Source organism: Pinus tabuliformis, chromosome 1_1, assembly GCF_031772625.1.
Source record: "Pinus tabuliformis cultivar Carrire ecotype Pingquan chromosome 1_1, CPIR1, whole genome shotgun sequence".
Lineage (NCBI taxonomy): Eukaryota > Viridiplantae > Streptophyta > Pinopsida > Pinales > Pinaceae > Pinus > Pinus tabuliformis.
Window position 1 is genome coordinate 342,722,386 of NC_142297.1, and position 72,089 is coordinate 342,794,474.

Genomic DNA, 72,089 nt, shown 5'->3' on the forward strand with positions numbered 1-72,089 from the left:
TGGGATAACGTGACGAAGAACATTGAATCAGATGAGTGGTTTGTAATAGATTTTGAGGATGCCATTGGTGCACCTCAGATTTACCCTCATAATCTTAGTGGCTTAAACCATGCTCCTGAGATGTCTAGGGGTGTTCATGGGGTTAAAGTTGATGTGTGGACTACTGGACACCTTATCAGGACAAGTGGGTTGAATGTGTCTGAGATGTTGAGGAATTTACAGAATAGATGCTTGGAACAAGACCCAAATCAGAGGCATTCTGCTGCAGATTGCTATCATCACCTTCTTGTGTTGCAATCTTCCCTGCCTAATTATTGAGATTAGACATTGCCAACCATGGTCAATTCTCAGTCCTATGTATCCCATTATTACTATTCATAGGATCCAGAATGACATGATTATTGAATGTTGTATTATCAAAAAAATTGATATATCTAACGAAGAACTTGTTTCAGATTGTACACAAGGAAGACACCCCTTCCTAGAATGCCATTAGTTCACAATGGAAATCTCATGTAAACAGGCTGAAATGTTCATAACATTAAGCTGCGTATCATAGCCTTGACACTCGATTCTAATGGAAATAATCATATTTCCACGTTGTTCCCTAATAGGGGGATTTTAAAAAATGGGTGTTCTGATTTGTAGCTCTGATATAATTTGATTTTTAATTTGATGAACTGCATGCTTATTCTGTTAAAATAGAAACAATGTGTTTCACAGTTTGGTGTATGTCACGCTAGAGAAATTGAAACAACAGCTCTCTCCCTTTTTTTCATTCAAATAAATTATATATAAAGAAAGCTTTATTTTTTATGGTTTATGGTGAAGGGTAGATGATATTTAATGCTCAGCGCAGCAAACAGTATTGAATGTTAAAGACCCTATAGTGAAAGGCAAAGCACAAAGAAGGGCAGATCATATTTAATGCTCAACGTATCAAAGAGTAATGAATGTTAAAGATCCTATAGTGAAAGGCAAAGCATAAAAAATACTTGAGGACTCAATTGTCCATAATACCCAAGTGCAATTTACCCATGTAGAAGGCCCCACACAGTTGGACATCATATAAAAACTAAAAAAAATAATAACCTGAATGACTTGAATACAAACATCCCATGTAAGACTAGTGATAGAACAACCTAGAGTGCACCAAGACATTTTCAATTCATTTGGAGATTGATTTCTGCAGTCTCATGAAAGAAAAAAAAAATTGCAGTTGGCCCCTATTTCTAACATTCAACATAACTGGAGATGAATAGCCAAAAGAGAGCAGTTCAATGCACCCTTTAAAAATTTCACTGTGTTTTCCATTTTTCTCCATTATATCATATAGACATGTTATGCTCAATTGAAAAAATGATTCATCACCACCGCCACAGCAAAATCTCACTGTTTTAATCCACTCGAAACTTATTTCATCAACTACATAGGTTTACACACATATGCATCTTATGATAGAAGAGAAGAAGGCTCTGCTAGGTACTGGAAACTTTAGATTCAATCTTAGAGAGAAAAAGTAGAAGGAAAAAATAAATCCAGAGATGCAACATCGCTATATAAGTGGGGAAAGGGAAAACAAAAGTGATACAATGAATCTGGTTCTTCCTCAATGTGAATGAAACTATGAAATTACAAATATGTAATGTAGGAATAATTTGATTCTCATCCAGAATCTAACTTAAACTCTATCCACTAATTCCTCCAAGAAAGCTTTCTAGCAACTAATAAAAAGACGAATGTAAGAATAAGCCAACTGTCAACAACCATATAGGTAAGGAAGGTCTACCCTTCCCTAAGGGCAGGTGCCAAATAGAATTGCGAGCTTTTACCATTAAGTCTAGCAACCTTATTAGATCCTTTGGAGGCAGTGACTAGGCCGAGAGTACCCCAGGTGACCAGGCCACTATGACCTTATCATAAACGTGCAGACTGTAATTGAGACCAAAAGGGATTTAGGAGTGCGGCATACTACATTGAGAGAGCCTCAAGTCACCAGATCATTATGAACCTAATCGGAAAAAGGCAGACTGTAACTGATCAAGAATTGTCAAACAAAATATTACAGTTGTTGAACCCCGAGCTTTACCAACTCATGTCCAAACAATAAATGGATATGGAAAAATAACGAAAATAACTACTTTGAGGATGTTCTAGTTTAAATTTTTCCTTGAAATAATTTGACTGACACTGTTCCTCAAACCTGCTCTTAAGGGTTGTAACAAATCATTCTCAAGCAGCCCACGAAAAAGAAAAAGTTCAATCAATCCACAGATGCACAAATAAATAAATAAAAAATACATAAAGAAAGGAATGGGCAAAATGTTTTAAAAAAAGATAAGAAAAAAACCAATTTAAAAATAAATAAATAAAACAAAATAACCACAAAAAGTAGTTTTTAGAATGAATGAGAACTTACCCTCTCAAGCTCATCCTAGATTTCCTGCAACTTTTCAATGGAGAGAAGAAGCTCACCGTCTATGTGCTCTTCCTCTTCCCCTTTTGATCTCTTGGACTTGTCCATCCTACCCAGTCCTTCTAACCCAAAAGTCCAAAAAATCCAACAAATTCGAAGGTGAAGGCAGAGTGGCGAAGAGGGAATGGTCCTAGCATTCATTATTACCTCCAGAAACATTGCACGCTCCATCTTGCCATCCTCAATGAAGAAAACTTCCAAAGCTTAAAATTTAGATCCTATCATTCATTATTACGTCCAGAAATTTTGCACACTCCATCCTACCATCCTCAAAGAAGAAAACTTCAAATGAAATATTATCAATAAAAAATTGAACATATTGTTGATTATTTTTTACTTCCACCTACAAAAGAGCATTTGCCAGTCCAGGAGATATGTTTTGAAATAGTACCATTGGTAGCAGTGTGTGTGCTGAGCTACCAGGCTGCAATGGTGGCACTTAATTTACCAGGAATGAAACTTAGGAAGAGGACTCAAAGTAGATGTGCATCTACATCCTATTAAACTAGCAATATTTATAGTAAATAGAACTAATATCTCAACTATTTTCATATTTTATGAACTGTACCTATAGAGGTCTAGCAGCTGCAAGACCAAAAGAGTTATTCTAAAGCTTCAAGCTGTAAAAAATTGACCATCGCGCCATATAAGTTTCCCATTTATCTGAAGGCCTTGACATATTGATGTTGCAAGTAAAACATGCAATGGAGGCCTACACAAATCATTAACCAAATATCACAAGTTGCTTTAATCAGGTTGACACTTATCATAGTAAATACAATTCACATCTAACAACAGTAAAGCCAACCTTTTCCATTTGTTATTTACAAAATGAAATGGAATTGACTATCCAATACCTACCCAGAGCCTACTACTCACTAATCTCTAGGGACAAGTGCATTGCCTAAACCTATCAAATAACCAAGAAGATCTAGGACAGGAGGTGGAGTTGCCGCTATGGGTATCGCTTTTGATTGAACATTGGGACATTTGGCAGGTGAAACATTGATTTCTGTCTCAGTGGCTGATAATTCTTCATATGGAAGGTAACAGTTTACTTGCAAGTTTGGAGGTAACAAGGTACAATGGGAGGTAACAAGGTACAAGGTACATATGGAAAGAAATATGGGAGGTAACCTGTACAAGCATAAAAAGTTCTTAGAAGAATATATGTGTGCTCTGACTTCTCAACAACATCAAGGAAAGACTTAATTTCAAAAAAAAATTCTTTAATGATCTCTGTACCTATTACTTACCACTTCAGATAGAAGTGTTGAGCGTGAAAACTACCAAAAAAACATATTATTATTAGACATACTGGAAGAAAACTCCTTGAACTAAGCATAAAATATAATACTTATATTAGAAAAATCTATACAAATGCAAACATCTCAAACAGTGACAGATGAACTTAAGCCTTTTCATTGAAATAACTTACCACTTATGTGGTATCCATTTTAGAATCCAAACTAAATCCCAAAACTTAGAAGACTAGCCATTCTTGAACTTCTTTCCTTCTCATTCTCCAGCTCAAAATGGTGAGCCCCATGCTTGTGATCATAGGGCTTAATAGAAATGGCATCCAACAATCCAGATGATGCCATCGGCTGCAAATCCTTCTATGGTAAGTATTTATTGTAGCTTTTCTGGAGGATATAGAGCTTGTACCATGCATAAGCATGATACAAATGACTTTCTAATATCTAAAATATCTTTGTTAACTATGAATAGTAGATTGTCGTCTTTTGAGGTTTAGGAATATTCTTGACCATACACAAGGCCATGAATATCTTCTATAGAGTGAAAAGCTTCCTATATATCATATGGCATATGTCATAAGAAATAGTATAAGGCAAAAATATATTAAAAATAAAAATAATTTAGCTCACAGATTCTATAGTAGGTTCATGAAATTTCATTCAACCCAAAGCTTCCTCTGCAATATGGTATTCTCCAAAAATTAGTTCCTACAAGATCAAACTATATCAACCTTCTCATCTAGACAAATATAATCCTATATCTAATTCAATAGATAACATTTTAGATTTCTGGCCCCCATTCGATAGTGATACCTTCTTAAAGGTGTGCCAAAAATCTACTCAACATGACATTATAACTCTTTACATCATGGGAAATATGGGTAAACTCCCAACCAAAGATAAATGGTTTCTAGAATATGATTTTTCTACACATTTCCCTCATCCCATTTCACAATGGTAGCCAACAATCCAGATGATGCCATCAGCTACAAATCCATCTATGCTAAGTATTTATTGTAGCTTTTTTGGAGTATATAGAGCTTATACCATGCATAATCATGATACAAATGACTTTCTAATATCCAAAATATCTTTGTTAACTTTGAATCACAGATTGTCGTCATTTGATGTTTAGGAATCTTCTTGACCATACACAAGGCCATGAATATCTTCTATACAGTGAAAAGCTTCCTACATATCATATGCCATCCATCTTAAGAAATAGTATAAGGAAAAAATATATTAAAAATAAAAAATTTAGCTCACATATACTACAGTAGGTTCATTAAATTTCATTCAACCCAAAGCTTCCTCTACAATAGGGTATTCTCCAATAATTAATTCCTACAAGCTCAAACTATATCAACCTTCCCATCTAGACAAATATAATCCTATATCTAATTCAATGTATAACATTTTAGATTTCTAGCCCCCATTCGATAATGATACCTTCTTAAAGGTGTGCGAAATCTACTCAACATAACATCATAACTATTTACACCATGGGCAATATGGATAAACTCCCAACCAAAGGTAAATGTGTTGTGCCATTTTCCCATAAGCATTTATTAGCATACCCTTTTTAGTTGAGAGAAGATCCTTTGGATAGTGGGATACAATATTTAGTTCTTGTGAGGGCATCCAAAAATCACCCTGGGAAAATTGACTGCTAGCATCTTTACAACAATTTTTGCTCACTGACTTGATACTTGTCTCAAGGGAGTTCTCCTTGAGGGTCTTTTGCCCAACACTTTGCCTTAAGGTAAAAGTGTGAATACATTGTTGTATGTAATCTTGATCTTCCATATTATCAATATAAGAAGATACAGATCCATCAGTTGAATAAGCAATAAGTGCGAAATTATACAGCTCAAACTATTCACACTTTGTGTTTTCGTCGAAGTTGGCTAATGTTCTTCATCAGAATTTGTCCATATTTGTCCATACTGTTGTATTTTCTTTTTCTACAGTACAACTTTCATCCACACTGCCCCTTGAATGTGATTTCTCCACATTCATTTCTTCAATCTTATCCTATTTATACATCATACTGGACAATCATCATTCTAGTACAGAGCAACCTCTATATATTATTGGTGAATAATTGCAGTTAATGGGTTCTCATGTAACGATTCCCAATACCAATGGAACAACATATAATTTGAATCACTCAAGTAATGAATCACAATTTAACAACATTATAATATAATTACATTCTACCATAAATAGACATCATGAATGCTTTGCCTTGTAGATTTCAGCACCCATGTATTCGATGGATTTATGGGAATGAAGGGAAATTGGAAAGTCAATGATCTCCTACAGTTATGTATGGCCTTGTTTAGTACCTATGGCCTCTTAGACAACTAAGATCGAGCTCAAACTCACCCCAGAAAATGAAAATAATGCTCAGGGGAGAGGGAAATGACTCTAGTAAGTAGAAATCCACCCAAGAACGCTTAAGAACACTCCAGGTAAGGAGAGAGAAATTCTTAACAGTTGTACATAAACCAAATTAGCAACTCCTTGAGGAAATGCAACATCTCTAGAACCGTGGCAGTTGATCTCTAACTCAACAAGAAAGTGGATTATTAGTAAATCAGAGCTGATGCATTTGCTGTAGTAGCCGAAGATCAGTAATAGAAGGCAAAGAGTCTATAATTGGAAGTCAATGTATTATAATAAGAGAATAAACCTGCAATAAGGACATAAATTCAGAAGCTACTTCTGACTTTGACTAGGCAGAGACTTAACTACTGACCTTGACTTAAAGAGGAGGGATGACTTGGAGGGACTCTTTGGTCTTGTGTTGGATATCTCATTTTGAATAAATTCAATAAGAGGAGGATTGTTGGGTTTTTGCCTATTGAGAGATTTTGCCCTGCCTTGAAAGCCTAAATCTTTGTGTCTCGTACTTCTTTGTGTTCTTGGAAGAACAATTTGTGTAATTACTTGATGAAAGAGAAATATTAACTAACAAAGAAAAGAATACTTATATAGGAGTTTACTTCCAACTATGAAGGAATACAATGACGACATAAAATTTGTAAATCTTAAACTTGGCTAGGCCACTGCACCTCCAAAAGCCTGACTCATTAAGCCATAAACTAGAAACCTTCTGTGGAACTCCAAAAACAAATGAATTAGAATGAATTATCAACCAGAATCAAGGGCCTTTACACTTTACATTTGACAATCTATTGCAGTATGAATATTGAGGTCACAACTATTCATTTATATTGCATTTTTGTAAGAAAGGATGATCATATTTTATATATTTTGTCTAGTAAGGCCTGTACTTCATCATTGCCAGCTCTAACCAAGGTTTCATGTTCCCATTTTAATGAACAATAGTTGCATTGTCAATCTTTGAACAGCGCATGCTAGGATTATATCCTAAACCCAGCACATTCCAAGACTCGTCCAAAGGATGGGTCAATCCATAAAACGTTCAATCCAGGGGGTAGTGTTCCAAGCTTCCACAACACTCTATCCTAATTCTGACATACAATAAAAGAAAAACTTAGAAATCGAACAAAAAAAAACCATTAATTTTTCTAGCTAATTACTTCAGATTTACTTCAAATAATTTAAAGTAAGCATCACAGGAATTAACATAAATAAACCACACTACACACTTACCGTGTTTTGCCACTTGTGATAAATTCTAGTTATATCTTATTTCTCCCATTCTTTGAGATCAAATACATTCATCCCATATGCCCAACCACAAGCATTAGGATCAAAGTGCCTGGCTATCTGCGGATTGGAAAAATTAAGGTATTTGTCAAACCAGCGAAAGCTTTCTCCACAAGTTTCCACTGAACCATTAACCTTCCCATGAAGATCTACTGATCACAAGGGCATCAAACATTTCTGCACCACAATATCATCATCCAAGAAAAGTATCTTGTCCATTTTGGGATAAACTTGTGGAAGATAGAAATGAAGATGATTTAGCATCGATAAATATTTTAGATTTATATATTTCATATTGGAGGAATGTGCTGAGAGTGTAGTCGAGTGATCTGCCTTGAAATAATACTCTTTCATAGCTGCGGATTCAAGTTGGCGAAGCATAGGGAAATAGGAGGAATTGAGCCATTTAAAATCATCAACCTTTTCTACATGTATCATAGCTTTCCCAAGGGGATTATGTAAAAATCACATTTTCATGGCCCCAAAATTTAACTTGTCTCTGATAAGATGAAATACATGTTTCTCAGGTTCCTGCAAACACATGTAAATCACCTACAATGAGATCCAAATATTAAATGTAAAATGGAGAAAAACTGTTGGACTTCCAAACTTTCGATTAATTTAAATTAATAACACTTCGCCTTAGCATTCATGATAGTTGAATTCAAAACCACAGATGCATCCAATACATTGTCAGAAAATAATGCATAGTGATAAAGAGTCGGATCCTCCAACTTGTCCTTTTTAGGAAATTATTGCTTTTCAAGAGGAAGAAAGTAATAATCTATGGTAAATCGCATGGACAGACAATGCAGGCCCTTGGGAATAGACTTTGTTGCCACCAGACTTAAAAATTTAATTTTCCTTTCCAAGGTCCTTACTTGCTCGTCTGGCGACTGAAGCATGGCTTGCAACTTCTTTTTTACTGTCACACAGCCATAAAATTTTTCTCTAGCCTTGGATAGGACATGAACCATAGCCTTGATCTTCTCAGGTGCACTGAAACATTCATATCAATTATTAGTCATGAAAAGGAGAATGAAAAGTAGAAAGATTGACACATAGACCGCAACTTTAAAAGAAAAAAAGGATATGAACACCAAATGCAAATGGAAGCACTTACTACTCTTGATTTAGAAGTAGCCAATGTGAAAATTGAGGGGGTAGTGTTCCAAGCTTCCACAACACTCATTCCTGATCCTGACATACAATAAAAGAAAAACTTAGAAATCGAACAAAGAAAAACCCGTTAAGTTTTCTAGCTAATTACTTCATGTTTACTTCAGATACTTTAAAGTAAGCATCACAGGAATTAACATAAATAAACCACACTACACACTTACCATGTTCTGCCCCTTGTGATATATTCTAGTTATATCTTATTTCTTCCATTCTTTGAGATCAAATACATTCATCCCATATGCCCAACCACAAGCATTAGGATCAAAGTGCCTGGTTATGTGCGGATTGGAAAAATTAAGGTCTTTGTCAAACTGGCGAAAGCTTTTTCCACAAGTTCCCACTAAACCATTAACCTTTCCATGAAGATCTACTGACCACAAGGGTGTCAAATCTTTCTGCACCACAATATCATAATCCCAAAAAAGGATCTTGTCCAGTTTGGGATAAACTTGTGGAAGATAGAAACAAAGATTATTTAGCGTGGATAAATATTTTGGATTTATATATTTCAAATTAGAGGAATGTGCTGAGTGTAGTCGAGTGATCTGCCTTGAAATAATACTCTTTCATAGCGGCGGATACAAGTTGGCAAAGCACAGGGCAATAGGAGGAATTGAGCCATTTAAAATCGTCAACATTTTCTACATGTATCGCAGCTTTCCTTGGGGGATTAAGCAAAAACCACATTTTCATGGCCCCAAAATTTAATTTGTCTGTGACGAGATGAAATACATGTTTCTGAGGTTCCTCCAAACACAAGTAAATCACCTACAATGAGATCCAAATATTAAATGTAAAATGCAGCAACACTGTTGGACTTCCAAACTTTAGAGTATTTTAAATTAATAACACTTCACCTTAGCATTCATGACAGTTGAATTCACAACCACAGATGCAGCCAATACATTGTTAGAAAATAATGCATAGTGATAAAGAGTTGGATCCTCCAACTTGTCCTTTTTAGGAAATTTCGCTTTTCAAGGGAAAGCAAGTAATAATCCATGGTCAATCACATGGACAGAAAGTGCAGGCCCTTGGGAACAGTCTTTGCTACCAGCTAACTTAAAAATGTACTTTGCTTTTTCAAGGTCCTTACTTGCTCGTCTATAGACTAAAGCATGGCTCGCAACTTCTTTGTTACTGTCACACAATCATAAAAATTTTCTCTAGCCATGGATAGGACATGACCCATAGCCTTGATCTTTTGAGGTGCACTCAAACATTCATATCAATTATTGGCCATGAAAAAGAGAATGAAAATCAGAAAGATTGACACACGGACTACAACTTTAAAAGAAACGAAGGATATGAACACCAAATGCTATTAGAAGCACTTACTACTCTTGATTTAGAAGCAGCCAATGCGAAAACTATTACCTTTAAGGTAGATCAAAATCTGCATTAGCTTCAGCCAATGTACACTGACATTCTTTAATACGAAGCATCAATTCACGGTATAAATCAAGATTATTCCTAGCCTGGGAAATTATGTTGAGATTTTCGGTTTTAGTAAAATAGGAAAAAGTTTCAGTAGGTGAAAACAATAAGATTGAGTTGCTATATTAGATCTATTTTGTTGGGAGAGAGTTAATGCATCCTATATTTGTTGTAAGTGGATTTATGAGGCAGTTAGATTCTCTTAGCTATAAAACAAGTGTCCATACGGATTGGGAGGTGTACATGAGTGTTTGAGAGGAAATTGATTCTCTTGTAATCAACTGTTTTGATAATAAAGATTGCTAATGCCTATGTTTGGTGGACGTAGCCTAGAATGGTTGGGTGAACCACGTTAATCTTCTGTGTCTTTTGTGTATGGTTTATTTGCTGTGTATGTTATTTATCTTGCTGCGCACTGATTGCTCCAACAAGTGGTATCAGAGCATGTTTGAGGCGTGGAGCAGCGGAGGAGGTCCTGCGTGTAACGTGGCTGTCTCCATGCGTTTGTGTGGCTGGCTGAACGGTGCTCCCAACCAAACAAACACATAATAAACTGCGCTCAACGATTGTTGCGTGCTGCTGAAGGTGGTTTTGTAGAAGTCGCAGCGTGGTGGGCTTGGAACTGTACATTGCTGCGTGGACGGACCTGCGTGATGGCTGTTGGCGCATGGCTGGGTTATAACAAACATGTAACATGGCTGAGCATTGAAAACAACGTGAAGAATAAACCATAATGGAGCAGCGTGGAATTTAACCAAAACGGCGTGGTTGGAGTTGTATCCCATGCTTGGAGCTGCCGTGGACTTGCGTGCACATGCGTATTGGTTGCCGGTGCATGTGCATATTGATTGAAGGATGCGCTTGTAATCCCAGATGCGTATTGATTGAAGGGTGCATATTGTATTGCTTGTTGGTGCATGTTGATTGCCAGAACACGCAGGAAAATTGATGAGTGTGTATTTTTTGTTCTAAGTTTTTTGATTGGCGTGGGTTATTCTAAAACAGTAGTGCCAACAAACAGAAAAAGCACGGATAAGGCTGTGTTAAGTGCGCCAGTGTGCCAATTTCCTAATTAGCGCGGATCTGAAGGGGATAAACACACCATTTTTCATACTCGAAGTGTTTCTGCTGCCAGCGCGGATTTGCTGGAGTGATGAGATCGCCAACGCGCCAAAATTGGTAAACATTGTGTTGGTAAAAAATTGCAATTGATTTTTTGGGTTTTTTGTTGTAATTCACACAACAATTTTTTTTTTTTTAAAAGCAAAGGCAGTGTAATATAAGGCATAGGTGGTTTGTATATATTAACTCCTTTTATTTAAAAGTTGGATTGGGAGATTGTTTGTTTTAAACGAGATGGCAAAAACTCAGAGTGCCCGGTTTGAAATCGAGAAGTTTAACGGCAAAAACAATTTCGAGATCTGGAAGGTAAAAATGCATGATCTGCTGGTACAGCAAGGCATGGCAAAGGCGTTGTTGGGCAGATCCAAACTGCCTTACCCCGTGACAGATGATGAATGGAATGAATTGGATGGAAGAGCCTTGAGTGGTATTCGACTGTGTTTGGCTGATGATGTTTTATTTAACATCGTGTCAGAGAAGACTGCTGCTGGTTTATGGACGAAGTTGGAGAAGCTATATATGACAAAATCCTTGACAAATCGGATTCTCCTGAAGCGGCAGCTATACAGTTTGCGAATGAAGGAAGGTACTTCCATTACTGATCATTTGAATGTTTTTAATACTCTAATGGTGCAATTAGAAAGCATAGAAGTAAAATTTGAATCCGAGGATAAAGCCATAACTTTATTGTGCTCGTTGCCCGAGTCATGGGATCATTTTGTTACTTCTATAAGTCTTAGTTCATCTGAAACCATTGAATTTGATGATGTCGTCGGAGCTTTGTTGTCTGAGGAGACCAAGAAGCGGTCGAATGCTGACACTTCTACATCAGAGGCAATGATGGCTAGAGATCGTTCTAGAGAAAGACGCTCTGGTAAGCACAGCGATTCGCGTTCAAAGTCAAAAGGAAAGAAGAGTAAAGTAAAGTGCTGGTTCTGCGGCAAATTGGGGCATTTGAAGAAGGATTGCTGGAAGCGACAACAAACTTCTAAAGAAGCTTCATCGACAAAGAAGAAGGAAGCGAACATGACCGATACAGGTTCGGCATCTGGTTCAGGTATGAGCGACGAAGTCTTATCAGTTAATTTGTCAAATCATGATCAACATTGGTTGTTAGATTCCGGTGCATCAAACCACATGTGTATTCATAGAGACTGGTTTAAGACATATAGATCAGTGAATGATGGAGTCGTGTACATGGGTAATGATGTCACATCTAATATTGTGGGAATAGGGAGTATACAGCTGCAAATGTTTGATGAGACAACCAAAATGTTAACTGATGTAAGACATGTACCATATTTAAGGAAAAATCTAATTTCACTGGGAGCACTTGACAAAAATGGATATAAAACTGTAATTCAAGGTGGAGTAATGAAAATTTACAAAGGTATTTTACTAGTAATGAAAGCTAAGAAAGTAGGAAATATGTTTCAGTTAGAAGGAAGAAAAGGGTCAGTTCATGTGTCTACGGTGTCTGAACATGACAGTAGTTCCATTCGCATATGGCATCAAAGGTTGGGCCATATGAGCGAAAGAGGGTTAAAGGTTTTGGCTGATCACAAGTTACTTCCTAATCTAAGGTATGGAAAGTTAGATTTCTGTAAACATTGTCTGTTTGGCAAACAAAGTAAGCAAAAGTTTAAAACAGGCAAACATACTAGTAAAGGAATAGTTGATTATATCCATTCAAATGTTTGGGGTCCAGCACCTACAACCTCGTATGGTGGCTCGTCATATTTTGTATCGTTTATTGATGACTTTTCTAAGAAAGTGTGGGTCTACATGTTGAAAAGGAAGTCTGATGTTTTTACAGTTTTCAAGCAGTTTAGAGCATTGGTAGAAAACATCACTGGTAGAACTATAAAATGTTTACAAACTGACAATGGTGGTGAGTTTACTTCCAAGGAGTTTGAAAACTATTGCAAGGATGCAGGGATCGAGAGACATAAGACTACTGTTTATACTCCTCAGCAAAATGGAGTTGCTGAACGCATGAATAGGACTCTTTTGGAGAGAGCAAGGAGTATGCTGAGTAACGCTAGTTTGCAGAAGGAGTTATGGACAGAAGCAGTGGCTACAGCTTGTTATGTGATAAATCGGTCGCCATCGACAGCGATAGGTTGCAAGATTCCTCAAGAGGTATGGAAAGGTCACCCTTGTGATTATTCTAAACTCAGAGTGTTTGGTTGTGATGCATATGCTCTAGTACCTAAACATCAATGAACTAAATTAGATCCGAAATAAAAGAGGTATATTTTTGTTGGGTATGGTGATGGAACAAAGGGATTTAGATTGTGGGATCCTACTACCCACAAAATCATCATCAATAGAGATGTAAAGTTTGATGAATCCTCTCTTGTACAGTTAGATGTGGATAATAAATTGAAACAGGATGATGTATCTGATTTTCAGCACATTCAGTTTGATAGCACTTCTAATGATAGTCATGATGACCATAGTTCATATTCTAGTCATGAACAGGTTTCAGAATCAAATTATGAACAGGGTTCAGATGTAGGTCATGAATAGGTCTCAGAAGGTGATCATGAAGAAGTTCCTACAGATGGTAGTCAGCCAATTGTGGAAGCACCAGAAACATCCTTAAGGTGGTCTACAAGAATTAAACGCCCTCCTAGAAGGTATGATGATTATGTTACTTCAGTTGCTTTGACCACTAATGATAATGAACCTTTGTGTTATCAGGAAGCTGTAGAAGGTTCAAAGAGTGACAAATGGAAAACAACCATGAAGGAAGAAATGATGGCCTTAGGTAAGAATGGCACATGGGATCTGGTTGAACTTCCCAAAGGCAAGAAAATTGTGGGATGTAAATGGGTTTTCAAGGTGAAACGGGGTGTGAATGATACAGAGGACAGATACAAAGTGAGGTTGGTTGTAAAAGGGTTTTCTCAGAAAGCAGGCATAGACTTTCATGAGATATTTTCACCAGTTGTTAAAATTGTTTCAATTAGAATTGTGTTAGCGTTAGTTGCTTTGCTTGATTTAGAATTACAACAACTAGATGTTAAGACTACGTTTTTACATGGTGATTTAGATGAGGAAATTTATATGGAACAACAGAAAGGGTTTGTTCAGCATCGCAATAAGAAATTTTTCTGCAGGCTCAAGAAGTCATTGTATGGTCTGAAGCAGTCGCCTCGACAATGGTACAAGAAATTTGATTCTTTCATGTTGATTCAAAAATATATAAGAAGTGAATATGATCATTGTGTTTACTTTAAGCAGTTAAGTAATGGCATGTTCGTTATCTTAGTGTTGTATGTTGACGATATTCTTTTAGCAAGCAAAAGCATTGAAGAAATCAACAGGTTAAAGACTTAGATGGCAAGGACATTTGATATGAAAGATCTAGGAGCAGCGAGATAGATTTTGGGCATGGAGATTTTCAGAGACAGGAGCAATGGTAAGCTGTGGCTATCACAACAAAAGTATATTGAGAAAATACTTGTGAGGTTTGGTATGAACAATGTGAAGCCTGTGTCAGTCCCTTTAGCTTCCCATTTTAAGCTTTCTTCAATTTTATGTCCTAATACAGATGAAGAAAAGGATTATATGTCTCGAATTCCATATGCCAATGTAGTAGGATGTTTGATGTATGCGATGGTTTGTACTCGACTAGATATTTCACATGCAGTTGGGGTTGTCAGCAGGTATATGGAAAATCCGGGTAAAGAACACTGGTCAGCAGTGAAATGGGTGCTTCGGTATTTGAGAGGCACAAGTAGTTATTGTATTACTTACAATAAGAGTAGTGAATCTGTTTGTGGGTATGTTGATTCTGATTTCGCAGGTGATTTGGATAAGAGAAGGTCAACTTCAGGGTATGTCTTTACTCTTGCAGGTGGAGCTATTAGTTGGATGTCAAAGCTACAAAACATTGTTGCTTTATCCACTACTAAAGCAGAATACATTGCTGCTTCACATGCTTGCAAAGAGGCGGTTTGGCTGAAAGGTTTGCTTGGTGAGTTTGGTAGGTTACAGGACAACATCAAGTTACTTTGTGATAGTCAAAGTGCAATACATTTGGCTAAGAATCCGGCCTATCACAGTAAATCAAAGCATATACCAATAAAGTACCATTTTGTAAGACAGGTAATCACTGAAAGGGGAGTCTCTCTTGAAAAGGTGCATACAAAGGAAAACTGTGCATACATGTTCACAAAACCAGTTTTGTTAGAGAAGCTGCGTTGGTGTTTGGCTTCTCTTGGCTTGTAGAAAAAATAAGTAATAAAGAAACAGGTCATCAGGCTAATTGTTGTCAAGGTGGAGATTGTTGAGATTTTCGGTTTTAGTAAAATAGGAAAAAATCTAAGTAGGTGACAACAATAAGATTGAGTTGCTATATTAGCTCTATTTTGTTGGGAGAGAGTTAATGCATCCTATATTTGCTGTAAGTGGATTTATGAGGCAGTTAGATTCTCTTAGCTATAAAACAGGTGTCCATACGGATTGGGAGGTGTACGTGAGTGTTTGAGAGGAAATTGATTCTCTTGTAATCTCCTGTTTTGATAATAAAGATTGTCGATGCCTATGTTTGGTGGACGTAGCCCAGAATGGTTGGGTGAACCACGTTAATCTTCTGTGTCTTTTGTGTATGGTTTATTTGTTGTGTATGTTATTTATCTTGCTGCGCACTGATTGCTCCAACAAATTCTTGAACACACCCTAGCCATGATCAGTTGGTCTCGCATCAATCTAACAGTGGAGTCAGAATTCTCGTTCTCATTTTCCCGCCTCCAAATGCTGTATTTTCCCAGGATAGTATAATCTACCTCCTTGGAACGTTTAATTGTTTCGTTTTCAAGCTCAACTCCTTTTTCTTCATCCTGTTTAATCAGCTCTGTTGACCTTTTCTCCCTCCTCTTTTGTCTCAATTGCTGTAAGCGTTAAACTACTATAAATTAAAGCATACTGTTCTAAAATCTAAGAAATATAAAAATTTTATATTGGAGAAGTAACATTCAAAAAGGATTTTGGAAAATAATATAACAATTCCCTTTTCCATGAGAACAAAAAGTAGCGATCTAGTGCAGCAAATAATTTTACCCTCCGCGAAACTTTTGTTGGACTTTCTTCAAGCTGCAAATGGTCTGCATTACAACAACCATTGTCTTGGAAGTTTGACTAGACATTACCTTACAGTAGGCTAGCAACATCATAGACTAGTTAACCAGGGAAAATCAAAACTTACCATCAAGAGCATTCTCTTTGACATCTCAATGTTCACTTCGTGTGTCATCCTCTTGAAACCTCGTAAGAAGTTCTTCGTCATTGGAAGTTTTTTTTTGCACCTCGTCATTCATTTTACCCCCCTCAGAATTTTCCTTGCCTTCCTCATTGAAGATCACACCATCTTGTTTCAAACGTAACTTTTATGAGCTGTCTCCAGAAGTCATTTGCCTCTGCTTGATGTACACCGTTAGAAATAGAGAAGCACCCCTGCCAATGTCATTTTTAAATTCCTGCTTAATACAACCCTACTCAACTACATAGATCATCATCACATATGTTTCCTTACATGTTCAATAGAGAAGATAACCAAAATCTTCACCAATCATACCTCAGAGTTAGTAATATCCCTTTGGTTTACTTCGGAGGGCTTTTCTAATACCCATGAGGAAGATAAGTCATTCCGTCCAACAATATTTAAGTTTAGAGTTCCCGAGTGCTTTGTGTTAGCTATTATGACATTAATCACATGCCCAGTAAATAAAATTTATTTTCAATTCTCTGGTCAATAGGGGAGAAATCAAATTTAAGATATCCAAATGTAGTAGGTTTCTTATACTTGCCTCCTTTGGGAAGGGAGAGTCAATGGTCTCTGTTAAACTCTGCTTTCTCCAGTCATCTGTGTGTTCCTGTGAACCCCGTAGATAAATAGATAAGAGTCATTTTAAACATATGATAGAGCTCCAGTATCCTCAATAATTCCTCTCCATTTCAATCCACTCATGTCAATTAAATTTCAGTTTCGGGACACTATTATTTTCTGGGATTAGACTAACACACGTGCAAGTGCATTGCCCAGATCCTGAAAAAGAACAAAATGACCATAGAAAAATAGAATTGGTTTTCAAGATGTGGAAAGAGAATACCATTCTAACAGATCCATCTCCTGAGAAGTTGTGCCCTGTTGTTTTAAATGACAAAAAACGCATATATGGTCAGGTAGAAAGACTTGATGGAGAAGAATATCTATAAAAATACTGAAACGCTAAAAAGGGGGTTGCTTTCCTATCATGCATATGCTAAGATCGAGATTTCATTACACATCAATAATAAAATGGTGTTTATAATATCTATCGTTTGTTTTGGTCAATGTGCTCTGAACACTGTGGGAACAATGTGAAAATGATATGTATAGCAGAAAGTAGCTGGTGAACAAGATTGTTGTTGTGAATTGGGTCTAGGTTGGGTGGATCAGAACTAGTTTTAGCTTCGCTGATGAGAAGTGGATTTAGCTTTATGGATGGAAAGTGGGTCTGGCTCTGATAATGAGTGGATGAGAAGAATGATCGTTACCCTTCCCACCCAGATTCAATTCCCATGAGTAAGATGTTGAACTGAACTCTTAACAAATATATTTTTATAATACCCATCCAACTTATGCAGAATCCAACGCACACTTAGTACCATCCTACTCAGAATGAGGAGTGCCTAGTGAATTCACCAAGCAGTGGCCCAGCAAATTTACCAATCATATGCATTTCCCTTTGTTAAAAAATGGAAAAAGCATTGTTATTTCTTGCTATCGGGATGAATGGTTTCATTATCTTTGGCAAGGGAAACTACCCTAGGTGCAGTTGGTAAAACCTTTTCTCTTGCATGAGAGAGGTACAAACTTTGAATCTTTCTCCTGGTAGGTATTGTACTGTGTTATTGCAGAGATGGAGTTCACAACTTCACACAGATCAGATGAAAGGAAACCTATAAAGAAAAATCACAAAATGTCTAGAAGAATGTTAGAGGTGCTAAAATTTTGACAATAAGCGAGGAAAGTATGTTTGATAACATCTGCGCCTTCAGATCCTGTGAAAAAAGCTAAAAGAAAAATCAAATTCCAAATTATGTCCACGGATTTTTGGTTCAATTGTTAACAGGGGTGGTGAAGGCAAATCAAATTTTGAAGCAGGTCCATGGGGTCTTGGTTCAATGGTTAACCGAGAGTGATGATAATTCTCCGCCAAGGCTCAAATGACATAAATACATTGCTCAATGGGTTCTCAATGAAAGGGATCTTTATAAAATAGTATAAGATAACTACACTTCATTGTAATGGAGATCTTACTTGAATGTTGTAAGAAGTCTACATTTCATTGTAATACTACTAGATTAAGAAAGGGCATGCTTGCCAATAAAGATAAATTAAACACTAACCCACCCCCAAAAAATAGACAGAAGCAATGTGATGAGGGAGGAGGGCAGGAAGAAGCTTACCAGTGAGGGAGGAGGGCAGGGAGGGTAGGAAGAAGCTTACCAGCGAGGGAGGAGGGAAGGAAGAAGCTTACCAATTGCAGATGTAGATGCGGAGTGACGAAACCTAGTTACGAGAAAAACCAATGGCATGACCACCAAGATAGCAAGGAATCCCACCACAGCTATTCAGTGATGAAAACCCCAACCTCCCCATCCTCCATTTCTACCATGCTGGTAGCCCTACCACCCTCCATTCGACACACCTCCTCTTTTCACGGGCATCTTTAGCTCTCAACCCTAACACCACTTTTCTCCTTCTCCTCCTCCTAAATAGATATCGAGCAATGCAACCCTTAATCAATCATAATCCTCTACATCAAACCCATATCATGGTTAGCATAAATATATGAAGTTAGAAACAACCAAAAAACCCTTAGATATCATATATACTTCAGAGCATTTGATAGAAAAATTTACCAAAGGCATTACGAAATGGATAGATCAACTGATTTCATGCAGTTTTGAGAAACAAAGGAACACTGACATGGTAAAAACATAGATGAAAATGGGCATAGGGGCCAGAAGTAGACAGATTTGAGGGTCTCTATCTCTGTTAGCCTTTTTGGTTAAAAAACAAAAACATATAATTAAGGGAAACACGTCATTCAGATTCATATACCAACATAGATGTTATTATTAATGGGGATCCTAATGCGTCCGACTGACTATTCATACACTACAACATAGGAAGAGGAAGAACAGGCAGGCAGCATTGGCTATATATGACGCCCCTCAACTTATTAATTTAACTGAGCAGGTACCGACTTGGCATGCCTTGCATTGAGGCATGTAAAGGTAAAGGGAATGCTAGGGGGGTAATTTGATGCAAAGCAAGGGTGAATTATGCCTCCCTAAATTCACATCATGAGACTGTGTTTCAGATTTTCAATTCTGAAGTTGCGAGAATACTATAGTGTAAGCACAAGAGAGAAGCTAAACATATTGTGATCTAACATTTAAAATGGTGACTTGTTGATTGATTTCTCATTCAGAATGAAGAGAAAAAATTTGATGATTAGGGGAGAGAAATGATGAGTGTTCTATTGAGTATACGAAATACATCATTTTGAGGCCATGGATAGATCTTAATGGTTTGGGATGCCAGTGTTAGTAAAACCTTACCTAAATGCCTTATGACTGCCACACGGATGAGTGTTACACTTACATTTTTGGTGCACTAACCATAGGGAGTTGGTATAATATTCATGGTTATGGGTGCTTACAAAAATAGGTTTTCATATACCTATGAAGTGAAAGGGAAGAAAGTACCCTTTCTTGAAGATAGGAGTAAGGTTGTAAGCTTTAAACCAGCTGATAGAGAAAATTTTTGTTGAAGAATACATTTTACACATCCTGTGTCCATTAGTACGAACCGATTTATAAACATAGTGTTGGATTAATGTCATAGAACTTCTAGAAGTTGTTTTGATTCTCAAAAAACATGTTGTATGTTGTTGTCTGCTTTGAATTTTGCACAAGAAATAGTTGGTCCTTTAACAAGACTCGAGTGTGCCAACATCGAATGAAGAAGAGGTTATTAGCATTGCAAACCCTCTTCTTAGATCAGTATGTCAATTTTAAATTTAGCAAAAATTGGCAATAAAACATATGATGTTCTAGAAGCTAAAAGATAGACAACACAGGAATCTATAGCTTCTTACCTCTATTGTTGTCATGTTTAGCTTGCCCCTCCAGAATGGTATCAAAGTTAAGGTGAGGGAAAGGTATTAGAGCTAAGGTGAGGGCAAGCCCAAGCAAGGAAGAAAGAAATCATAAGAAGTTTTCTGACAACACTGACCTCCTTCCTCTTCAAAGAACGGTCATCGTGAAGCACTGAAACTCCTACTGCAAAATTCTAGGTTGAAGATCCCAGAAAGAAAATGAGATCAAGGGCCCATCAATCAAGCATCTCTAGGATAGATCTCTCTGTCAAATTCTTAGTCAAATGATCTATATCTAAGGCCTTTTGTGATGACTATAGCCAGGAAGCTTTGGTTTCTTTAGGGTCAAATCTTCTATTATGAAATCACCCTTGAATTTAATTTGGTTTGGAGATAGTGTCTCACTCAGAATTCCTTCTCTGTTTCAGGTTTATATAAAACGATATCTGAAGCTATAAAGTTCCTAGCATCTAAGCTCATATATATTATATTATTCTTGAGCTCATTGACATGCCTTCGGCCTTATATTAGTGCTTTGTTTGTCTCGCAGAGAAGTATAAAAGGCTACAAAAGGTGAAGTATCCTCAGCCCTTGGACATCAATCAAGAGGGCTTGAAAAATAGTGTTCATGATTTTCCATTGGGTAGATGCTTATTGAAGGTAAAGGATCAACCTTTGTGCATCTTTGAGATTCTGGTATCAAAGGAAAGGGGGTTCATGACAAATAAAGATCATTTCAAGGATCTTGAAATCTGAAACACAATGTTCTAAAATCTCATTTAAATAGATATGATTGTTATTGATGTCTAAGCCAAATGCATCTCAACATTTCTTCTCATATCAACTCATTGAGGCAATCAAGACACTCACGTGGGTTTAGCCTAGAGCCATCACTTTTTATTTGATTTTTACATCTTGCGTTTAAAAAACCTTTATATACTCTAATTAGTAATTTCTAGTACCCATGCTTGGTGCATGCTGCACATTATTTTTCATAGCTGCCAAATTTGCATTCCATCAATTAAAGCTAGGATAGAATTAGTCTTAGTCGAAGAAGTCTATTTACTCTGGTTTCAATAACCATCAAATATTCCAAAGACAGAAATTCGATAATAGAAGTGGAGTCAGATAGAGACTTACCGCTGCGAGAAATGGATATAGTCGAAAGTTCTTTCCCAAGGCTTGGTGGGTCGATGGGCTCCATGATTTTTTTCCCTCTTCCCCAAATTTATCAACGGCCTTTGCTGCAGCAGCCTCAGAGCGGTTTTTGTTACCTGTGGTAGGGAAAATCTATGATTCCAAAGGGGATGTCCAACAACTGAATCTTTTTCATCAGTTACTCGAGTCTAGAATTTCTGGAATAGGTCTATCAACCTCTTTCACTGCCTTGGAGGAGAAGGCGACAACCTATAGAGAGAGAGGGGAATTTTTTGGGTGTCGGTGGAAACGAAAAGCCCTGTTTGAACCTTATGTGGGTTTTGGGTTCCACAGAAAAAACAAGGAGCCACACAAGTTCCAATTAGGTGTCCCATTCCCTGCACAAAACCCCAACAATCCCCCGCCTCTATCAAACAGGAAAGGAAAAATAGGATACTCGTAGCAAAACGTTGGCCTCCATTGCTAAAACCTCCTCTAGAATTCAAAAATTCATGGTTTGAACAAAATTGCTAAAACCTTCTCCAGAATTCAAAAATCTAGGGTATGAACAAAATTGTGTCACCCATTGTTCTTCTTCCATTCTTGAAAGCTCCTCGAGGGTGCACCTTGAGGGTTTGAATAAAAATGGCATCGCCCTCCTCGAAATTTTATTTGGTGACTGGTATGCGGGAGACAAAATTTCTTAAATAAAGTTATTCAATTGCCATGGTATGATTTAACAAGCTCTTATGAAAAAATATATATATATCTTCTAATGCCTCTCAATGTCATCCATGGGGAATTTTGATTATGATAAATTTAATAAATAAAATGAAATTTTAAGCTGAATTCATGTAGTAGTGATTCAATGGAATGGAATCGTTTTTAAATGCTTTGGAAACTCTTTTTCACAATGTTTTCAAATATACTTTTTTTCTAGACAGTTTCAACTTTTTCAAAGGGGGAAGAGGCGATAGTCTCTTGTAGTAGTGATTCAATCAAATGGAATCATTCTTAAATTTTTGGAAACCTTTTCCCATGATGTTTTTAGACATTTACCCTTTTTCTAAAAAGTTTCACCACTTTCAAAGGGGCAAGTGGCGACAGTCTCTTGTTGCTCTTTCACAAAAGGTGTCATGTCACTCCTTGTCAAAGGGACTAGAGTGACACACGTCAAAATGTCACATTCTGCCATGGTTTGAGTCTAGATTTTAAGCCAATGAGGTGGAAGGGTCTCTAAGCTTGTTTAGGTGTATAGTTAAAAATGAAAATTTCACTGTCATTCTCATCTTCAAATAAAAGCTCATGGAAGAGCTCAGTCTTCTCTTTTTATCAATCTGATAAATAGTTTACATATGGAAGAGGGTATATCTTGGCTACAAACATGGGCTATAAAGTTTGGGGCGACACGGGACAACAATAAAAAGGTCTGTTGACAAATGTAGATCCTCCCAATCTCCCCCCCAGGAATAGGCCTCGGTGCAAAATGGCTACATGAATCTTCAAAGGAAATTTATGATGAATATTGTGCTCACAAGCTGAAGTTTCATGAACAAGAGATGCGAAAGGATATTGTTGGGACGTTTAAGAAGAATTTAAAGCAAGATACGTAAGCTCAGAAATCCCAAGGAGAAACCCAAGATAAACATATGAGCTCTAACCCTCATCCTGAGTCATCCAATACTACTTCTTCACAAAAAGTCTATTATTGATGTTGGTGGATAAAGAAAAAAAGGAGAGGGATGCTAATGATAAGGAAGGGAAAGTGAAGATGAGATAAATGAGATCGACATTTCCCCTAAACAACGTCATTCCCCTATACCCCAAAGTCTATTTCCTCTTCTTAATGAAAGGCATATTACATTAAATATATAAATAATTAGAAGCCATGCATTTTGATGCCCTTGTACATTCTTTTTTATTAATGAAAAATCTTCAACTTACAAAAAAAAATAACACACTATACTCACACATAATGCAATAAGCAAGCCCCCATCGATGTTATGCACTACTTTAAATGGGGTTAATAGCCTTGGATGGCTCTAACAATCATAGTTGAATGTATATGATGTTAACTAATTTAACCAACAAAACATGCCTTCAACAATGGTAACTAGACTTACACTACATTTACTACATTAAACAATCAAGTGAGGCTTTAATAATTGTAACCAAACATACAAGTGATTGAACAAGTTAACCAACCTAACACAACTTTAATAGTGATAACCAAAATGTACATGTTACTAATCAATTGACCATTGTGTCATGCCTCTAACATGTGCAATTGAACATAAATGTTGTTGATGGGGTTGACCTATCTAACATATCTCCCACAATTGTAGTCAAACATGCATTTTGATTTGGTTAATCTCCTAGATAATGTTAATCAAAAATACATATTAATATCCAACCTAACATGTCACTAATAGTGACAATGGAATTTTCATGGCAATGGCTAAGCTAATTGACCTTATATGTTGTTCATTGAGATGATTAACACATAGCTCACTAAGCTAACCAAGTTGACAAACAATTGGTTTTGTCATTGAACTAACATGCCTTTAATAGACACAACTAAATGTACATGATGTTACACCAGTAAACCATCATGACATGCCTTTAACAGTGGTAACAAAGTGTGCAAGTTATGGATTGGGAAAACCAAACTAATATACCTATGATAATCATAATTGACCATACATGTTTGTTGTGATCAACCCTTCAAATTTTCCCTTGCTTCTATACAAAATTAAGCATTCCATGCAACTCTCAAAGCAACTTTGATACATATACAAATTAAGTTTGTATTTACATGTTCGATTTGTGTTAAAGTGTTTCCTCTTTAAAGGTCACAGGATTCGATCCAATGGAAATTAAGGTATGTACACATCCATTGATTAAATAGTTAAAGCATTGAATGGAGGGCATCGCTTGTCTCACAAACAAGGGGGTATCATATGTCAACTTGGCAACTACCTGAATTATAACTTAATATTAAATAATATTCTTATTTTTTCAATTAATATGAATGATTCTAAGATTTAATATATTGTTAAGGAGATTACCCCTTGAATAATTAGTGAAGTATTTAATATTGGATGAGAGAGTTGTAAGGTTGGAATTTTTGCTACCACGGGTTAAGTGTGGTGTTTGTATTATGTCAATGCAAAGTTAGATTTCACACCTCTCCAGGAATCAATCAAAATCATTTACACATACCAAACAAAGGCATTCAATAGATGGTTAAAGAAGTGGTTGGTAGGAGTTCACTGTCATATCTGTCCAAGGGTTTCCAAACTAGAGAAACAAGGGCATGTTTTTGATTTATGGGCTAACATTTGAAAGATTGCTATGAGGAGAGGAGTTGGTGGGAGTCCTTATTATGAAAAGGCCCTGCACCTCTTCATTTATTTCTTAAGGTAGGCTTGAAATAAGTGATTATAGATATATGATACATATAATATGAAAACCACTCACAGCACAACAATATTGAACATTTGCATGAGACATAACTTAATTTATTTTCAATATATTTTTGTTTTAAAAAAGGCAAGATATGCTACCATGATGTAATACAATGATTCACCATTATTGGGCACCAAAAAATGACTTGGACCATAGATGTTATGTACGATGACAATTATCCACTATAAGCTATGATTGTTAGCCACTCTGACACCCCTCATTTATGGTCACTCATTGAACATGCTCATGAAATTTTAGATCATTGGACATGGTTAACATGCTTTGGTTAACAGAATCTGGTATGGTGTGAGGGCCTTGCCTACAATGCAAGATTTCTAACACCCTTTACAACAACATTGCTTCACAAAAGGCATTTGACATTGATTCATAATTTTTCCTTTGTATACGAGAAAGAAAATAAATGTTACTTCTCCCTTATCCAAGATAATGCTTTTGATTACAAATTGAACAATGTATCATGACATTGCCTTTCTCTCTTTGTGTGAACTTGCTCAATTATCATCTAGATACCTTATGAGACAAAACTCAATGTATGTATTGTATTTGATATTGGGTCAATTATACAATTTTTATGTCCTAATATTGTGTTACTGGCCTTCCAATGCGTGGTCAGTCTTGAATTAAAATTTTGACATGGAAAATCCCAATTTTACAATTTTGGCAATCAGAGGCACAATGTTGGGACAATGTGTATCCATCTTGGTGGACAATGGGGCAAACAAAATTTTTATTGATGCACAATTGGTAGAGTGTAGAGGCATTCATAGATTGATATATATCCTGAACAACGTGGGTGAGAGAAGATTCCCATGCTTCACCTCAGTTGTCTTCTTGATTTTTGGTTCGATATGTTGACGATATGGTTGATGGGACAAATGTTGAGGATATGGTTGATGGTTTGATATTGAAGTCAAAATCCTTCCTTGACCCTTTATAATTAATTGAAATAGCACTAAACCCTAATTTAGGGATTGGGTGAATCATATGCTGGGACTATGCTAGTGGGAACCCTAAATAAATGACTTGAAAACCCCTTGATTTTCTACCTTGATGTCATTCATCTCCCAAATTTCTTGTTGGATACACAAGTCCTAGAAAACATGACAAGGAAGATGAGAGGGAGTTGACAAGGACATTAGGTTGTCCTAGAACATCATAAATTGCATCCACATGGATGAACGTGGAACGGGAATTAAGGTCATAAAGTATACTAGAGTGTTAGACAAATAGGGTGTATCAAAATATTTTTGGAGTGTCCCAAAGGGCAATATACAATTCTTATCTCCTCTAAAATACAATATACATTTATTGTGGTGATAGTAACCACAAGATTCTTAGAACTAGTGGTATAGTGTTTGGTCATGAATGAATATGCAGAAAAGAAATCTAAAGCTTTCGACTCACTGGCATAAAATAGTTCATGGGGTCGAATCAAAATTTCAAGGGACATGTCAAGGATCTCTGGTAAAATGGGGTTACTAGACAAAGGATACCTTTCAAATAATTTAAGGAGAGTAGGGAATATTTAGAGGATGCCAACTCAAGAAACCATAAGCAAGAAAAGGGGGAAAGTATCTAACAAATATGGTTAGAGTAGGCATCAAAATCCCCATCCTTGAATGAAATGGTGGTTTACACAAGGCTCATGAGAGAATATGGGATGGAGGGTAGATTGGCATGGTCAGAAAATGAGAGAAGGGTTTTATCTACTGAAGGAATATGGGATGAAGGTTATGTCTAAGTTCAGGGAAGCCTTTAACTTTTTTGACAAGGACCTAGGTGGATGTATCACAACAAAGGAGCTTGGGATAGTAATGCATTCTTTGGGTCGAACCCGCTGTTAGCCTCCTGTTGCAACATGTTTCATATTTCATGATTGGCAGTTTTACATGCAAAATATGTCATCTTTCTTGCAGCAAGGTTCCATATTTCCCGAGAAGAAAACCAAAGAAGAAGTAATAAAGTGTACCAATTCAAATGTCACTGATGTGATTCCATTTTTGAGGAGTTGTCCCAGTTTTGAAGAGTTCTTCATTTTGGGAGGTCCAGACAGTCTAATCCTGGCCTCCCTAGATTTCAATTTTCTGTTTTAGAATATAGAGAATGATAGTTGTCCAAACAATTTAATCTTCGCTGATTTGTAGATAGGTAGAGAATCAAAGGGACCCAACTGTTTAATCTAGGTCCTGACAGAAATAAGTGCAGATCTAGATAGGAAAATTCAAAAGAAAAATTGTGAATCTGGGTCTGCAAGTCTAAGTGCACCCAAAGCAAAAAGAAGAAAAAATGTTAGGGAAATAGGCTGGGTAGGTAGCTTTGATGTGGCAGAATCATGATTAGTGATCAATTTTGTACCTCACAATGTCTTTTCTTTCAAGATCACAGTTATCAGGCAGTTTTGTATTCATGAGGAAGTACCCAAGCTGGAGATTCGCTAACCTCCCCTTCCTTCTCATCACCCCAAAGTCACTTACTAACATCCCTCAAGAGGTCAAGATCTGCTTGAGCCTCTCAGTTTCATCATTTCCATGACATGTGCCTTGGTGAACATCCCCTTCACTCAAGGATTGCTCACTCAGTGTTTGTGAGTATTCTTTTCCCCAAATAACCTAAGGTCTCATACCTTAGCGCCCTCTTTTCATCCCCATATTAACTTCTAACTTTATTATATAGCTCCCTAACAATTTTCCCATTCCCCTACTAAAAATCATGTATTTAAACTCCCCTATGTAAATACCCCTCCCTGGCAATATAGCCATATTCTTTATAAGTCCGGGAAATCTCAATCTATCTGGGACTATTTTTAGCCCATCCGAGTCATTAAGGAGCTAGTTTGACATCTAGTCAGCTAGTAACCTCTTCCTTAGCCCAAAAACCCATGTTTTTCACCTTCCTCCCAACATTTTCCTTGTAAATTTTCACCCTAACGCTGCAAAAAACCCACATCCCACCCCCAAACCCAAAGTTTTGTACATAAATATTAATCCGCGCCTGTAAAAACCCCATATAAACCCGTTTTTCCTAAGTTTTAACCCATCCACTGCGCGTATTAAAAAAAGGAATATACCTAGAATATTCCCACCCGTTAACCCGCTATCCCTTCGCATCCGCCGCCAGTCGTCCGATCCACAGCCCCGCAGATCGACGGTGGGTGGGCCGCCCCATCCCCGAACTGCCCGGCCTTTAGCGTTCGGGAGATGGGCGGTATTACCGCCGTACTCCCACCACGCGTCAGGCGTTCGGCTGTGGCGGAGCCCCTCCCTCCGAAATCGCCATCCCCGAAAAGCGGTGCGCCACATACCTCTTACCGCCCTGCCTAGTGACGTCATACCCCACGTCACCCCCTGCGCAGTCATACCCCACATCACCCCCTGCCCAGTCACCCGATGAATCACCTGCCTGCGTGGCCTCCTACCACGTCACTGCCACGTGTCCCCTCCACCGTACCTTCCATGTCATCGTCCGTACATGATGACGTTATGCTGATGCCATCTCGCCATGTCGCCCTGCTGAAGTCATGCTGACATCACCCCCCATACGATGCTGATGTCATGTTGACGTCATCTGCACTTTTTTGGGCGCAAAGGCGCAAAAGTCGCTCATCGCAGGATTTTTTGGGCCAAAATTGAGAATCTTCAGGGAATCTTCTCACCATGCGGCCCCAGGAAGCCTGAAAAGGCGCAAAAATGATCGTTTTCTTCACAGAGCACACCAAAAGGAGCAGAAGATCATTTCAGAAGATACAGAGGCCAAACAACGGCCATTCATTAGTGATTAGACCTGCAGGACGCCAGATCGGCAGTCTAGATTTTGTCAAAGAGTATCAGAAAAGGAAAAAATTCCAAAGAGTATCAGCCAAAGATATTTTAGTGGCTCAAAGTAGCTAAGAATTAATGAGCCCACCAGAAAGTCAAATCAGCTGAAGCCCATTCCTGCACTCAAATCACAGCTTAAACTTTAAATGCAGGCAGACATCGAGGAGCAGGAACCCATGCATATTTACTTCAGAGGACACTACAGTAAACCATCAAGGACCACATCATTTATCTATTTCTGATACAGTGACCCTCAGCGCCACTCAAGAGATTTTTTGCATTTTAATTCCAGATAGAGTTAGGTAAATAAGTTATTCTTGTGACCTGATTAGGTCAAGATGTAATAAAAGCAGTAGATAGAAAGTTTTTCCCTATATATACCACCCTCTGTATAGTCTTAAGGGTTGGTCAATTGAGAAGTTCACTAGAGACTCGCATTGTATATCTGAGTTTTTCCATAATCAAAGATTGCTGAAAAGCTTGGAGAGCAAACTGTATGTTGATAATCAATGTTTTGAAGATATGAAGATGGAATTCCTATGCTGCAGCTTGAAACAATAAGTGCATCTTACCTCTGTTTGTTGTTTATCGCCATCTAAATAGCAGAAAGATAGAATAGCCTAGAATTAGTTTAAATACTCTCTATGCTCAATTTCTGTTGTTTCTCTGTGTTTTCATTTTGATAAATTGGTTATGGATATGAATTCCTCCTGGCTCATGTTTACCCCAATTTACGTATGTTTACCAATTATCTAGGGATTCTTAACTACCCCTAGGTAGCGCTATGTTACCTCCTCTTTTAAGTCGACTGAGAGATTCTTAACTGGCTCTCATCACTTAGCATCTCTTTCCATCCATAAAACCTGAGAAATTGTTTCAAATGCAGCTATCTTGCTCCATTTTCCCTCACTATTATTAAGGAAACTTAACAGCATTCATCTCCTCGACTCCACGCCCAATGGTTCGAAACCCTTAGATTGTGCACTGCGTCTCTACCTGAAAAATCAATTTTCCCACCAAAACAAAACAAAGAACCCCCTGAACCCAAGACCTAGCCTAAAATCCTTTCAAACAAAGTTAAATCTAAAAGAGAGAGCCCTCTCTGATTGCAGGTTGGCTAGAACCCGCAGTTCAAAGTTGGTTTGTGGTTACCTCGGCCGTATCCCTTTCTTAACCTTCGGGGACAACCTGAGTGATAACATAATGGTGACTCCGCTAGGGAAATCCTCAGTTAATTTTTTAGAGTTTCACGAACAAAATCCCTTGTAGAAATTGATTTTCTAATTGATGTATATTTCCTAAAACTACAGATGAAGCCTAAATGTCAGCCAGGAAGCCTTTGAAACTGTTTTTATCTTACATTAACAGGTTTAGATAAAATCTGCTTCAGTCAATATTCATGCTAGTTTTAATATATACACAGCCATTCCAAAATCTGATCTGGCCCTTGTGAATACAAAAATATTCCAAAAAATATACCCAAAAAACAAGTTCGGAAGCTGGCTCCCAAGAAAAATCCGCGATATACAAGGTCAAACCCAGACCCAGATCCTCCAGTTGTTTTTGAAAACCCTAACATAATCCCTAAAATCCTTAGGAAGCAACAAAGACAGGAAAATTTTGCTAATTTGAGCCCTGAAACAACTTACCCTAGCTCTGTTCCAACTCTTGTCAAGGTTTTATTCCGGTCTACCCCCGCTTCCCCTAGTTTATCATCTACATCTCAAAGCTCTCCCGTCACACCTTCGTTCACAACACATATCCCCATTACCACTACTGTTGTTTCTATTGTTCGAGTTACTCCTGTTGTCCCTGTAATCCCTGTTGTTCCTATTATCCCCACCAATATGGCTAATAGATATGCACCCCTGCAATTACCTGCTAACGGTGCGGCTTTACCTCAAGATTACCAATCGAAAATTTCATATTTTGATTCCACTGGTCCCTCCACAGCTATTCAGCATGCCAAAAAGATGCAAGACTATTTTGAAAACTATGAAATAGATGATGACAGTGTGAGAATGAGAATTTTTGTCTAGAGCCTGACAGGTGATGTAAGAACTTGGTTCAGATCACTTGCTGCAAATTCCATAACTACTCCTAACGAGATTTACCTGTCCTTTACTAACAGATGGGAGAAAAAGAAAGATCCCTTGCACATATTAGCTGAATATGATACAATCAAATGAGGTCCGAAAGAGACCGTTTTAGAATACTGTGCAAGATTCAATAATGTATATAACGCGATACCACAGAATTTAAGGCCTCCACCTGATCTGGCCTTGTACAAATTTCCTGACAGTTTTGACCCAGATGTGGCATATCAGTTAAAAGAAAGAGCTCCTGCAACCCTTGAAGACGCGCAAAAGGTTGTTGTTACCGTAGAAGCTAACTTAATTACCAAAAGAAACAGAGCGAGAATGGAAAAGAGAACCACCTTTAAGGACGAACCCTCAGCCTTTGACCAGAAGCTTGATGCTATCATTAATGGCCTGCAAAGACTAGGGGAAAGAGTAGAACATGTTGAGAGAAAGGCGTCGTGGGAAGGACAGCAGTCCAACACCATAAGAAACCCAAATTTCAGGAAAACATAGAACATAAATGCTGGTAGGTCTAACCAAGACTAGGATATCAGACCCCCTTTTCAAGATAACTATGTAGAAGGATCCACATCCAGTCAGCCTATAGAATATGATCACATAAATGTAATGGACCTAAAGGGTGAGCATCAAACTTTCATGACACAAGAAGACCAAAACGAACATGATTGCAGTCAATTTCAAACTAAAACTGGTGAGTCTTTTGATTTCAAACAGGGTTATGATAATGCTGTGTATGAAGTACACAAACAATATAAACTGAGAACTAGGACAATTGATATTTTTGAGCCTAGCAAGACAAAGGAAAGCAAGCAACCCAACAAGATTAAAAACAGAGCTGTCATAACCCAACCAGTTGATACGACTACCTCAAACTCAATTCAAGTGAATGTAGAGGACATAATAGACACGCAGCCTGCTGTTGAGCAGCCTTTGCCACCTCCTTTCTCAAAACAAAACTCAAATAGCATATCAAAAAGTACTCCTGAAGTTGCCAAACCACGAGCAAATACTTCCCATAGCATTGATAAACAAGAGCAAGTCGCTGAGAATTCAAATGAAAAGGGAAAAGCTGCCAATGCCAATACTAAGACTCCACAGGATAAACCATTTAATTTGGAGACAAAAATAGGAAAACTCAAGATAGCTACTCCTCTCTCAGAACTCGCTAAACACGATGTGTATAGGCAGCAAATACAAATATCATTGCAAATGCCAGAAAACAAAGATGATGTAAATGTTTTGGATGATTCCCCTGAGCTGCTGTTTGGACCAGAATTTAATGGAAAATCTACCTATGGACCTGTCCCACCCTTTTATATCAGTCTGCATATACATGACAAAGTTTTACACAACGCTATGTTTGACTCAGGGGCTTCACACAATCTTATGCCCAAAGCAGTGATGGAAAAACCGAACCTTGATGTTACAAGACCATACAAAGATCTGTACTCATTTGACTCAAGTCAAGTGAAATGTTTAGGCCTCATCAAAGACCTCTGCGTCTCCTTAGTCCAATATCCTAACAAGACCATCCTCATGGATGTAGTGGTCGCTGACATTCCACCCAAGTATGGTATGCTCCTGTCAAGATCATGGGGAGCGAAGCTTCAAGGATCCCTTCAACTAGACCTTTCCTATGCTACCATTTCAGTCTTTGGGCAACCAAAGAGACTGTACAGAGAAACGCTCATGAAATATGTAGTGAGTAGTGAAAGCAAGCCTGAAAATTTTCCCATTTATTTGATCCATTCCGATATGGATTCTTTCATTTTATTTAATGATGAAATAAATTTACCCACTGAGGGTAAACTACTGGCTCTAGAACAACAAGTGCACATCAGTGAAGAAACGATTACCCATGATAAAGAAATTTTCAAAACAGTAAATGCAACCAGCATGTTACAAGAACATGCCCAAACAAAAATTTTAAATCTGCCCAACCCCGATTCGGATAACACTCCTAGCTTTGTCAACAAGCAAGAAATCACATGGTTCTTAGAGTTTGATGGCTCTGTTAACAAGTTAGGAGCAGGGGCAGGTGTCTGGATTCATAACACACACAATAATCATGCAGAGGGACATGCTTACAGACTGAACTTTAAATGCACAAATAACATGGCAGAGTATGAGGCTCTGCTGTTAGGCCTTAAACTGCTAAAAACTCTAGGTGTTGTAAAAGTGTCTATCTTAGGGGACTCTGATCTAGTCATACAACAGATGAAAGGTAATTTTGTTACCAATGACAACAGGATGAGAGCCTACAGAACTGCTGCTACTGACATACTCCAGTCATTCGCCAAATTTAAGCTTGACAAGATTTCCAGAAATCACAACATTCATGCACATAGCCTGGCCACATTTGCAAGTACATGTAAACTCCCTTTTGACCCACACCATCATTTCACAGCCGAAATAAAACATAGGCCCACCATCCCAAACAACATCAGAGATTGGCAAGTATTCGAGAATGATGCCCAGATCAATAATTTCCTTACCCTTGCGCACGAATTTTCGAATATTCACATTGACACAGATGCCATGACAGATTCTGAATAGCAGAAAAATGAAGGTCAGCAAGCTCTAGATACTGCAACAGCCAAACTGATTCTGAAGCGGACCATTTTTGACAATGAAAACATTGAACAGCTGAAACAAACACAGGTAGAAGAAATAGACAAAACAGAGGTTGAAGTCATTGACTTGAAAGATAATTTTTTGCCCGCTGGCCTCACCCCTTTAGAAGACATGTTTGACTCCAATGACGTTCCTAGAAAACCAAAATTGCAACCAATAAACACGGAAATTGAAGAACACAACATTGGGACACCAGAGAATCCAAAAATGATCAAACTGTCCAAAAATCTACCACCCGATCAAAAGCCCAAGTACATTGACTTATTCAAAGAATTTCAAGATGTATTTTCTTGGAGCTATGAGGATTTGAAGTCCTATGATACATCAGTGATTCAGCACACAATCCCATTGAAGCCCAATCAGAAGCCCTTCAAACAGAAATTGAGAAGAATCAACCCCGTGCTGCTTCCCCTGATTGAAAAACAAGTGAAAAGGATGTCGGAAGCAGGCATAATAGCCCCTATCAGATTCTCTGAGTGGGTGTCCAATCTCGTTCCCACAAGAAAAAAGACAGGTGAAATCAGACTTTGTGTAGACCTCAGAAACTTAAACCAAGTCTCCTTAAAAGACCACTATCCATTGCCTAAAATGGACCACATATTGCAGAGAGTAGTGGGATCATCTAGAATCTCTTTATTAGATGGATTTTCAGGTTTTAACCAGATACTTGTTCACCCAGATGACCAAGACAAAACAGCTTTTACCACACCCTGGGGAACATTTAATTATGTAAAGATGCCATTTAGACTTATAAACGCTGGTGCTACTTTTCAACGAGCAATGGATATTTCTTTCACCAAAGAAATACATGACTTCCTGGTTGTGTACCTTGATGATTTAACCCCATTTTCCAAATCTGATGAAGAACATCTCAAGCACCTCAGGCAAATTTTCATGACATGCAGAAAATATGGTATTTCCTTGAATCCTAAGAAGTCCCTATTTGGCCTTGAAGAAGGAAAATTACTTGGCCACATCATATCAAAAGATGGGATCAGAATCGACCCTGAGAGAATACAAGCCATCCTCCAAATTCCATACCCCAGAAACATAAAAGAGCTACAAGCATTCCTTGGGAAAATCAACTTTCTGAGGAGATTCATCCCAAATCTGGCTGAATTAATAAGACTGTTAAGCAACATGTTAAAGAAAGATGCCAAGGTAAGATGGTCCCTGGAAGCTAAGCAAGCATTTGAGAGTATCAAATCTTCCTTAACTCAAACCCCTGTCCTAACTAGTCCACAGTTCGATAAATATTTTATCATATTTTCGTTTGCATCCGAGCATATGATAGCTGTTGTCCTGCTGCAGAAGGATGAATAGGGAGCTGAAAAGCCAATTGCTTTTTTCAGCCGAGCCTTAAGAGACGCCCCATTGAAGTACCCGATAATGGAAAAACAGGCCTACGCACTTGTCAAGGCCATCAAGGATTTTAGAGTGTACATATTGTATTCACACGTGATTGCCTACGTCCCACTTGCTGCTGTAAAGGACATACTGACTCAAGACGGATTAGAAGGAAAAAGAGGAAAGTGGATCGCAAGTATCCTCGAATACGACATTGAAATAAAACCAGCCAAGCTGATAAAGGGACAAGGTTTAGCTAAACTAATGTCTGAAACACATTTTCAAGCCTTAGATATTAACCAGCTAGATAATGAACCGGAGCTGGCGACTCCACAGATCAGTGAAATATTTTTGCAATGCCTCTGGTACACTGACATTTGCTATGTATTGTTAAACCTGTGTGCTCCCCCAAGATTGTCCAGGACAAAGAAGAGATTTTTGAAAATGAAGGCTTTGAGATTTTGTGTGATTGATGGTGCATTATTCTGGAGAAATCATGAAGGTATATTGTTAAATTGTTTAACCATGCATGAAACTAACAATGTCATGAAAGAATTCCATGCAGGTGATTGTGGAGGACATCTCTACTGGAAGTCCACATCAGACAAAATCTTGAGGGCTGGTTTCTACTGGCCCACTCTTTTTGCGGATGTTAAAAAGTTTTCCATGTCGTGCCACAAATGCCAAATTTTTGAAGGAAAGAGAAAATTGTTGCCCATGCCCCTTAAACCCATCTCCACAGAAAAACCTTTCCAACAATGGGGTCTTGACTTCATTGGAGAAATCCATCCCTCTTCCTCAGGCCAACACAAATGGATCCTAACAGCCACCGATTATTTCACCAAATGGGTTGAAGCCATTCCCTGTAGACAAGCCAATGATACCATCATTATCCAATTGCTTGAATGCAACAACCTTGCCAGATTTGGCTGCCCTGAGAAAATCATCACTGACAATGCTGCTGCCTTTAAGTCCAAAAAGATGATCACATTCTGTCACAAGTTTCATATCACCCTGGGCCACTCTACAGCATATTACCCTCAAGGCAATGGATTGGCCAAATCATCTAACAAGAGCCTCATCAACATCATAAAGAAAATGCTAGAAGAAAACAAGAAAAACTGGCACAAAATGCTAGTGAATGCCCTATGGGCACACAGACTTTCAAACAAAAGATCAATTGGAATGAGCCCTTATGAGCTGGTATATGGCATGGAGGCTAGATTCCCTTCATCCCTGGGCATTCCCACCATCAAGCTGTTACAAGAGATTCAGGCTGAACCAAATGACATTCAAAGAAGAATTAATCAGACAATTCATCTTCAGCAAACCAGAGAACAAGTCTATGACAGAGCACAAATCTTACAAGAAAATCTCAAAAAGATGTTTGATAAGAGGGCTAAAGCTGAAAATTTCGGTATTGGTGACAAAGTTTTGAAGTGGGACTCAAGAAGAGAAGACAAGGGCAAGCATGCAAAGTTTGATTTCCTATGGAAAGGCCCATTTATTATTTCTGTTGTTCAGGGAAACAACACCTATTTTCTCAGATCTATGGAAGACAGCACTGTTGAAGAAGGTCCTGTGAACGGCAGGATGTTGAAACATTATCACGATCCTTGTCGTTAAAACAATGCAAGTTCTGTAAATATCTTTGTACAGTTATATTGTGTATATATGAGCACTATTTTTAATCCATTTTGATAAGTAGGCCGATTATTGAAGGAACAACAGTAAATTCATGGAGACACAGCTGGTGCTGATTGTCCAGGTTTTTAAAAGACCTATCTCTGTATCAATCTCAGCAAAGCAGCAAGAGTAACAATGTCAAAACAGCAACTCGGGCCAAAGAGAAGCTGTTTTGCACCTGCAATTTTCAGGCAAGGAAAGATTAACAGAAGAGGAAAGATTGGAGCAATTTATTTCACACCAAAGCGGAAGGAAGTACATCAATTTGCAATCCATGTTTTCAAAGATATATTCTCAGGCACCATTGTACATAATAATCCAGCACGCAGAAGAAAGCAGGCGTTGCTGAGCAGTTCACAAAAATTCACTTGAGGAGAAGGTTGTCTTGTCACAGAGTCTCATATTTCTAACAGCCAGAGCAAAGAATTTTTTCAGTTACGGTGACAACAGAGATCAAGGAAGTCTGACCTGCTGTTCTTGACTTTTCACAAGGAAAATCCATCCCTAAGTGGAGCCACTGTTAGCCTCCTGTTGCAACAGGTTTCATATTTCATGATTGGCATTTTTACATGCCAAATATGTCATCTTTCTTGCAGCAAGGTTCCATATTTCTCGAGACGAAAACCAGAGAAGAAGTAATAAAGTGTACCAATTCAAATGTCACTGCTGTGATTCCATTTTTGTGGAGTTGTCCCAGTTTTGAAGAGTTCTTCATTTTGGGAGGTACAGACAGTCTAATCCTGGCCTCCCTAGGTTTCAATTTTCTGTTTTAGAATATAGAGAATGACATCTGTCCAAACAGTTTAATCTTGGCAGATTTGTAGATAGGTAGAGAATCAAAGGGACCCAACTGTTTAATTTGGGCCTTGGCAGAAATAAGTGCAGATCTAGATAGGAAAATTCAAAAGAAAAATTGTGAATCTGGGTCTACAAGTCTAAGTGCACCCAAAGCAAAAAGAAGAAAAAATGTTAGGGCAGTAGGCTGGGTAGGTAGCTTTGATGTGGCAGAATCATGATTAGTGATCAATTTTGTACCTCACAATGTCTTTTCTTTTCAGATCACAGTTATCAGGCAGTTTTGTATTCATGAGGAAGTACCCAAGCTGGAGATTCGCTAACCTCCCCTTTCTTCTCATCACCCCAAAGTCACTTACTAACATCCCCCAAGAGGTCAAGATCTGCTTGAGCCTCTCAGTTTCATCATTTCCATGACATGTGCCTTGGTGAACATCCCCTTCACTCAAGGATTGCTCACTCAGTGTTTGTGAGTCTTCTTTTCCCCAAATAGCCTAAGGTCTCATACCTTAGCACCCTCTTTTCATCTCCATATTAACTTCTAACTTTATTATATAGCTCCCTAACAATTTTCCCATTCCCCTACTAAAAATCATGTATTTAAACTCCCCTATGTAAATACCCCTCCCTGGAAATATAGCCATATTCTTTATAAGTCCATGAAATGTCAGTCTATCTGGGACTGTTTTTAGCCCATCCGAGTCATTAAGGAGCTAGTTTGACATCTGGTCAGCTAGTAACCTCTTCCTTAGCCCAAAAACCCATGTTTTTCACCTTCCTCCCAACATTTTCCTTGTAAATTTTCACCCTAACGCTGCAAAAAACCCACATCCTGCCCCCAAACCCAAAGTTTTGTACATAAATATTAATCCGCGCCTGTAAAAACCCCACATAAACCCGTTTTTCCTAAGTTTTAACCCATCCGCCACGCGTATTAAAAAAAGGAATATACTTGGAATATTCCCACCCGTTAACAAGCTATCCCTTCGCATCCGCCGCCGTCCGATCCACAGCCCCGCAGATCGACGGTGGGTGGGCCGCCCCATCCCCGAACTGCCCGGCCTTTAGCGTCCGGGAGATGGGCGGTATTACAGCCGTACTCCCGCCACGCGTCAGGCGCTGGGCTGTGGCGGAGCCCCTCCCTCCGAAACGCCACCCCCGAAAAGCGGTGCGCCACATACTGCTTACCGCCTTGCCCAGTGACGTCATACCCCACGTCACCCCCTGCGCAGTCATACCCCACGTCACCCCCTGCCCAGTCCCGATGAGTCACCTAACTGCGTGGCCTCCTGCCACGTCACTGCCACGTGTCCCCTCCACCGTACCTGCCACGTCATCGTCCGTACATGATGACGTCATGTTGACGTCATCTCGCCATGTCGCCCTGCTGACATCATGTTGACGTCACCCGCCGTATAATGCTGATGTCATGTTGATGTCATCAGCACTTTTTTGGGCGCAAAGGCACAAAAGTCGCACTTCAGAGCCCCGGAATCGAATTCTGAGGCAGTTTTTGATGAGCGATTTGCACCGATTCCCTAAAGATTCCTTGAAGATTCTCCATTTTGGCCCAAAAAATCCTGCGATGAGCGATTTGCGCCTAGGCGCAAATCGCTCATCGCAGGATTTTTTGGGCCAAAATGGAGAATCTTCAGGGAATCTTCTCACCATGTGGCCCCAGGAAGCCCGAAAAGGCGCAAAAATGATCCGTTTTCTTCACAGAGCACACCAAAAGGAGCAGAAGATCATTTCAGAAGATACAAAGGCCGAACAACGGCCATTCATTAGTGATTAGACCCACAGGACGCCAAATCAACAGTCCAGATTTTGTCAAAGAGTATCAGAAAATGAAAAAACGCCAAAGACTATCAGCCAAAGATATTTTAGTGGCTCAAAGCAACTAAGAGTTAATGAGCCCCCCAGAAAGTCAAATCAAGCAGCTGAATCCCATTCCTGCTCTCAAATCACAACTTAAACTTTAAATGCAGGCAGACATCGAGGAGCAGGAAACCATGCATATTTACTTCAGAGGACACTACAGCAAGCCATCAAGGACCACATCATTTATCTATTTCTGATACAGCGACCCTCAGCGCCGCTCAAGAGATTTTTTGCATTTAATTCCAGATAGAGTTAGGTCAATAAGTTATTCTTGTGACTTGATTAGGTCAAGATGTAATAAAAGCAGTAGATAGAAAGTTTTGCCCTATATATACCACCCTCTGTATAGTCTTAAGGGTTGGTCAATTGAGAAGTTCACTAGAGACTCGCATTGTATATCTGAGTTTTTCCATAATCAAAGATTGTTGAAAAGCTTGGAGAGCAAATTGTCTGTTGATAATCAATGTTTTGAAGATATGAAGATGGAATTCTTGTGTTGCAGCTTGAAACAATAAGTGCATCTTACCTCTATTTTTTGTTTATCGCCATCTAAATAGAAGAAAGATAGAATAGCCTAGAATTAGTTTAAATACTCTCTATGCTCAATTTCTGTTGTTTCTCTGTGTTTTCATCTCGATAAATTGGTTATGGATATGAATTCCTCCTAGCTCATGTTTACCCCAATTTACCTGTGTTTGCCAATTATCTAGGGATTCTTAACTGCCCCTAGGTAGTGCTGTGTTACCTCCTCTGTTAAGTCGACTAAGAGATTCTTAACTGCCTCTCATCACTTAGCATCTCTTTCCATCCATAAAACCTGAGAAATTGTTTCAAATGCAGCTATCTTGCTCCATTTTCCCTCACTATTATTAAGGAAACTTAACAAATTTCATCTCCTCGACTCCACGCCCAATGGTTCGAAACCCTTAGACTGTGCACTGCCTCTCTACCTGAAAAATCAATTTTCCCACCAAAACAAAACAAAGAACCCCCTGAACCCAAGACCTAGCCTAAAATCCTTTCAAACAAAGTTAAATCTAAAAGAGAGAGCCCTCTCTGATTGCAGGTTGGCTAGAACCTGCAGTCCAAAGTTGGTTTGTGGTTACCTCGGCCGTATCCCTTTCTTAACCTTCATGGACAACCTAAGTGATAACACCCCCAATGTATATTGGAAGTGGTCCAAATGTTTTATATTCAATAATCTAGTGCCAAATACAATAAACCACAAAAGAGTAGTTCTAATCTGCCTATAAATGGAACATATTAAATACACCATTCCAAATTGATTCTGGTCATCCATCGCCTCCATACAGAGTAAACAACAACCAGGCCCACTCTATCCTTTATGACACAAATTTTCCCATGCCATGATGAAGTCGGAAAGGTACACTTATTGATATTCTTAGGCATAGCAAAAGTATGAAGCCAATATATAGAGATGCTCTGAAGGACTGCTCGAACTAGAGTCAACTTGCCTCCTAGGGAGAGCCTCTTGTGTGCCCATGATAAAAGTATACAGTGCATTTTCTCTATAATTCCACTCCAATCCTTAATTCCATAACAATTAGGTTGGAGCATAAATCTAAGATATTTAAAATCTGCATCCAATGCAGTGGAGATAACACCAAAAATATGATAAATCTCCAGTACCAATGCATCATCTAGGTAAGAATAAATCATATGGGATTTAGTATTATTCATAAGGAGTCCAAAGACTGATCAAAAGGGGTCAATCTACCGAATAGTAACACATCATCGACAAAAATCAAAGTAGTAACTGTGATTTGTCTACCTACACACATGCAGCCAAAATTACATTTAATCCATCTACCTCCACACCTGCAACCAAAATTACCACCGTTGTAAATTTTGTGACTAATTCTTCGAAAGTCCAATCTTTTATCCTCGACATCTTCTTCTCACAAAAGTTTTCATAGATATTTTGAAGTAGGCATATTGTCTGCTAAGGAATATTCTGTAATTTACCTCCACCATCCTTATAGAAATTATGGTGTCGAGTTGCAACTACTCATGAAGTTTTACTAAAAAACATAAGACACAAGCCTACTCTACTACTTTCTAGAAGTTAATTCACAATTTAGAACCAAAATTTCATACATGCAATAAGAAATAACATACATGCACACAAAAATTTTCCTAAGGAAAACAATATGCTAAAAACCCCAATGTCTGTTTGCACTAATATGATCAATAGAAATGTATAGCAATTTATTTTCTCAACTGAGCACAACCTCAAGTGAATAACCTAACTCTCTGCTCACTAAGAAGCTTTAAGCCAGACTTAGTAAATTTACACCTCCGCTTGAGCCCATATTTCCTTGCGTAATTCCTTAAGAAATTAGGCCCCTATTATTTAGGAATTTTTACAAAATGGATTGCGAAATTCCCAAGGTTGATCATGTGATTGTATTCAACACCTGTACACTCAAGGCTAGTCTATAGTTTATGTTACACTACCAAGATGAAGCCGGAAAGATACATTTACCGATATTCTTCGGCAGAGCGAAACTATGAAGCCATTATACAGAGATGCTCTGAAGGACTGCTCCAACTAGAGTCAACTTGCCTCCTAGGGAGAGCCTCTTGTGTGCCCATGATAAAAGTATATAGTGGATTTTCTTTATAATTCAGCTCCAACCCTTAATTCCATAACAATTGGGTTGGAGCATAAATCTAAGATATTTAAAATATGCATCCAATGCAGTGGAGATAACACCAAAAATATGATAAATCTCCAGTACCAATGCCTCATTTGGGTAAAAATAAATCATATGAGATTTAATATTATTCATAAGGAGTCCAAAGACCGATCAAAAGAGGTGAATCTACCAAATAGCAACACATCATCGACAAAAATCAAAGGAGTAAGTGTGACTTGTCTACCTACACACATGCATCCAAAATTACATTTAATCCATCTACCTCCACACCTGCAACCAAAATTACCGCCCTTGTGAATTTTGTGACTAATTCTTCGAAAATCCAATCTTTTATTCTCAACGTCTTCTTCTCGCAAAAGTTATCATAGATATTTTGAAGTAGGCATATTGTCTACTAATGAATATTCTGTAATTCTCCTCCACCATCCTTGCAGAAATTATGGCGTAGAATTGCAACTACTCATGAAGTTTTAATCAAAATCATAAGACACAAGCCTACTCTACTACTCTCCAGAAGTTAATTCACAATTTAGAACCAAAATTTCATACATGCAATAAGAAATAACACACATGCACACAAAATTTTTCCTAAGGAAAACAATATGCTAAAAACCCCAATGTCTGTTTGCACTTATATGATCAATAGAAATGTATTGCAATTTATTTTCTCAATTGAGCAGAACCTACAAGTGAATAACTTGTCTCTCTGCTCACTAAGAAGCTATAAGCTAGACTTAGTAAATTTCTACCTCTGCTTGAGCCCATATTTCCTTGCGCAATTCCTTGAGAAATTAGTCCCCTATCAAGGAAAATTTTAAGGATGGAAAATTTTCTTGAAGTTTAAAACATTGGCGAATCTCACTAATCCCTAATATGAAAATTATAAATGTTTATTGATATATTTGTAAAATTATTCAAATTTATAATTATTTTATATATAGTCTCTATATAATGTTGGCGATTTTAAGGTAAAATAATTCTATATTCTAAAATTTGGGCGAATCGTTTTTTATAAAATTGGAAATTGGCGAATCTTTTTTGTGGAAAAATCATGGAAAATTAGCCCACTGGGCGAACATTAGCCCCTAAAATTTTCCATGTCCCCTATTATTTAGGAATTTTTACAAAATGGATTGCGAAATTCCCAAGGTTGATCATCTAACTGTATGCAACACCTGTACACTCAATGCTAGTCTACAGTTGATGTTACGATTCCTTGGAATCTCCACCACAGCTGGGGAACTCGAATTCTCCATGCATTAGCTATTTTGGGTTGATTGATTAGTTAACTGGATGATCACTGAGTTTGACTAAAGTCCCACTGCACAATTGGCCTTCCACTAGTTCCTCAAACAGTTGGAACTAGTTTAACTGAAAATAACTTGAGATAATTGACTTTGATTTCTACAAATTGACAGTCACACATGCTTAACTGAACAATAACTCCCCCAACTCGAATTTACTGTAAACCAGGTGACATAAGCCATGTCACACAAGTTAACTGCATCCAAGCGGTCTGTTGATGTGGAAATTCAATTTTTCTCAATTTAATCAAGGAAAAATAAAATTGAGAATTTCTTGCTACATTTTTTAAGACTCCCTCTTTGCAATAAAGGGATTATCAATGACCCCTATCCTGCACCTAAGGAATTTGAACTTCCCTCTTGACAAAGATGTTGTCAAAATGTCAACATCTTACTCCTCTATCAGAATGGAGTGTAGCAACATCATCTGCCTCTAGACACAGTGTCGTAAATGGTGATATTGGATATCTATATGCTTGGATTGATCATGAAATATAAGATTCTCAGAGAGATTGATGCGACTCTAATTATCACAATTGGATCCATTATCTGACCAAATAGTACAACAAGTATCTTTCTCATCCATATCGCCTCACATGTTTCCTGACTTGAAGCCATGTATTATGCTTCTATCTAGCTGAGCACCACAGATCTTTGCTTCCTGTCCTACCAAGAAACAACTATAAACCCAACACTAAAAATTACACTTGATGTACTCTTTCATTCTAATGGACTTCGTGCCCAACCTGCATCTGTGAAGCTGCACAACTTCACTCCCTCTGCTTGTCTATACCATAGCCCAAACTCGGTAGTACCTGTGAGGTGTCGTAAAACATGCTTAGTTGCCTTCCAAAATAGTTTGCTTGACCTAACCATAGCGTGTCTTAGCTCATTGGATGCACATCACATATTTGGTCATGTGTTCACAAGATACATGAGTGGACCCACTAGTTGTCGATAAATGGTAGCATCCACTTCACCTAAAGTGGCATCCTCCTTCCTCTAGTTGTTCGTTAGAGGTGTTTCCATGGGTTTACAACTCTCCATGCAGAATCTCTGCACTATCTTATTTTCATATTTACCTTGAAATAATTACCCATCAGCTTGTCATACTTCCAAATCGAGAAAGTAGTGCATGAGACCCTTGTCCTTCATTTAAAATGCCCTTGCAAGGTCCTCTGTGCAAGATATGATCAACGTCTCATCACTAGTTAAAATAAAATTATCAACATATAAGACAATAATAAGAAATTTACCTTCTATCCATACGTGATGAAGTTTACATCTGTTTCACTTATGGTGAAGCCCAAACCGGTGAGATAATTATTGATCTTGGTGTACCAAGCACGAGGTGCTTGCTTAAGATCATACAGTGCTCACTTGAGTTTGCACACATGAGAATCTTGATGAAATGTCTCAAAACCTTTTTGTTACTCTATGTACACCTCCTCCTTAATAACCCCATTCAGAAATGTTTTTTTTACACCCATCTGGTGGATATTCAACCCCATCTGTGTAGCAAGACGAAGAATCGATCTAATCGATGAGTACGTTACTACAAGAGAAAATGTCTCCTCATAGTCAATTCCCTCAACTTGAGAGTACCCCTTGGCCACAAATCTGGCCTTATACTTCCCTATTCTTCCATTTGTTGCCTGCTTCACCTTGAAGATCCATCTCAAACCCACTATTGATTTATATGTTGTTCTTGGGATCTTTTCCCAAACACGGTTCTTTGCAATGGATTCATATTCCTCCATTGCATCAACCCATACATGTTTCTCTATTTCTTCCTCAAAATAGGATGGATCAATCTCTATAAGCTCAGTCATAAGAGCCATGTCACCAATGTACCTCTTAGGAGACCTCCTTTGCTTACGAAAATTTGAAGGATATCCCACATTCTCCCTTGCATCCTGCACAAGTCTATCAACTTCCTTAGTTCTTTTTCTGCCTTCTCTAGAAGTTTTGCTTTAGTGAATGTCTCCACTCTCTGCTCCAAAATTTTTGGTTTCTCTACAACTTCTTGAGGTTCCTCTTTTTGAGCTAAAATCTCATCTTTTGGTGGCATCTAAAGCTCCCTCTCAAGAGAGCACAACATCGATTTCTCCTCATCAAAATTTGCATCCCTTCACATAACTATCATTATGAGTGATGGAAAGTACACATGTTAGTTATGGGGAGTTTTTGTGTAACCCACAAATACCCCGAATCTTGTTGTTGACTAAAGCTTCTTCCTTGATTCTTTGGAGACATGGTAGTAAACAGGGGCTCCAAAAATCTTGAAGTGCGAGACATCTTTCTTTCTTCCCGAGAAAGCCTCCTCCAGTGTAATATCATGGCAACAATCTGATGAGAACTTCAGTTCTGCAAACAAATTGTTGTATTGCATGCCTCAACCCACAAATGCAGAGGTAGGCCTTGGTCATGCAACATCACCCTTGTTGCTCCAAAAATGCTATGTATATTTCTCTCAACCACCCCAGTCTGATGTGGGTTGTGGGGTGTTGTCAACTCTCGTCGAACACCTTCTTTCACACATAAATTTTTAAATTCATTCAACACATACTCACCTTCATTATTGCTCTAGAGAGCCTTCACCTTCTTGTTGGTTTCTTTCTCAAATAGTGCCTTGAATTCTATGAACTTGGGGAATGTCCCATGTTTCTTCCGCATGAAGAGATCTAACACTTATGTGATAAGTCATCAATGAAAAGGACAAAATAATTGTGTCGGGCAGTGGAGGCTATAAAGAAAGGTCCACAGACATAAAAGTGGATCCTTTCTTGGACTACGTGTGCTTTATTGTCCCGATCATGAAATTCAGATTTTATGAACTTCCCCAAGGTACATCCTTTGCATACATCCTCCTGCTCAAGTGCTCCTTTAGGGAGGCTAGTGTATATTTGTTGTATAGTATTCGAGGTGCCATGATGCAAATGGCCAAAGCTTATGTGCTAAAGTTCACCTACATCATGGCCCTGCACTTTCTGTTCGTTAGTTTTTAATGAAACACAATCTTCCACATCTAACTAATATAGATTCTACACCTGTCTCGTGGCTATGTGTCTTAGGAATGTTTTTCCTTTGTTGAAGATCACGTCATAACCACAGTCTTCCAAAATGGCAACAAAGATGAGATTTTTCTTTAGGCCTACAACAAACATGTCATCCTTGAGCCTAAGAGGGGAGCCTGACTCCCTCTGAAAGTTGATTGTACCAATACTGGTCATGTTGTACCTTTTGTCATCCCATAGCTTGATGTACATATGGAGATCTTTCTCCTTCAAGTCACTGAAAAATCTCTACACCCTGACATGTGGAACAATGCACCTGAGTCCTAGTACCATAGGCTCCCCATCACTATGATGGACATGCAGCGATAAGGGTAATGTCAAGGTTGAACTATGAATCCAAGGCTTCACCCACTGCTCCTCCTAAGGTCTTCTCACTTGCCTCTTTCTATGGGCACTTCGTGGCATAGTGCTCGTATTCGTGATAATGGAAGGATTTAATTTTTGACAAATCTTTCTTCTTTCTCCCTTGGTTGGATTCTGGTTTGGTTTCAGATTTTTTCCCCTTTTCCCTTCTCTCCCTTTCCAACAAATGCAAATTTTTCTTCATCCTTGCGCTTGGATGAGGTCCCATCTCCAGTATTCTACCTTATTTCCTCTTGTACCAAATTGTACCATAAGTGTTCCCAATTTGGTAGTTTCTCCCTCCCATTCACTTAATCTTGATAGGTATGCCAACTCTTTGGAAGGCCCAGAAGGGATATTCTTACCAAATCATCCTTTGAAAGAGTAACACCAACTCCTGCAAGCTCATCATGAACTTGTGTGAACCTCCTCAGATATTGCAGGGTAATGTCATTCTTCTACATCTTGATATTTCAAAGTTTATCCTTGAGCACCAACTTTTTGTGGTCACTACTATTCTAGAATAGATTTGTGAATTCCTACCACATTCCATAAGGATTTTCTTTCCCATGGATATTGCTGACAATGTGGTCTCATACTCCCTCCAATATTATTATCCACACCTTGACTACAACTTTCTTCGACTGAGCAAGGTTTTGGGCATCCGATTCTGCTAGTTTTGTAACATCTCTGTTGATGTATTCTAGCAATCCATTGTCATCGAATACCTCCTCCATGCGATCCGTGTATTCAATGAAATTAGAGTTGCCTTCCAAGGAATACTCTAGCCTCAACCCGTTGAAGGTCATATTTTTAGTTCCTAAGAGATCTTGCTACACTGACCTGCAAATTCGAACCTCCTAAGAAACAAATTCGAAATTCATGCTCTAATGTGAATCCTGCTATGATACGATGTAGAAATTATGGTGTAGATTTGCAACTCATCATGAAGTTTTTTCAAAATCATAAGACATCGACCTACTCTACTACTCTACGAAAGTTAATTCACAATTTAGAACAAAAAATTCAGACATGCAATAAGAAATAAAATACATGCACACAATATTTTTCGTGGGGAAATCAATCTTCTAATAACTCCAATGCCTTCTTACATCAATCTTATGAATATAGATGTATTACAATTGATTTACTTAACTATGCACAACCCTTAAGTGAATAACCTATCCCTCCGCTCACTAAGAAGCTCAAACCCAAACTTTGTCAATTTCTACCTTTGCTTGAGCCCCTATTTCCTTGTACAATTCCTTGAGAAATTAGTCCCCTATTATTTGGGTTTTTTCCAAAATGGATTGCACAATTCCTAAGGTTGATCATGTGATTGCATGCAACACTTGTACGCTCAAGACTAGTCTACAACTAATATTAAACTACCTTGGAATCTCCACCATAGCTAGGGAACTCGAATTTTTTGCATGCACTAGCAATTATGGGATGATTGATCACTTAACTAGATGATCATTTCATTTTACTGAAGTCTCACTGCACAACTAGCCTTCCGCTAGTTCCTCCAACAGTTAGGCCTAGTTTAACTGAAAAAAACTTGAGATAACTGACTTTAACTGCTACAAATTAGAAATCACACATGCTTAATTGAACTCTAACTCCTCCAACTCGAATTGATTGAGTAAAATGGGTGACACAAACAATGTCATACAAGCTAATTGCATCCAAGTTGTCTGCTGATGTGGAAATTCAAATTTTCTCAATTTAATCAAACACAAAATCAAATTGAGAATTTCTTGCCACATTTTTCAACAATCCTTCAAGTGAATCTAATCCATGTTGCCAATCTAGCACAAAAATTTTCTAATAACAACAACCAATGTATATAAGTAGCGTTCAAAATAAATAAAACGGTAGAAACACACATATTAGAACACAATCGATGGAGACCCTGAAAAGTACTCCAACTATGTTACCACCCATTAACATTCTTCGAAAGTGCCTCCATCAATCCTCTCACGACACACACCTTTGTTTTCAGCCTCCATCACCCTAAATCCCATTAGTTGTTGTCAACCTTGATCACTCTACTTCGTGAAGAAACCATCAATATCATAAAGACGAACCCCTAATCCTTTACCTTTTTTACTAGTGCATCATATTGAAAATTTTAAGACAAAAGATTTATTTTGTCTTAAAAAATTGTCTTAAAATTCCCTTCCATGTAGTAGTCTAGAATGCAACAACATACTTTAAGAAATTGGTTCACTAAATTATTGCCTAAGGTAAAAGAAGGTTTTAATATGTAAAAAGCTATCCTACATGGTGCATTTTGATTAACCTAGTAATACATGACTAGGTGATCATTTTTTGGGTGATAACAGATTGTTGCCCAACATAAGTGTTTGAGGAGCACATCGTATGATGGAAATATGTTGTAGCTTCACTTTCGCAAAACACTGAAGGGAAGTGATAGGGAGAGATAGAGAGATCACTCAAGTAACATGAAGGAGTGAAGTTGGAGGGTGTGAAACCTACCTGTGAGATAAAAGTTTCCTTTATTGATGAGTACAAGATCTCAATAAGGCGGGGGAGATATAGCCATACCTATGAAATAATCGAGTACAAATGATAATGGTGTGCCTAACAATCTAGGTCTGAGGTACATAGTACATGATACATGATATGCTGGCATCAATTGGGCAAAAAATGATACAATGAGATAATGATCCCCATATACATAATTTCCTCGAATACAGTGGCCAGGATTGATACAATTAAGTATGTTGATTTGAGGACATGAGACATAATTCCCCCACGTTGGTGTGGTGAAGTTTGTGGGGGGGGGGGGTGATCACAACCAAAGAAGCCCTGGTGAATAGGAGAGGTATTTAAATATCTCAATGGACCATTTTAGATAGAGGTTCATGTTGTGAGTTATGCAATCGGCAGAAACAAAGCCATTCAAATAAAAATAACTTCTTCTGAGGCTAGATCATAATTTTCTAACATCTAGGTATGTGAGGGCTACCTGAAGTGACATCCCCTCATGAGGTCCAGAACATCTCACACACACCTCAGAAAATCTAGGAAAATCTGCTAGATCACTAAACCACCAGGTGTATTTTTCTTGATCATGCGATAATGAGTTTAATTTTAGCATGCGAGAAAAAACCAAGTAAAAGGGAAATAATGATTCACTTTGCTTGATTAGAGGCACCAAGAAAGGATGAAAGATGAAACCAAGGTACACCATCCTCTAAACTACTCTCCTGGAATAAATGTGTTGATGTTAACAAAAGCAGTCCCACCAGAGTTTAGGCAATTATGAATCCTCAAAAAAGGCACGAGGATCATAGTATTATGGCTAATAAAGACTAACATTGGGGATGATAATTGGAATATATGAGGACTCGTGGAGTTATGATTTACCTTGTTAGAGCATAACATGCAATGTTGACATCGTAGTGATTGACAAAATTTCATAAAGGATGGTCAATTACTCAGACAAAGGATTTTCAAAGGCACATGAGGATAGATGGAGGTCAAATATAAGTAAAATGGGATGAATGTGACACAGAGATGGACAATATATTGCAACAGGACTCAATGGGACTTTGAACAGACTCCATGGATGTAGGGGTGACTCATCTCTAATGCTTTGAAGAAAGGTGACTATATGATGCTTCCAAATGGGAAAGGCTTCCAGCGCGCCATAATAGAATGAGTAAATAGTGATTACTTGTGACAGTGACTCATAATTCTAAAAGTTCAAAGGAAAAGTGGTACGAGAGTACATGTGACTCATATTAAGATATTTGATTTAATGTGCCAAAGTGAGACCTCATGGAAAAAATGGCTTTGTGGCGAAGTTTCAAATTACGAGAAACATAGAGACCCATTGTAGAGATCGGTGAGAGAATTCCAACAGTGCTAACAGTTTGTCAAACTGAGCTACCATTTACTCTTAATGGCCAAAAAAAACTAGAGTTTTTCCTATGAAAGGGCTTCTTGCCCCCAATTCCAATTCATTTGTACATTGATTTGTTGGAGAATTTAGAGAAGAGTAAGACGTACTAAATCTTGCTGAGCTCATAGCAGAGTCATTGGATTTCGAATCTATGACTTAGTAGGTGGCCTTACTTGTCTAGAAATGGTCTTAATGCCTCTTGGAAGGATGGTTTCTCATGGAGAATTAAGGAAAGAAGGTTGTCCATTTAATTTATGAAAAAGAGACATTATGTATGGAAAAGATACGAGTGAAAAGATGTTTATTTTTAGAATAGACAATATCTCCTATCTCTCTCTCATCCCAATCCCAAAATCAATAAGGAATATTGTTTAAATTTAATGCCCCGAGCTACATTTTTAAGACATAGTTAGGATTCTTAAGAAAATTACCCAAAAGGTAACACAATTCTTGTTATTGTTAGACCTATGCATTAGGGATTTCTCTAACATCCACTTTAACAAGCATCTTTCCATGTGCTCAATATTCTCAATAAAAATAACATACTTTGTGGTGTTGATGAGTAATTTCTATTAAGTTTATAGTTTTATGGATCTTGGGGAATTCCTAAACATAAACTTCTTAGACTAAATAAGAAGTGATCGATTTTTAATATTCTTTTTTTGTGGATATGGTTAAAGTGGATGGAATCTACCCATGGTATTTACCATGGTAGTTTCCCATGGCATTGGCCCATGGTATTTGCCTTCATTTTTCGAGTGAAAACAATAAAATAAAGTCTCTAGAGATTCAATGAAACATATAAAAGGGGATAGGAGCCTAACAATGTAATCATTGAGAGTTATTTATCTATTTTTATTTTGTTGAGAGCTTGTCAAGGCAAGTTCTAGTTGATCTGAAGGACGAAAACCCCATGGGAGTAATTTCTCTAGTGGATCCATCGAGGATCTAAGATTGTGCTTCAGCATCTTTAATTTCTCTATTGATGGGAAGCCATACATGCCAAGGCATGAGCTTTAGTAGTGCTTATGTGGGCATGTAATTTTGTTTATATTTATTTACATAAATAAGATGCTGCATTCTCAGATCTTTATTGTGTTCGATGTTTTTACTGCAAGAATTTTGTTAGAACACCTACAATGTACCAGAACTGATTAAAATTTTGATGATTGGGAAATTACAGTGGTATTAGAGCTGTGCAACCCACTAGCCTGAGGGTTTTTTTGGAAAATTATAGATTATTTGCAGGGTTATTTGGAGGTTTCATGCAAGGAAATTTGGCGGAATTTATGCTCACCCTAGCTAACATTTCCATCTTCGATGGTATTTGTATCATCCTAGTTGGTTCTATTTTTCGGTTGATTGGAAGGATAATTTTCTGCGTTATTTTGGGAGTTATTATTTTATTGAAAACAAAAGAGAAAACATTACTTTGCCAAATTTTTAGATTGGACCTGGGTCTGCTTTACCATATTTATTAATTCAAGTTTACGGGGTTGAGATCGAACCCCTATCAGATTTGAGGGTCTCTTTTCAATTGTATTGCAAGGCTGTGAGATTTGTTGTAGGAAGTACTACCATCTTGACTATAATTTGATTACAGGTCTATAGAAATCCAACGGAAGATTCATCTCCTTCTAGTGGGTCAAACACCAAGGGTTCAAAGGCTAAATTCTAAGCACAAGTATCATATCAGATTATATCTGTTTCATTTCAAGATCAATGGTATGAATATATTTTTGTCATCTATATTGGAAAGAGGCCGGATCATTTAAATCTAAGGAGGAGACCCTACCTTTCGATGCCATTTTTAACTTCCTCATAGATATAAAGTGTCTCCTTGAAATAATTGTGGATTGATTTCATTGGAGGTAAAAGAGGTCAAATTGCAAAGGTTGGAAGGTCGAGTTTCTAGCCTTGATCCCAAGGAAGAATATAAACTGTTTAATCAAGCTCATCCTAGGATTGAGGTTGAACCCATACCCAAACTTGGAGATTGATCGCTTGGAGGCCACATTTCTTTTCCAAAGGCTGATGGTTTCAAGGGTCCTTGCTCCATGCATTTTCCAGAATTCTTTCTCTTGTAGTGTTTTCTTCTCAAAGATGTACGAAAAGAACCCACTTAAGACTGTGGACGATAAACAGTATCAATAATATAAATGGCTACTAAAAATTGTAGATCTGCAACAAATGATAGAAACAAAACCTATGAAAGTCCTAATCTATGCCACAATCATAGTTAAACAACAAAAAGAAACAGTAATAATTCAAATAATCCAATGGAAACTATATATACAAAGAATAGATTTTATTATAACACCTGTGAAGGGAACAAATAAATGTTAGTTGTCCCCCTCTATGGGATGGGTTCTTGGCTATCCTCAAACGTCTTCATCTTCTTTAGAGTGTCTCTCCTCTATAATGTGAAAACCCAACAAAGAAAATGTTTGAGCTTAATGGGAACTCAAATGGCAGAGAAATGGAGTGCATCAATGAAAATAATCAGAGTTACAATAGTGAGTGAAACAATGAAAATAGTTAACAGTGAATAATGAATGGAAAACCCTTCTATTTATAACAAAATATTGAGTTATCCTCGAATAATGAACAATAATAAAATATTATTAACCCCTTTCTTGGAATAACCACTTGGAATATTTTATTGCATTTGGTTACGAGGGAAAAAATATTTAAACTTTTATTTAGAAATAATAAATAAATAAATGATTTATTTATCATCTCAACAAATTGGTTAAGGAATAATAAAAAAATAATGATTTATTTAATTATTCCCAAGGGATTTTTCAAATTTGACAAGGAATAATAATTAATTATTCCTAGAGAAAAATAAGATAATTAATAATTTATCTGTTGATTTTTCATAATTGGGTCAAATATGACAGAATAATAATTGAACAATGGTTTAATTAATTATATTTAGAAGGAAATCAAATAAATAGTGATTTATTTAATTATTCTGCATGAGTTTAATTATAAATTACTTAACAAAGGTGGTTTATTAAGTAATTTTTCATAGTTAAAGAAATTTTACTATTGTAAAATTCACTTCACATGGTGTAGTTCGATCCATCTAGTAAATTAGGCTAGATGATGAATATTTTGGTGATAACAGATTTCCCCCCAACGTACGAGTGTTAGGAGGAAAACATATGATCGAAATGTGTTGTAAAGACACAATCACTACACAACAAAGTGGAGAGAGAGAGAGAGAGAGAGAGAGAGAGAGAGAGAGAGAGAGACCAATACAACTGAAGCAGGAGGATAGGGACAGAGGGGGCAAGAGCAATGCAAGTCACATTTTATGTTGTGGTACCAGACCTCAATGAGGTGGGGGAAGCACACATATACCCGCTAAGATAACTTAGTACAAAAATAATGGGGTGCTGAGAAACATCAAACTGTCTAATGAAGTACACGCTGAATGGTACATGACATGTTGGCATAACTGAGTCAGAAAATAATACAATGTGTCCCATATATATAATGCACCTGGAAAAATATGAGCCGGGATTGAATATAATATGAACTTATTACATGAGATATAATGGCCCTTCCCTCAAAACATGGGTTGGAGGGAGGGTAGAACAACCAAAGAAGCCCTGTTGAACAAGGAAGGGATCTGCAAAACTAAATGGATCATCTAAAGGAGATGTGCATGCTATGAACACTGTGATTGGTAGGAACCAAACCCATTATATTTGCAGAACTGCATCTAAGGCTGTAGCATAATAGGAATGCATCCAAGCATGTGGGGGGCTACCTGAAGGGCCACCCCCTCATGAGGTCTCAAACATCTCATGCACACCTAGGAACCACTGGTACAATTTGCTGCATCACTCGACCATCGAGTGTATGGATCACGAACATGAAACAACCAAGTAAAAGGGCAATAATGAGTCCCTCTACTCGATCCAAAGTACCAAAGAAGAAGGGAAGCTGGAACCAAGATACACCACCCTCTAGGTCGTTCTTATGGAATAAATGACATGATGTTGACAGAATAGGGCCCACGATAGGTGAAGCAATGAGGATCCTCAACTAAGGTATGAGGGAAAATAGTAATGTGACTGATGGATTGACACCAGGTATAATGAAAATGAGGGATTGAGGGACAAAAATACGACTTCCCTTGTCAGAGCATAAAGTGCACGGTTGACCTGGTAGCAACTGACTCAACTCCGGATGGGATGCAGATAGTATGACCGGAGGCTAAAATGGGCAAGACGGGATGAACGGTATCAAAATATGGATGGAATATTGTGCTATGATATAATGGGATATGAAACAGATGCCATGGATGCAAGGGTGACTCATCGCAGATGCTCTGAACAAGGGTGGCTCGATGATGTTGCCACACAGAATAGGCCAGGTGGGGACCATGAAAAAATGAGTAAATGATGGTTACACATGATGAAAATTGACACGTGAGATGACAAGTTCCAAGGGAAGGTGGTCCCCAAATTACAAGCATCGCATATGAAGAAATTTGATTTTGAGAGGAGACGAAGTGACCCTTCTTGGAAAAATGGCTTCCTAGTGAAGTTTCAAATCATCCAAAACTAAGAAAGACTCATTATAGTACTCGATGAGAGATTTCCAATGATGTTGATGGTTCATCAAGCCGAGCTACCGTTTGGTCAAAGTGGGGACAGAATCATTGTGGAATTTTCTATGAAAAGACATTTTCCCTCCAATTGGAATTCATTTTTTATGTGAGTTGTAAATTTGCAGAGGAGGAAAAGGCCCTAAATCTTGTGGAGATCATAGCGGACAAACCGGCCATCAAAATCAGGATCTGCAACTTTCAGGTAGTGGCCTTACTCATCTCTTCAATTTCAGTTATTTATTTCGTGATTTTTGGCTCCTGACAGCTCCCTGGGAGACCCTTCCTCCTCTTCACAGTCTAATCACACTTTTTGTGCCTAGAAGTGCAATTTGGATCATAGGAAATAGGTGAAAACCTACGAGCTCACATTTTCTGGGCATAAAACTGTGATTTGGGGCTGAAAAGGGGTGGTTTGCTCACTTGGTGGGGGTTGTAGGTTGATTAGTGTAGACCAGTGTTTTCTTCTCTCAACTGACAAGACATGTGGTGTTTTGCAGGCATGGAAGAGCTAAAAATCAACTAGTGTGAGTGAGAATTGGATACCCTCTGATCCGAGATTCAGATGGATCAAGGGGTTCGAGGGGCATTGGCTAGCTATGGGGTTCTCAAGTTGGTAGAGAACCCATTGATGAGGGCAGGTGAGCCCTTGCTATTGAGAATTGTGAGCTATTGGGATCTAGACCATGAGGTATTTGTCATGCAGGGGCACAATATTGAGCTCACATTACAGGATATTTATTTCTTCACCGGACTCCCTCCCCTCAGAGTGGTGGGAGATATACATCTAGTGTTTCCTTGTGGGAGGAACATTACAAAGCTTGTGGAGCGCCATTGTCCACAAGATGTGCATGTGAAGGGCACGACTATCCTGATTGGTGATTTAGACCGGCTAGAGACAAAGGTTGTTTCCGCAGTTGTGCTATGGATCTTGGGCAGCCATGTGTTCCACCACATCACTAGTGGGCAAATGATGCTGGTTGAGAGTGTTTTGGTTAGGACCTACTATGGGTGGGCCGAGATGATGCTGTCATTGATGAAACAATAGTTAAGTCTATGTAGGTGAGCCATGACTATGTTTTTGGTACAATACTATGCGCATTCTTCTTTGAGAAGATACCCACCATCCTGCCTCCTATATAGATCCGATATGGGGGCCCACAGGAGCCCAGGAACTGCCATTGGGTTAGCCACTACGGAGAGGAGGACGGGGAGTCAGACGGGTGTTCCAACCCACGTTTTTTGCACATTGGGATCAGATGTCCCTCTAGATTGACGATTATCCTTATAGCAGGATGAACTATCAGGGAGATCTTGACTTGCCACTTTCGCTCAGGCAAGCATGGCAACCAAATGGTAATTGTTAAGTTGCTATTTTTATGGTGCATTTCATATTTTTTTCACATGTATATGGTACTAAGTGTAAAATATGTGGTATGCAGACATAGCACCAGTAAAACCGGAAAGAAATGTAGGACGAGCCGCAACACCTATGGCTACAGATTGGGGAACATCGTCGTCTTGTTAGGGTCTAGAGGATAGTGTGCTACTTGTTTATCTACATCGTAGATGTGGGGTACTCTTGTCCAGAGTTTCTGAGCGTGGATGGAATGAACTAGATTATCGATACATATATGAGTGTAACGGCCTTCCCTTAGAGTGGCGAGTTATCATGCGGTGCATGGCGATGGTTGGTCATGCAGTATGTGATCTACATGCAGGTGGAGCAGAGCCTTTGGTGCGTGATCCTTCAAATAGTGACTAGATATGGGGAAATGTGGGTCCCTTTGATTTTTCTTTTTTTAACATGATTTGGGCATGTCGGATGTATTTAGAGCTATGGGCTATGAACACTTATATTATATATAATATGATTATGCATTTTTATTTGACGATGATGGTTCACCATGTGTTTTGTTTATGGTTGTCTTCTATGGTATACATGTGATAAATTCCAATCTAGAAGCTATTTGCAATGGTATCTACATAGTTATTTTGGGCTCTAGGAACTTGACTAAAAGTAATGGTTTCAAATTCACGTACCAACAGCTTAACATGCAGATATTTTCTAAATATGACTTGGTTATGCACATGATACACACCATTCAATTGCATGACAAGTAGCAAGGAATATAAATGAACATGAAGATGAAGGATGCGATGAGAAAGGGAATCGACTAACAAACCTATCACTGCATCATATTTGGCCTATTTATGGGTGGCAGATCCAATGCACACGTCGTTCGAAAGAACTAATGTATGCAAGGGGGTAAAAATGGCCCAAGCTGTCGAGGCTATATTCCTGGAGAAGCGACTTGCACCATCAACATGACCGATATATGGTGTGGATGATCGATCCATCTGAAAGGTGCAAAAGACGACAGATGAGATGATGCATCCTACCTAACTTCATGACAGAAATAAAGACATACAAATCAAAGAGATAAGCTATGAGAAAAATTTCTTTAGGTAGATTGCATTGGGATTATTAGGAAGGAAATGGCCTTTAGAATCCTCCAAAAAATATTCCCCCTTGCGTAAGTGCAAGGGTAAGATGAGAGGGGGAGGACCAGGGAAAGAACCCAACAATGAGAATCTTTATAGATTCTGGGTGAAACACCAGGGAGAGGAGTTGAAGACTTCTTATCTAAAACTAATGAGATAATGGACTCAGGGGATGTCACAAATGCCTGCTCGTAGTAAGTCAACTAATCTATGGTAACGATCTTCCCTTCATGGGGGAAGTACATCTTGCGGAAAACCGTAGATGTGACAGCTGGCATGGCATATGTGTAACTACGACCCAAGATAATGTTGTAATCTAAAGGGGCATCAATAACCTCAATATCTACATGGAGAGTCTTGCCCGCAAGGGTCACTGGATAGTTGCAGTACATGCTAAGAGGCTAGGAGGAGTGTCTATCCCAAGCATGGTAGTGGACATCACATAGGTGGATGCACCATTATCGGTAATGCATCAGGAGATGATGACATTACGGACTCGGACTAGTACCTAGAAAGCAACGAAGCAAGGAAATGGGGGATGTTCTGATGTATCAACTGGGAAGACAATAAAATGATCATCAGAAGGATCTACTACGTCCAAATAAGTTATTGGAGCTTTCTTTTGAGATGGGCATGACTGGAGTACATCTAGCATTAACATGATGGCAGGTGATTGTGCCAAGTCATCTACTATACTATATGTATGGGCAACTCGGTTAGAAGCCATGTTATGGCATAATGGTCCCTTTGGGATCTTGGGAATTACCTCAGCTTTAGGTTGAGGGATTTGTAATGGAACATTTGATTTCGTAAGAGGCTCAGTAGAAGCTTTGGCTTTGGAATCAATGGCGGACGAAGTTGATGGCTTATGATATTGACACGATTGAGTTTGCAAGTTGATATCGAAAAGATTAACCTTATTAGAGCTCATCACGAGGATCCGGTAGTCACCTAGACCAAAAGGTTGGGGACGGTGGGCTGCTTGACCTAGGTGAGGTTGAGAAGAAACAAATCCTTGTTGAGGGAAAGGATTTGTAAGCACTGTCGATTGAGATGGTGCAGGATTCTGAGGCAATTGTTGGCCTCTAGAAGTTGCTTGAGCTTCCCGCATTTAGCGCTCTGGGGTAATATAACACACTCATGTGTATAATGGCCATGTACACAACAACATGCACAAGGATTGTTTGTATGAATAACCTTGTTTTGCTTGGGTTAGCTTCCGTGTTGCTGGTTGTTGGTGTTATTCTGGTTCCCCTAGGATTAACTAGGTTGATTACCTTGATTACCCTAGTTACCCTTGTTACCATTATTACCCTTCCCATTATTATTTTTCTTCAAATTTTTGGGATTATTTGCACCCTGCTGTGCAAACACCTGACCCTAGGGGGGCAGTAGCTGCGGGGGCTAAGGATGCATGGGAGGCTGCAGTGTTAATGCTTGAGGGGCTGCAGTTCTCGATTGTTCATAAGGAGGAGCAATGGTTTGGTAGATAGGTTGGGGCCCTAAAAACATGTTGCTAGCAGGAGGGGCATAAGTGTTGGAGGAACTGGATCCCCCCTGTGGATGGCCATAACTTTGTTGAGTATATGGGGAAGGATGTGAAAGGGTTCCAACGATACTGTCGGCAACGTGAGATTCCCCCAGTGCATTGGAACCTCTAGGACAGGGAAGGTTTGGAATGATGGTATAAACAGAACCAGATTGCACATAAATCAGGTCATATCTCAGAGCGGTTTGGAGAGCTTCTTCCTCAGTCTGAGGAAAATGGGACGCAACATCTTTTCCAATGGGTGCTAAAAGGCTCCTGAGAAACCAATCTAGATATTTATGGTCTTCGAAGTGTGGGGCATGACATGTGATCCTCCTCCTATGCCACTCTTGAACATGGTTGGAAAGGTGAGTGGCAGAGGACTGACGAAATGAGGTCAATATATTTTTACCAGTGTCGTATCGGAGAGGTAGCTAGAAATATGAGAGGAACAATTTAGCAAGCGTCACGAAAATGGAATGAAATGTGGCGGGCTAGTCTACATACCATTTTGTAGCGTCTCTAGTGAGCGTGCGTTGGAACAGCTGAAAATGAATGAAGTCATTGGTAATGGAGTTGGATGAACACCACATGTGGAAGGAGCAAACATGATCGGTAGGATCCTCTCCAAAATTACCCTCAAACTTTGGTATATTTGAGGGAAGCTTAGTTGGCATAGCATGCCCACTAGCATCGTGGTGTATTGGGTCGTTTATCAACTAGCTAAATTCGAGGAGACTTAAGCCAGCCATAAAAGGGAGTATGGGAGTTTTCTAAATGGTTCACGAGATTGCTCCTCTAGATGTGATCACTAGTGTAGAACTGGGGCCAACACTAGGTTGGGTTCCTACACCAGTTGTGGGTCCAAACATGGTGACAATATGTGGTGAAGGAGGCTCGGAATCAGATGAACCAAGAGAAGAGTCAGTATGGGGACTCAGAGGGCTATGAAATTGAACCCAGTGGGGAGGAGTAATATGCCCGAGTGGAAAATGGGGATGAAGCTATAAGAGTCTCTGTGACAAATGCCTTGGTGGCACAATGGTGGTAAGACACATGTGACATGAAAATGGTGAAGGGAGATCAACAATATGACTTTGTCTCAATGAGGGGAGATAAATTTATTATGTTCAGTCTTGGCTTGGGGGTGTAAACCAATCGCCCTTCGCTTAAGGTGTGCTTGTGTGTGCAAGTGCATTTATTGATTAAGCCCAAATCGTGTTTGTAAAAATGAAAAAATATTGTTGAAAATAAACTAAAATTAACAAGAGTAAATGAACAACAAAACCATTAACTAAACCCCACCCAAACTGAATTTTCAAACACTGTGCTGGATGGTGGTGAAATCGATTGAAAACACACTAAAAATTTCAAGGGATCTGGGTGTCGGTGTGACTAGGATGAAATGACACTAGGCTACTGGAAAGTGGTGCAGCAACAACAAAAAACTAGAGAGGAAGATCACTACAAAAAGATAGGGAAATGGGTGTAAATCCTAGGGCAACCGATGGGACCCTAAGGCCAATGACCAAACAAGGTTTAATATGAAACCATGGACGGAAACAACCTATCTTTGGAGATCTGAAAGAAAAGGGTACAGATTTGGAAAATATGGCTGAGAGTGCTGGAGAAACTCAGACTTCTTACTCAACTAAACTCCTCCTATAAAGGTGGAAGCGTACTAGAAGCCCTAAGGGGATAAACTCCACTTTGACGAGTAAATCAGAGTAGATCAAGGTCTAAGCAGGATGAGATAGAGGTTAAAAAACCCAACACACAGCTCTCGACAAAACCCAGAAACAAATCTGATAAAAACCCGGAAACCGTAAAATCGCAGGTACTAACCTATTTTTAGGGGGGGATCGCAGTTTTTGGGGTGAAATATGCACTCCAGACTCGAGATCACACTTTTTGGGCTAAAAAGTGTGATTTATGATCCTTGATACCTGGTCAGAAAATCTCAGAAAAACTACCGTCTCTGTCGCAACTCATTCCTGTGACCTGCAGAAAAGACCAGAAAACTTGCAGAAGTTAGAAATTTGACATATCTAGGGTAATAAAGCTAGTAAATAACATTAAGAGTCTGAAAAAATAAGAAACCCTAACCTGAAAACTGAAGGTCACCCAAGTTTCTGGATCTGAAGTAAAAAACCAATGGAGTTTCCAATTTTTTTGTAGTGTTTTTGTCTCAAAGATGTACGAAAAAGCCCACTTAAGACTGTGGATGACAAACAGTCTGGACAATATAAATGGCTACTAAACATTATAGATTTGCAGCAAATGATAGAAACAAAACCTAGCAAAGTCCTAACATATGACACAATCATAGTTAAACAGCAAAAAGAAATAGAAATAACTCCAATCATCCAATGGAGACCAGATATACAAAGAATATATTTTATTATAACACCTATGAAGGGAACAAAAAATTTTTACTGGTCCCCCTCTATGGGGTGGGTTCTTGTCTATCCTAAAATGTCTTCAGCTTATGTAGAGTCTAATTCAAATGGTAGAGAAATGGTGTGCAGCAATGAAAATAATAAGAGTTACAGCAATGAGTGCAACAACGAAAATAATCGAAAGTGAATAATTTATTCATAATTGGGTCAAATATGACAAGGAATAATAATTAAACAATGGTTTAATTAATTTTTCCTAGAAGAAAATAAAATAAATAGTGATTTATTTAATTATTCTTCATGGGTTTAATTGTAAATTACTTAACAAAGGTGGTTTATTAAGTAATTTCTCACAATCAAAGCAATTTGACTATGGTAAAATTGACTTTACATGGTGTACTTTGATCCATCTAGTAAATTAGGCTAGATGATCAATTTTTGGTGTTAACACTTTCATCAAAGGGGACCGAGTTAAATAGGGAGAGAGGGCCGAATATTTTTTCTTTAGCAAGTGAATCTGAGGGCCATTGAGGATAGAACCAACAACCATAGGCGTAGATTGCATCAAAACACTCTACTGACATTGTTGAGCCATGGATCAGGTCAACAATGGTTTGATCCACCATTTCACCTTCCAGGAGGCACCTCACCATGAAAGGGAGTATTCAAATCACTAGAGCAAGGAGGTCGGTCGAAAATCACGTAGACCCATCGAATCAATCGCATGGGACTATACCACTGATAGAAGGGAATTCAAGGCACTCATAACCAAACAGTTGCATTATTGATCTGAAGGGTGATGTTTCTTAGTAGCAGTCGAGGTCACGAGGAGGGTAATTTTGTGTGTTAAAATTAACACTGAGCCATCTAATGAGTAGAGGTGTTATATTGGTTTCAGCTTCTTATTCGTTTCAATGGAAGGCAAAAGGGAGTATGAGTGTTGCATGCTGATTAGTTGATATAGCCTGAGCATTGGTCGCATTTCCAAAACACTATCATAACAACTGTCTCAGTAGAGAAAGGAGTTGAGCATCCCCATATCTGTTCCAGGTGAAAGGAAGTGGGCATAGCGTGGGCATTGCACTGTCACCACAACCCTCTAAGCATAGGAAGGAGCCGAGCAAGTTTCATAGGCTTCGGTTCTAGCATTGACCATCGATTCATTACGGGAGCCGAAGTTGTCATCAGTCTTAATAGCAGAGACAAGATTATTTTTATCGTAGCATCGGTCAAGGAGACAACCATGGTCCTCTTTAGGTACATGCCAAAGTATTTGTTTTATTACATTAGGTAAATTGAGCTCGCTACATCAAGATCACTCACACATTAGTCATAGAGGCAAAGACACTGTGTTTTTGCATAATTGAGTAAATCATATTTCATCAAAAGATTTCGTGGTGGGTCACCATAATTAAATAAAGTAATGCTATGTCTTTTTTCGTTATATAGTATGTTGCATTATGTGGTTGGATTGGTGTAGAGGTTTATCATTGTCGAATATAGTCTTATGCCTATACATTTGAAACCTCTAACATCAAATTCAATGTCACACATGATTCATTGATCACTCGTGTATGAAGATCCTAGTCTTTACCTAAAAACTAATTCTCTTTCCATCTAGACAGATTTTCCGCTCAAAAATCTCAGTGTAGAAGCTTGAAAGATGGCGGGTTATGGACTAAACCATGTTTATAGTTTTGAAAATTTTGATTGGTTTTAGCATTTGACAAGGGGTTTGTTAAATTTTGGAGTTTGACGATAGAAAGGAGATTTTGTGTTAAGAAAAAAAGGGAATAGGAAAGGGAGGTGGTACAATCATCTTACTATTACCAATCAAGTTTGTATTTACCTTATCTTGGGGCGAAATCCATTGAAGAATTAGTGTATTCATGCTTTGGTATGAAGGTAGATGGGACTTTCCCTAGAAAACACTCATAAAATTTTGGACAAAATTCTAGAGAAAATAAAAGAAGCATGGGGCCTTTTCATAGCAATACCACTTTATAATAGAATAGCAAGTCTTTCTCAAAAATGGTCTATGCCATTAAGCAACAAAAGTGCGCATGGGAAGTGAAGGAATGATAAGGAAGAGGAGCTAAGTTCTTCGCACTTGGATCTTAATTGCAACGAACAAAGTCAACCATAGACCTTCAAAAATTGGAGGAATTAGACACATGGCTCTTAGAGGTGGGGCAACCAGAATGGAGGAAGCTCAGTTGGAATCTCAAGCTATCTATGCTTGCATTTATACAACCCAAACTCTCGGAGAATCCTTGTGAAGAGGTCAACTCACAATTGCTTCTTGTCTCAGCAAGATCATAGCTTTAACATCCTAAGTATTGTCTTACAATAATGATCTTATGAGGGACATATTGTAGTTGATAGTGGAAGGCCTTAAAGGGTTGAATAACATCATGGTTCCTACCTTTTAGAACTGATGTAGAAATTTTAACAGTCATGGAAGAATTCAACTTTGGCACATTCATACTGAATTTGGAATGTGATGAGTTGATCTTTTAGTTGCTCCATAACTTTTACACCAGTATTAAATTAGATCATTCAGACCATGTCAAAACAAGCATGCAAAAGATTGTGTCTCTATTATTAGAAGGCCATGCTCACATATGCAAGATACTAAGATGTTAATTGTTGACCATTTGGAGGAAGGACCATAGGGATCCTATGATCTAGTCGAGAAGTTTGTCAGGAAAACATAAAATTACTCAAAAGGGTGTTCACTACGAAGGAGTTGATAAGGATTGATGGAGGAAGCAAGAACAAAATATGCATCAATAATGAACTAAGGATGAGAGGACTATGCTTTATCTGCAAGGGACCTTGGGCCTCTAACCATTCATGTCCAGGTGATAAGAGGAAACAAGGGCAGATCATGAAGATTCATCCATAGTTGGTTTCACCGGTTTTTAGAAGAGAACCTATGAAGGATCCAAGTAGTCAAGTACAAATGGTGAGCAACAACACCATGTTTTTTAGAGAAACTTATAGGACAGGTCGATGATAATCAATCAACTTGACAAAGTAAATCGGGAAAGGAAGGAGTAAATTAATCCTGATGATGAGGTAGTTGAGTCTATAGATATCCAAGAGAACATCCATAAAGAGTATGGATTATCAGGTATATATAACAATCCACCAATACATCCATGTTTGACAATCAAAGAGGGTGGACAACCTATCCCCACATGTGAAAAAGGCCAAGAAGAAGACATTATAGGAGAACCAAATGAGGAGCCAATAATAACAAACTAACATGATGAGCATGATCATGCAGGGTATCATAACAAATACAATATGAAAGATAAGCCATTTCTGGAGGGTCAAACAAAAGTTCAAGTTAAGGTTGCGGTCATGGGGCATCCAGTGTAGTCAAATCTAGAGACATTCTGCAGGGCACAAGAATTTATAGTAGAGGATTTTTGGGAAAGGATCATGCATTTCATGATAGATCTTAAGATGTTGAAGTAGAGAGTCGGGGCAGCCTAAGACACTGTCTTACAAGAGAATAGAAAATTTGAGAACCTCATAGGGGTATGTGTTGAATCAATGACCCAGTTGTCTAGTGTTGAGGAACGATTCAAGTCCCTCACAAGGCAGGAAGCGGAGTACATTTGGGAGTTGCAGAGCAGCCCTCTACAAGAGTACATAGATAAGGCTTGCAACTCTACCAACCTGCCATTATACATTGGGGATAGCAAGGAAGAGTTATACAAATGGATTATGATGGGTGATCGAGTGGAGAAACATGATTTGAGCATTAGGCAACATCAGCATGGTAGATTTATTCCATGTGCAGGGATTCATGCATTATATACTTCCCACGAGATGGATTTACAAGAGATTAAGAGTTGGAACTCTATTGATGGGATACTCTTAGCGAAGGGCATATTGTAACTTGGGCCCTCAAGCACAAGCAATAATGGACGGCTGAGGTGGTGTCATAACCAACATGTCCTAGGACTTAGGTGGCATTGGGATCTAGGAGAATCCATTGTGGGTAGGATTGACCAAAGTATTGTTTTGGATTCAGGTATAGAAGGATCCATTCATGATCATTTAGAATGGAGGCATGGAATAACACATTGGGTTGTATGGGATCTTGGTATCAATATAAAAATGCTTCTTTTGTGGATAGAAGTGGATTACCTGAGGGCAAATAATCTTTGGGCGAGAGGATTTGTAATATATATATATATATATATATATATATATATATATATATATATATGGTCAAAGTGGATGGAATCTTCCCATGGTATTTAATGTGGTTGTTGCCCATGGCATTGGCCCATTGTATTTGCCTTTGTTTTTCGAGGGAAAACAATAAAATAAAATAGTACAGTGAGTAGTTGTAACTCTATGTACATTATTTTTAATGCGAGGACAATAGCTTGGCAAGGTCACAATAAGTATGAATCATATATGAAGGATAAAGACTCCCCATTGAGATATATCGAGTCTTATTTTGTAATCAAGCTCTACTCTGTTGGAGGTTGCCCCCTCGAAGAGGCAAGTGAACACTGCTTTCATCTCTTAATAATAAAATACTTGTTTTTTTTCTCATTTTGGTCTATATTATGGGTTGTATTTCTTTGCATATTTGGTATTCTGGAATTTATCGTAGGTCAAGAGCATAATAATTTATGAGTGGTACATGGAGGCTTTTCCAATGGTTTCTAAAACTACCATTCTCCTTCAACATACCATGTGTGGTTCAACAAGTGCAAGGTTATGTTATGATTGTGACACCTTGTTAATCTTTGAAATATCTTGCAACCTTTTCTTTGCAAAGTATACATGAATTTGATCATCCCATCACATTTGTCTTTCTATAATCCTTGGATTTACTTCCAACATGTGAATAGATTTTATTGAGACTTGTATATTGAAAATGCCAACTATTGACATGATTTTAATGGTGTCTTGTGCTAATAATTACAAATCATAGATAAGCTTACATAACACAATGCCTTAATTTGTGGATGAGATCATCAAGGCTACCTTTATTCTTGAAATGAATATAGTACTCTGGATGATCCAAGTCATAATTTTCTAAACAATAATCACTAAAGGTTAAAAATGGACCTTATTTTTAAAAACTAAAAATATTTACATTTTTCACTTTAATCAGAACAAAGATTGTTTTTAAAAATATTTACATTTTTCACTCTAATAATAACAAAGATTTTAATTATATTTTTTCTGCCCAAGCAAAATAACTCTACCCCTTTGTGCATGAAGAAATCCAAGAAGAAGAACTCCTATGTCACGTTGTGCTTGTAGAAATCTTGGCAGAGTTTTTTTCTTTCTCTTTCTCTTTCTTAGGATAAAAAATAATAACTCGTCTTGCCAGCTTTGCGAATAAATCTGAGTAGTTACATCAGTAAACAGGGAAAAAAACTATATGAGTGGGGGTCAGGTCCGCATTGGGCGGCCCACCCCCGTAATCCCCACGCGGTGTACTGACATACAAGGTTTTGGGTGGTATAACCTGTGTTGGGGCTGCTCGCCCAAGTAATTTGGTATAAGTAATTTTCATAAAATTATTTATTAATTTAATATTATATGATTTTTTTTTTTTGGAAATGGTGAGGCTATATTATTGTCATATACATCCATCACTGTTTATCTAAAATCCCATAAACTATTAATAGATATTTTAAAAAATACAAGTTAGTAGTTATAATTTATCAACATATTTTAGAATTTTTAATGGAATCGTCTAACGAGGCAGAGGAATTCCGTAGGCGGCCAAAAGTGGCCGGAATCCGCCCAAAAAAATTCAAAAAATCTTGTAGAGGCAGTGTTTAAATCGTGTTTTTGATGGTGGAAATGGATTCAGCACCATCAAAAACATCTAGGACACCTAAAATTTTGATGTTTAACAATTATAATTTGGATTTACAAAAATCCTTGCCGGATTTTATCTAAATATAATCGAAATTTCCATAACTTTCCGAGCAACTCCTCTGCCTTTTCAAAGTACGTGACTTTTAATATTAGAAATTTATATACTTCAATTTCAAAATTTATATAGAATGATAATTATTGCACTTTTATCTTTAACACTGATATTAAAATAAATTATCAATATATAAATTTCTATCCTTTTATTTTAGTTTTAGAATATATTTTATTAATATAAACACTAATTCGGTACATAAGGTAGTTGAGACTATATTTAAATAATTAATATATAATTTAATGTTATCTTTTAAATATTTTTGTTATGAAATTTTTGGGTGGCAGGGGTGGTGGCCCGCCACCTCATTTATGATTTTGTTTTTATTTTGTATATTTATATTGAGGGGGTTGTTTTTAAATTTTTAGAAAATAAGGGTCATTGGGAAAATTTATGAGGCCGCAATTTCGACCGATTCTGGGACCTAGGTTTATGCCTCAGGGTCAGTCAAATTGTAGGACACTTAAACTTGGCCCACACCCCAACTTTGACCAAAACTTTGACTGGCCCGTTCTCCCTTATATGAGCTCGAATTGACGAACCGTTCACACCTTCGTGATCAAGACAACGAGATATACGCTCTGGTCCTGGGTCGAAGTCATTCCGAGCACTTTGATTTTCGAGCATTCATAAGCCCTCTTTGTCCTGTGTGTCTCTCTAGAGCCACCTAGATCACTCCCTGATGTTGCTGAGGTCATTATTTTCTATCAACATTTTTCAACATTTCCAGGTTCTTAGGGTGTTGCAAGCCCACATGCAAGTTAGAAAGTTTTTAAAATTTTGGATAATACTGCAATTCAGAAGATAGTTTTAGCAGCTTGGATCAAAATATCCAAGTTACTTATGGCTCCATTCTTTATCATGGAAATGGACCACGTTGGATTCTTCATTAACATCATTGTCTTTAAACCCTTGTTTTTTTGTTCGAGTACTTTATTTGTCTTCTTTAGCCTAGAGTTTTTGTGATACCAATAATACATTCACTTTAGTATCTTATGATTGTTTTCTTTGAGATTCTCATTTTCCCCTTTCACATGTTTCTCTAGGATTTCTAATTGAGTTATTTCTTCTTTTAATTTTATAATATTATCTTTATCCCTAGAAACAGTTAAATCGTTATTATGTATAGGATTGTGAATGCTAGGTGTTGAAATATCACTGTTGAAATTACACTCAACAACAGTAGAGGGAACCTTCACTTTTTATTTTTGTGCTTCTTGATCCAAACAATAAAAAGAAAATAGATATGTTTCTAAATTCCATTGACCGTTAGACTTTAGGAGAGGGATCCTTTACCTGTTCTTTTTGTGCTTCTTGATCCGGACTATCAAAATAATAATAATAGATATGTTGCTAAGTTTCATAGACCTTTGAACCTTTTCTTTCCGGATTTGTCACTAATCTTTCCGATTCTTTTAGCTCCGCAACTTTCAAATTCTCAAATGAAACAACATTTTCTACTCTTTTCATGCTTCATGTGATGCTTCTACATTTGTTTTGTCTTCTGGTGTCTTCATTCCTTACAGAATCTTCCTTTTAATGCTCTTTTACTTCAGTTCAGATATCACAACGGTTTTTTTTGTAGTTTCCCATGGATTCTTCGTAATTGCTTTTGTCACCTTTCTTTTTGGTTCTAGCATGATCCTTTCATATCTTATTTTAAACAATTATCCTTTCTAAAGTAGCATTGATTTTATGGTATCTTCTATTTCAGTAGCATCTTCGTCTTCCAATATCATCATAGACTCTAGTCTTAAAATTTCTTTTGTCTCTATGATTTCAGTGTCCTCTCTCTACTAGAGTTTCTTTGACCTCTTTATTTTCTTCTTGATGGTAAGGGTTTGAAAAAACCCTACCTCTTCTTCCTTTTCTCTCTGGACAATTTTTTTTTTCTTCTAATGCCTCAATAAAATAATTTATTACTAAACAAGGTTCCCAATTGTCACTTCTTAATTTTTTTTCCTCAACAAGAATTTTGATTAACCCAAACTAATATAAGGCTTTGTCAAGATTCCTAGAATTCTTCTAGATATTAAATGCCATTATTCTAGGGATATTGATCAACTAGTAGACTAAAATTATCTCCTTCCCCTTTATAAAATGCATCAAAATCCTAATATGGTAGAAAAAAATAGTTTCATACCTACCTTCATAACTAATAAATTTGTAGAGAATGAACAATCGCTCCTTTGACATTGTTACACTATATAGAAAGTATCCTCTAATTCTATCTCGGAATTTGCGAACACCATTAAATGAATTAGAGCTTACAAAGGAGAAACTATGTAACACAAAATCAATGAACTTTTTTACATAATGTGATTCATTGGACAATATCAGTAGCCATAAATCTCTCAGTATGGATCCCATTGCTTACAAATTAATCCTCTAGCTAATCATAAATTGGAATAAGCCTATATGAACTATTTGGAATATTTGATTTATTTAATTCTCTATGTAAATGGATTTACTTCGAGTTTGTTCACATTAAATAGGACTTATATCCATTATCAATTTTATAGGCATATCAAGAAGCCCATTAGAGAAGTAATGTAGTCTACCTACTCCATCAACGATGGTATATGCATCAAAAACATTAAGCCATCATCCTTAATTCCATCGCATGAGAGATATAATATTGTGACCTTATTATCGCTCTGAAATCATTTCCTAACGTAAATATGGAATTTTTAGGTTTTAGTTGAGGTTCTAGTTTTAGTTGGGTGACCAATTTGGTGGAATTCACTTATTGTGGCTTCAATGCTAGAAACGATTATTAAGACATTCAACCACCATTTTTAATAGTTCTGATAGTGCTTTTGTTAATTCCCAAAGGCTTGAGGACAAGGCACAAGGCCGAAATTACGAACTCAATGTTAAGAACATGTAATAATTTATTAGGCCCAAAGGCCCCAATACTATTAACCTTAGAAGCCTTCACAAAACCAGGCCCTTGGTGCACTTGTTGTAAATTGACAAAAGGAGTTAATCTACAGGAATGTTTGTTTCGCATGGTCCATTTATTAGCCATACCTATCATAGAACATTGCATACTTATTTATAGTTTTACATTAGGCTCAACTCAAACAAACAACCTACTTTTACCATGGGCAATTCCTAATGTTATGGGTAAAAATCCCCAAAAAACTATCCTAAAGTATTTCATGTTTAAGGGTTGCTCTTTAGTTGACATTAATGTGCCTGATATCCATTTAAGCCCGGTCCTCAAGATAGAAATTGTGGACATCGTGGGTTCATGTCATTTCTCCAACAAAGATTGATGGAAATATTATTTAAATTAATGTGAAAGATATGGGAAGACTATAGATCTTGAAGATAAAGATTGTAAGATGAAGATTGTTGGAAATATTGTTGTTGGGCTTTTGATGCCTAGATTGGATATCTTATCTTTGAATTCATTTTTACTCTAAATACCTAGTTTAAATGGGAGCATAGGATATATGGTTCAAATGATTATTTTTGGACATTTCCAATGGTATATGTTGATATATGTTGCTTCTGCTAACTCCAACACAATGAGGACATATGAAATAAGATTATGTCAAGTTGACTAAGCCATGTAGTATGAGTTAGCTCACCCAATTTTACAAGTAGGGGTGACTTGAGTATAATTGAAAAAAATCTAAGCTCAAAGAGATTCAAAGTGTGCAAAAGAACCTAGAGAATACTATTGACATTTTAAAAGTGGAGCAAAAATTTGGTTTAGGAAGTGAATGAGTCATTTTTCCATTTTGTGATGTTTTAGACAGTGAAAATTTGAGGAGATAAAAGTAAGATATTCATGTTACATGAGGTAAAACTTTTATCCATTGATTTTCTATACTTTCCAAGTTATACCCTATGGAAGCTTTCCTAACTCATTGGTCCATTATACCTTTTGATATATCCTTTTATGCACATGACAAGCTTTATAATACTATTAGAAAAATTTGGTACATGGTGTGAGGTAAAAAAGGGACATTATGTATGGAAAAGTGAGTGTTTACTTTGAGAATGGTCAATCTCTCTTTTATCTCTCTCATCCCAAGCCCAAAATCAATAAGTAATATCTTATACAACATTAATGCTTGGAGATACATTTTTAAGGCATAGTTATGATTCTTTAGAAATTTACGGAGAAGGTATCACAATTCTAGTTATAATTAGATCTATGAATTAGGGATTTGTCTCTAGCAACTAGATTAACATACATCTTTGCATTTTCTAAGAGATAAACTGAACAATATATATTCTTAATTAGGGTAGCATACTTTGTGATCTTCATGAGTAATTTATTTTAACTTTGTGGTTTTATAGATCTTGGAAAGCTCTTAATCATAAGCTTCTTAGACTAAATAGAAAGGAATGATCCAATCATAGAATATTTGCATGTTACTAGTGCCCTATAAGCCAAGTAGGATTTCTTAAGATACTGTATAATGTTTTGATAGAATTATCACCATTAGTGTCCATTGCATTTTCATTTTTTAAGT

General features: G+C 37.8%; 1 pseudogene; it reads right to left on the minus strand.

The window, feature by feature from the left end:
* Window positions 1-6,961: 6,961 nt before the first annotated feature.
* LOC149212978 (polygalacturonate 4-alpha-galacturonosyltransferase-like) lies at window positions 6,962-47,435 on the minus strand (annotated as a pseudogene).
* Between the last annotated feature and the right edge of the window lie 24,654 nt (window positions 47,436-72,089).